The 54,256-nt window shown below is 42.7% G+C and overlaps 1 protein-coding gene across 2 annotated transcripts; it reads right to left on the bottom strand.

Annotated features, from left to right (window-relative positions):
- Positions 1 to 27,811: 27,811 nt before the first annotated feature.
- On the bottom strand, positions 27,812 to 50,713 carry RAP2A (RAP2A, member of RAS oncogene family). 2 transcript variants are annotated; one of them, XM_035115454.2, is made up of 3 exons: positions 50,097 to 50,713; positions 31,410 to 31,689; positions 27,812 to 30,880 (listed from the first exon to the last, which is right to left on the bottom strand). In XM_035115454.2, exons 1-2 carry the CDS (start codon positions 50,408 to 50,410, stop codon positions 31,452 to 31,454), a joined length of 552 nt encoding a protein of 183 aa, XP_034971345.1. In that variant the 5' UTR covers positions 50,411 to 50,713; the 3' UTR covers positions 27,812 to 30,880; positions 31,410 to 31,451. The 2 variants fall into 2 exon arrangements, with proteins under 2 accessions (XP_034971345.1, XP_034971344.1); XM_035115453.2 differs by having other exon boundaries at positions 27,812 to 31,689; positions 50,097 to 50,712.
- Positions 50,714 to 54,256: the final 3,543 nt, after the last annotated feature.

Here is a 54,256-nt window from a genome sequence, read left to right on the forward strand (position 1 = left end):
AGTTAGAGCTGGGTTTCCTATCTGAAATCCTGGAGAAATCAGCCAGTCAGTGCAGATGTTATTGCAAAAACATTCCTTCAGTAGCACCTTAAAGACCAACTAAGTTTTTATTTTGGTATGAGCTTTTGTGTGCATGCACACTTCTTCAGATACACTTGAAACAGAAATGTCAGACCCTTATATATATATATCTTATATATATATATATATACAGAGGGTGGTGGGGGTGGGTGGGAATGGGTGATGGGCTGATGGGAGTGGTAAACCTGTAGATGGCTGTTAACGACTGCTGATGAATGCAATTAGTCCTGGGGGGGAAAAGCAAGGGCTGAGGCGCTAAAGAAAGCTTGATCATGCATAATGAGATAAGAATCCGATGTCTTTATTCATCCCAGGTGGCTCCATGGTTTTAAGCTTGGTAATGAGTTCCAATTCAGCAACTTCTCTTTCCAGTCTGTTCCTGAAATTTCTCTGTAATAAAACAGCTGCTTTGAGATCTTGTATAGAATGTCCTGGGAGATTGAAGTGTTCTCCTACTGGTTTCTCTGTCTTATGGTTCCTGATGTCAGATTTATGTCCATTTATCCTTTGGCGTAGGGTTTGGCCTGTTTGTCCAATATAGAGAGCTGAAGGGCACTATTGGCATTTGATGGCATACACAATGTTAGAAGATGAGCAATTGAATAGTCCTGAGATGGTATGTTGGATGTTGTTGGGGCCAGTAATGATGTTGTCCGGGTGTATGTGGCAGCAAAGTTGGCATCTGGGTTTATTGCAGGCTCTGGTACCAGTGTCCATGTTAAGTCTGGTGGTTGTATTATTGTGGGTGAGGAGTTGTTTAAGATTGGGTGGCTGTCTGTAGGCAATGAAAGGTATTCCTCCCAGAGCTTGAGAAAGGGAGTTGTCATTGTCCAGGAGAGGCTGTAGATCTCTGATGATGCGTTGTACTGTTTTAACTTGGGAGCTGTATGTGATGACTAGTGGTGTTCTGTTATTTTCTTGGACTAGATAAACCAGGGGACTCTCTCAATATAAGGTGCCTTCCTATTGAAGGGAACAGACAGTAGCCTGTTTTTCTGCTTAAATTGGCTTGCGATACAGTGACCTGTGTCACTGGTCGCAGGTGGCGCTGTGGTCTAAACCACTGAGCCTCTTGGGCTTGCTGATCAGAAGGTCAGCAGTTCAAATCCCCGTGATGGGGTGAGCTCATATTGCTCTGTCCCAGCTCCTGCCAACCTAGCAGTTCGAAAGCACACCAGTGCGAGTAGATAAATAGGTACTGCTGTGGCGGGAAGGTAAACGGCGTTTCCATGTGCTCTGGTTTCCATCACAGTGTTCCATTGTGCCAGAAGCTGTTTAGTCATGCTGGCCACATGACCTGGAAAGCTGTCTGTGGACAAACACCAGCTCCCTCAGCCTGAAAGCGAGATGAGTGCTGCAACCCCATAGTTGCCTTTGACTGGACTTAACCGTCCAGGGGTCCTTTACAATTTACCTTTTATAGTGATATATTCTTACTGCTGTTACTATAATTGTGATTATGTTGCTTATATTTGATGTGGTTTAACATTGTTTTAGTTGTTATGAACCTTGATGGGAGAATATTGTGTTTTGAAGAGAAGGGAATAATGTCAACTATAAGAACAAAGTAACAATGGTTTGAATTCATTAAGTCATTTTCATTTGATTCTAGTACTAACAGATTTATCCAACTTGCATGGTAAGTCAGCTAAAATGCTGTGATAACAGGGTGTTCAAATAAACAGAAGGACTATTTACATAAGATTACACTTTGGGCACTAAGCAACACATTTAAATAATTATTGATATTAGATGAGATTGTCACTCGATCTCAGAAAAGCCCAAATTACTGTGTTGTTAAATGCATGAATGAAGAAATTAAATTTTCCATAAGGCGGTGTGTCAGGATGCTACAGCAAATAACAAGATGAATTAATCATTTTTACTTAATAGCTATTTTCTATCATTTAAAAAAGGAAAGATTTGCTATTTTTGCAACAAAAATATGGTTCTTTGGATGTATTGGTTTTTGTAATTTAAAATATAAAGCTGTAAGATCTGCATAATTACCCATTCAACGTGTGCCTTTTAATTCATGCTATTTAGCTGAATAAATTCTTTGCTGAGACCCAGGAGCAATTATGTGAATCAAAAGAACTTTTAAGCTGTGATCCTAAGCATGTCAAGTGGAAGGAAATTTCCCTGAAAACTATTGGAATTATTTCCTCAGACAGTCTCCCTAAGAAACTGATGAAATTGACATACAGAAGGAGATTTATACACCCATACTGGCTACTCTAGGTATAACCTGCCTGTTTGGAGTCTAATGCATGAAGGGGTTAATGCCATAGAGTAAGCTATCCTGCCAGACTTAGCCTATGCCACTTCCTCTCAGCTTGGGAGGAAATAAGTAACCAAGCCTTTCCTCAATTTACATGTGAACTTTGGTGTGTGAGGAGCTTTGAATTGCTCTCTCCCACCTCAATGAGTTCAACTAGCCTCTTTTGCTATATATGTACAAGAACGAAGTCTGAAACTAATGTTTTCCTATACCAAGTTTAGGAACTTTTACAATTTTGCAACCAAGCTATGTTTTAATGCCTGTGCAACTTTTTCTGACTGCTGTATGGAAAGGCACATGACTCTAACCTTCGGAGAGTTTGTAAGTAAACCATTTTATAACTTATCAAGTATGTGGCCTTTTTCTATGCTAAGAAAAGTGGGAAACTTTCGAAAGAGATGTTAAAGTAGGTTACTTTGGAATTCACTGGAATGGGCATATTATAAACGTTTTACAGTTGTTAGGGGAAGCAGGTCTCTTGTTGTGGGGGGAGAACCCCAGTTAGCTATGTATTTTTATGTATTTTTATTGATTTGGGGGGCAGCTGCCCCTCCTTGGCTACGTCCATGTTCATGAGTGGTTCATGAGTGAGAGTGGTGGCTCTACAACCAGGGAACAGGAGGCAAACAATGGAGAAAGATGGGGCCCACCAACCGTTTCGCTGATAGCTCCTCCTTTGGGCTCCATCTATCCAAACCATAAAGGTAGTCATTGCAATTGCACTGACAGAAAAAGCAACAGCATACCAGGCTTTTAAGATGGGGAGGCAATATTTCAGCAACGATATCGTCTGGAGTTTCCGATCACTGAGTCAATGAATGAATGAATGTCAATTTTGGAAAGAGACAGCTTGTGTGGAATCAGCCAGAGATTTTGCTCCTGCTCCCTCTGACCTTGGTGTTCTGTGCAAAAGTGGCCTTTGGGACTGCAAGGCCCTTTCTTGGACTTGGGATCTTAGCAAATGGCCAACCTCACAACTCATCAGAGCCAGTCCTACTATCTAATAAGTAGATGGGGGAAATGGAAAGTGTTTCGGTGGTGCAGTTGCAGACGTATACCCAAGCGCTGTGGGATAGTTTGAAAAGATGTAGAAACTTCAGCTAAGGGAAAAGTTTTCTTTCCCAGTGTAAGTCAGGCCTGGCCTTCACAGCATAAAACTGATTTGCACACATGGTTATTTGTATATATATATAAAATGCATGTGGGATCACGCCAGTTTTTCCAGCCGGCTGTGTGATTTGCCTGCATCTGAGAGCGCTACCAGTCTGTTGCTATTTTGGGGTGGGACTCAATCACATACTGGCAAATTGTGCAATTGAAGGTTTTTTGGGGGGGGGGGGCAAAGCAATTTTCACACTTTATTTGCAAGCATGTCCCCATTCTGAAAAGCATTTTTGTCTGTTGCTTTCAACTAATATATTCGCTTTTATGCAGCTTCCCCTAATAAGATTCCCTATTGTTTGGTTGGAGAACCGCGTTGCGAAATTCAGAGAAGGATGGCTGTGTTTTGGTTCTGGTGCTATTTCAGACAGTGCTGACTGAGTAGTTTGCCTTCCAACGAGAACTGAGTCAAATTCCTCCCTCAACCGTAGTGGCAGAGAGATGTGTAGGGCGAGGATAAAATTATGAAGTATCACAGAAAAATATGAAAATGGGCACAGAAAGAGGAAGGGTTGAGCATATTACACCGATCCAGGTCCAACTGGATCCAACTAACTGGCTACCAATTAGTTTCAGGGCCCAATTCAAAGTGCTGGTTTGGACCTATAAAGCCTTAAACAGCCCAGGACCACAATACAGTACGTCAAGAACCGCCTCTTTCCATATGGACCTACCCGGAACTGAGATCATCTTCTGTGGACCTCCTTCGTGTTCCTCTTCCTCGAGAGGCCCGGAGGGTGGCAACATGAAAAACAGGCCTTTGCAGAAGTGGCTCCCCGTCTGTGGAATGCTCTTTCCAGGGAAGTTCTCCTGGTGCCTTCATTATACACCTTTAGGCGCCAGACAATAACGTTCCTTTTTAACCAGGCCTTTGGTTGATCCGGTTTACATCCTATGCCCTTTTAAAATGTGGTTTGGGGGGGGGGCTATTAGGTTGTTGTTTTTATTTTTATTATGTATTTTGTGGTTTTATATGTTGATTTTATTCTGTGAACTGCCCTGAGATTTCCGGGTATAGGGCAGTATATAAATTCTAATAATAATAATAATAATAATAATAATAATAATAATAATAATAATAATAAGGAATTGAGAATGAGAATGCAAAGAAACTTGTGAGTAGGGGGAAAGGAATGGTTAACTGAGAGGAAGGTGGAGAGAGAGAGAGAGAGAGAGAGAGAGAGAGAGAGAGAGAGAGAGAGAGAGAGAGAGAGAGAAATGAGGCTTGACTGTTACAAACAAACAAAGGTGGCAGATTTTGATTAACACAAACAGATTTTAAGCAAGTTTGAATTTGCTAAAATGATGTTGTGGTGATGTTTTAAACACCCCACCATGGCTGGCCCAATTCCACCACCACATTATTCTCTAGGTACTGCTACTTGCTCATCCAGCCATTTGCATGATAGCTTGCAAGCATTTTGCTGGCTGAACGAAAGCTTGAGCATGACAGAGTCTCTCATAATGGGATTCTATGAGTTGAAGCCAAATGAATCAAATAATAGCTCTTATAAACAGTGTGCGTGTTGGAACTATCGACCCAAACACTTTTGCTCTTTCCCACCCAGAACTAAGTATCACCACGGTTAGAGGCGGAATTCAAAGTCCGTAAGCACACAGATTCACTTCCAGCAAATGAATGTCAGACTTGCTCAGGGTTACGTGATGTTATTGTGAGGAGGTAGGATGAGTGTTGTAGAGTACTTTAGCTAAAATGCTGGAGATATTTGGGCTTCCCACCCACCCTCTTTTCAGCTACTCAGTCAGTAGATGGATATAAAATTTATACTTGAAAAACTCTACCCATTCATTACCGTGGTCTCAATCTCTTTGCAGGCACTTCAGTGGGCGGAAGGGAACCCTATTTGGGATGCAAAGGTAGTAAAAATGTGTATCTCTTGTTTCAGCTTTGCATTTAAGATGACATTTAAACATTCTCTAAGGACTCATCCACCCTTGTCTTATGCCTAGAAATCACAGGTCCGAGCAATTTTCCATTTGCCCCACCATTTTCCCTGGTAAAGCCCTTTTCTAGTTTAGCACAAACATCAATCTGCTGAAAACCCAGTTGCCATTTGCTCCAATTCAGCAGTAAAGATGAGTTTTCCCCGGGGGGGAAGCAGCAGGACAAACGGAAATCCTAAGAGACATCAATGAGTGTTTCCCAACATACTCCTTGAGATACAACATGAACCGGTCTCATTCCATTCAAAATTTAGGTCCCTGGATGAGAGACCACCAGGGAACCATATCTATATTATATGCTGCTGTGGGCTCCAGTGAGGGTACTCAATGATACGGAGTACTGTACTACCACCTCTTGTTATGCTGCCATTGGTAGCCATTCTGTGCTGGTCCTGCAACACCTTTATCAAGACGGGAGTACCAGCACCTAATTTGTTACCCCTCAGGAAAGCACAGGTTACTGCTTTATATTTGTTAGCTGCTTTCCGAGAAGACATTCCCAAAAGGGAAGTATAAATCCTTAAAACAAAAATAATGAAATCGCCAAAAAATAGATGCCACAGCCAGCAGGTTCAGTGGTTCAGCTGCATCAGAGTGCAGAATGAATAAATGCCTTAAGAGCTATTGACACATCATGGTGCTTTTCTTCCAGATATGCCTCCCTGGTTCATAAAGTACTCTCCTTGTTTGTTTGTTTTTAAATGTTCTTTTGACAGGATTGAGCCTTAATGATTTCCTGCCTCCTCACTTACTAATAATGCCATAAAGTTCTATTGATTTTAATATTTCAACTTCCTTTGTTTTATTGAAAGCCACCCGAATGTTCTAGACTGTTCTAGACAAATGAAATAAAAAGCTTTCCTTGTATCATTTCTGAAAGGAGTGCTACCAACACTTACATCTCCTGACGTTTCAGGCAGCATGGAATCCACATTTGGCTTAGTTGGGTGCCAAGAACTTTGCTGCCACTGAACATGCACACGACGTGCTAGACTTAAGCAGATGGCCCTTATTCCTGACATTCTCTAGAGAGAGCTTGATATTAGCAAAGCCTTTCCTCAACAATCCATTGAACGGATGCAGTTTTGAAAGCCAGAAATTTCAGGATCATTCTCCTCAGTCGTTGCTTTGCAAGCCGCTGCCAATGGGCCCCCACGTCTTTTGGCCACCAGTCATTCTAGTAATCTTCTCTCCCCATTCCCTTCCTGACTTAAAACTCTGCGAAGTTTCCTCAGTGCCACTTTTCTGGTTAGCTGCTTGGGAAGGGCCACACTTTAGTGGCAGAGCCGCTGCGTGGCATGTCAGGTTTAATCCCGAGCATCTCCAGGCAGGGCCGGCCCAAGACATTATGGCTCCTGAGATAAACCGCAAAATGGCGCCCTCCTCCACCAGGGAAGAAGGAGTGAGTGAAGATCTACATTGGGAATGGAGGTGGGGACAAAGCACCTTACCCAACAGGTGAAGTGGGAATCGAAGTCCCTCACAGGGTGCGAAGGGAATGAGTGGGTGCAGAGCCTAGAAGACTCCAGAGGACACCCATTTCCTGGGGTGGGAGAAGACCAGCAGCGCCTCCTATTCCCCGAAAGGCCACTGTGGAGGCGATGGAGATGGAAATACAGCCTCTAAGGAGCAGGCTGCGCCTGCAGCTATCACTGCCACTGTATTCTTTGGAGGCTGCCCCTGTGGATCCTGCCGCCTGAGGTGGTTGCCTCACCTTGCCTCATGAGTGGGCCAGCCCTGTTTCCAGGGAGGGCTGGGAAAGACCTTCCTGGGAGGGTCTGAAACCCTGAAGTTGATGTGTAAGCATTATTGAGACTGACTGAATCCTATATTCCTACACTTGGGTCACCAATGAGACCAACAAACTATGCAAGGATATTTGTACTGGAATAACCGGCGAGGGAGCAGGTGTGTTCCTGTCTGTGGCATTTTGCCTTTTGATTTCTATTTTTTTCTTGAAGTACTGTTTGAGTAGGCAGAAAAGGGGAATGGCTGCACTGTTACAGACCTCATTCTTGCAGCAGGAACCAGCTTGCACGGGACTGTACTGTTGCAATGTAAAGCCATTGGCAGCAGGTGGCAGCCACCATATAAGCTAAGTAACCAACCAGATGGTTTTAATTCCCGTTTAGCAAAAGGGTGTGTGTGTTAGCTGACTTAAAAGAAGAGAGAGGTGTGAATTTCTATTTTGGAGAACAAACCGTTTCGCATATAGGTGACCCATACTGCTTTCTTGGGAGGAAACCACAATGATCTCAAGTAGACTTACTTCTATGGACACATACAGTATGGGATCACACTCTTAGGCTATGAATGGCATATAGTGAGGAAGACAGAGTGAAAAGCGTATCTATAAATAGAGTAGCAGACTTTTGACCAGGCAGCTTATGGATAGTAACAATACAACCAGTCACAATCAGTGTTCAAAACTCCCATTGTTTTAGGCACATTTTGTGACAGGGAATTTCATTAGGGCAATCAGTTTCTGAGTTCTGTGCCTTAGTACTGCACCTCTAAGATTTCGCATTAAAACTGCAGAGTGGAAGGAAAGGAGGACCTTTTTCTACCTCCCCATGTCCAGCTACTCTCTGAAGACTGGAGAAGAGACCCTCTTAAGAATATCAGTGAGGTGGGCAAGGGAAGGACTAGACCAGGGGTTGGCAATGTGCAACACCAGCATATTTTAAGCACTATGATGCTACTTTAAACAGTCATGACTTCCCCCAAAGAATTTTGGGATCTGTAGTTTAAGGGTGCTGAGAGTTGCTCAAAAACCATATTTCTCTCCCAGAGCTCTAATTCCCAGAGTTCCCTGTGAAGAAAGATTGTTAAACCACCCTGGGAATCATAGCTCTGGGGGAGGAATAGGGGTCTCTTAAAAGCAACTCTTAGCATGCTTAACAAACTACAGCTCCTAGGATTCTTTCAGAGAAGCCATAAATGTTTAAAGTAGTACATTAGTGCTTGAGATGTATGGTGTGAATGTGGCCTAAGTTTCATGAAAACTCTGATGGGTGGATCTTAGGTTTAAATGCTCTGATTACTCCACAATACAGAGAAATCGGAGAATTGCATAATATTACGGTGAAGAATGTGAATAAGTTCGATTAAAATTGCAGTTCACCAAGATCTGGAGTGCCAAAGGTCCCCCACACCAGCCATATACTAATTTATTTATTTTTACATTAAAAAGAATGACATCTGTATTTTAAAATCATACAGAAATGTCAGCATATGATGCTAACACCTTTATTTTTAGGGTATTTAACTGACCTGGATGGTGCCAAAATATATTTTTATCAGGTCATCTTGTGTTATGTTACTTCCCAAGGCTGGTTGCCATGGAACGACAATGATTTCTCTGAAACAAAAATAAACCTACAGTAACAGTGTATTATTAAGGAGAGAAATACTGTACCACCAGATCAGTCACAGGCACCGCCCTGTTGCATCCTGCTCTGCTGTGCCAAGCATCTTCAGCCTAGTTGCAGTGCCCACATATTGCACTATCTCTTCCGTTTATTTCACAATAGTAGCCCCAGGAATCTCTCATCCGTGAAGCGGTGGTGGTGAACTCTAATCCAGTTGGGAAGGGTTGGTGGGTTTCAGAGGATTGTTGGGGAGAAGGATGGAGCTGTGTAGATTTCCTACAATAAAAGTTGCTGGCACCAATATTCATGGTGTATTTTGTACGTTTGTGTTAGTAAGGAGGTGTTGTTGTTGTTGTTTAGTCGTTTAGTCATGTCCGACTCTTCGTGACCCCATGAGACCATAGCACGCCAGGCACTCCTGTCTTGCACTGCCTCCCGCAGTTTGGTCAAACTCATGTTCGTAGCTTCGAGAACACTGTCCAACCATCTCGTCCTCTGTTGTCCCCTTCTCCTAGTGCCCTCAATCTTTCCCAACATCAGGGTCTTTTCCAAGGATTCTTCTCTTCTCATGAGGTGGCCAAAGTATTAGAGCCTCAGCTTCAGGATCTGTCCTTCCAGTGAGCACTCAGGGCTGATTTCCTTCAGAATGGATAGGTTTGATCTTCTTGCAGTCCATGGGACTCTCAAGAGTCTCCTCCAGCACCATAATTCCATAAGGAGTTATGGAAATCAGCTAATGCAGCAGCAGTGGAACGAATTATGTGCCTTCACACCTATGTTTCAAGAATTAATCATGGATCTGTTTCAAAATCAGCACTTAACAGACATGGGCAAAGGCTGAGTCATATGATCCTTCAATATTCTTCTGGTAAAATATTGTTGTGAAAGCAACACCCATGTGGTAAAGTTGCAAATGCTGTTGTTCTTTTCCAGGATGTGTCTTGCTCAGGGCTTTTTTTCCCCCATGGGGAACTCACAGGCACTCAGTTCCAGCACCTCTCAGGTGGGGCTCCATTGCCATTGTAAGAGAACAAGGGAGGTGTTCATGGTGAGTTCCGGCACCTCTTTTTCTAGAAAAAATAGCACTGCTTATAGGTAAAGTAGGGGTTCTAGTTTATTTATCTAGCTTATTTAATTACTGTGAGCCTAGAACCCGTGGTTGGTAGTTATTCCAGACTCATTATGCAAAATACAACATGATGATGCTTTATGCTATGTGACAACAGTGAGAACAGGGTGGTCTTCTAATCCATTTTCCAATATTTGTCAGGATGAGAGCACAGGCCTCAGATCAGCACTGCTAAGTTCAAGCAGTTTCGTAGGACTTGAATTTAGCTTACACGCAGGCTACTTTTGGCACCTTAATTTCAGGGACGCAGAAAATAGGCTCAAATGTACAACCTGAAAAACCATCTAGGATACTCATTATTTATATTGCATTGCATCAATCTAAATTTCTGCCCCAGCTCCTTCCAGAAAATTTAGCAATTAATAAATAGTTCCTGGTTTACCGCAGGAGCGTCTCGGGTTCAGCTGCTTTTCCAACAGCAACACTCACCTAATTAACTCACACACCCATTTAAAAATGTTGAGAACATCAAAAGCAGTCCTTGTAGACATATTCAGTTGTGTTTGTGCTTTAAAAACAACTTCCTATCTTTGGAGCTTAAATCGGATTGTCAGCAGTGAACATTGTTTATATTCAGCATGTTCCAGACCCTCCAAGTGTTCCTATTTTCCAAAATCAGTGTACCTAAATCAGGGACACCCCCAATTTAGAGAAGCTGTCTCAGTTTCTGATTTGATCCCAGAATGTCCCGCTTTTCCTTAGGATGTCCCTATTTTCATTGGAGAAATGCAGGAGGGTATGGAGTTATCTGATCCCAAGCCGTCTGAAGGCAATCCTGTATAGATAGGGAAGGTTTTTTTTAAAAAAAGTTTCATGTTTTATCATGTTTTTATAAATGTTGGAAGCCACTCAGAGTCGCTGGGGCAACCCAGTAAGATGTGTGGGGTAAAGGTAAAGGGCCCCCTGACCATCAGGTCCAGTCGTGTCCGACTCTGGGGTTGCGGCGCTCATCTCGCTCTATAGGCCGAGGGAGCCGGTGTTTGTCTGCGGACAGCTTCCAGGTCATGTGGCCAGCATGACAAAGCTGCTTCTGGAGAACCAGAGCAGCGCACGGAAACGCTGTTTACCTTCCCGCTGGAGCGGTCCCTAATTATCTACTTGCACTTTGATGTGCTTTCGAACTGCTAGGTGGGCAGGAACTGGGACCGAGCAATGGGAGCTCACCCCATTGCAGGGATTCGAACTGCCGATCTTCTGATCAGCAAGCCCTAGACTCTGTGGTTTAACCCACAGCGCCACCTGGGTCACCATGTGTGGGCTATAAATACTAAAATTTGAGGGGGTGAGAATTAATTACAGTGAGGGGTGTTGAGGCATAATATGATGTACTGTTTTACTGCAGTTTTGTGCAAATCTGCAAACGTTGTATTTCAAGAATTAAAAAATATATATTAAAAGATGCTTGCCACAGAAACAACTCGCAAGCATGCCTATAATGGTACCCACGATTCCTTGCTGAAGTCTGACTCCAAGACCAACACATGTTATTCTTTCAGAGTTGCTGCCCCAAAATGCCAAAAGGCAAGTGCCTTTATATGCACAGTATGTGATTTACATGCCATCCATATCATCTCTATTCAAAATGCTCCTCTGTCTGGATATGTTCTAAATTTTTAATCACAGAATTGTAATGTGTAAGAATATCCACTCAGAGAAATAATACCCATTGATGTACTCTGAGGCAACGTTCAATGGCATGCCACACAATCTAAGTTTTTGTTTGCTTTTATGAACAGAGTTCAGAAATATAATGCCTCCCCCCGTCCCCCTCTGCCCAATTAATCCCATCTTGATGTTACTTGATCTAGTGACATGCCAGTGAATTAATTTATTTGATATTACAAAGTAAATAGGGGAGAAAGCCTAGAGCACCAGGGAGAATAAGTGTCCATGATTTTGTCTTTGTGCAAAATATGCACAGGGAAGAGAAAAATAAAAATACGCAGAGAGATTCCAGATGGCCTGTTTACGGACGTGAGAGGCGGCCGGCGGGTGCTGCTGCTGCTTGTCTCGCTCTCGCTGCTCCTGCTGGCGGCGCCCGGGGCTTTATCGGCGCGAGGCCGCGGGCCGACAAGCAGAACAGCCTCCGGAGGGCAGCCAGCAGCGTCTACGAGGGAGTGAGCGGCCTCTTCGGCGAGGAGCACGTGCTGGCAGAGAAATCAGCAGCTTGTGAAGCCTTATTACAGGAGATTGCAACCAACACAGCAATTGGCAAGTGTTTCTTACAGTCATAATTCACTGAGATTTAGGACTTACCCCACAAACTAAACTGGGCTCTCTCTCTCTCTCTCTCTCTCTCTCTCTCTCTCTCTCTCTCTCTCTCTCTCTCTCTCTCTCTCTCTCTCTCTCTTTCTCTCTATGTATATATATATATAGTCAATATAGGCACAGAGTTAAATTTTTTAACTTTTTTAATGGTGGTGTGCCTCGTGATTTTTTTCATGGAACAAGTGTGCCTTGGCCCAAAAAAGGTTGAGAAACACTGGCCTAGGGATATGCAGGCAGAGCAACAGAGCACACCTCATTCCCCAAATAGAAGCGAACACTGAAGAACTCGGCTCTAGTGGAGAATCCCCCTTGTCCCAAGGAAAGGATTGTAAAGGTTTCAGCACTAATGGTTTCTAGTCCTTAAGAAAATATCGCCATTTTCAGTCTCTTTGTGCTTAATGGGACTTACTCCTATGTAAGTGGGTACAGGATTGCAGCCTTGGCAGTGGAGGGTTCTTCTGCCTTTTAACAGCTGTCTGGCAAGATAAAACTTAACAGGTTAAGCCTTTTTCTAGTATGCAGATACAATTATGGGAAAACTTTTACCTTTTTCACATTCTGTCTGTAAGGTGTTCCACTGATCTATTTTTGGGTCCCCTACACCGCCTGCAATACAGGGCAGAAATCTGCACATGTCACAAACAGATGCAAATCTCTTTCCTCTTTTGTGAGCAGGTTGGAAGTCACAGTGCACTGGGCCCAGAAAGTCCTGTTGGCACCCCTGGGAGCAGCAGACCGTGGGAAAGTTGGCAAGTCTATCTCTTGTACAACCAGTTGAACAAGCTGTGGTGCCCTCAAAGAGAAGGGAAAGGGCCTCGCCTCAAGTTTTATCAATGATCTGCAGGAGTGAAGACAGGGGTTTGGTTTAGGAACATCGTAGAGGTAGCATTTGAGGGCTGTCAGTTTCAAATGCCCTTTCTAGAGCTGGAGTTTTAATTCTGGCAGGCACTATACCAAGTGCAGCCTCAGCCAATAGCTAATGTAATTGCTGTGTATTTAAAGATGCCATTGAATTCACTGTTCTCCAGTACAAACACACTTTGGCTCAGTTCTGTCATCCTCATCAGAACTGTCTGTGTATCACTCAGGCAAGGCAAATACTAATAATAATAACGCTATTTAGAAGCTGGGGGAAAGCAGAGCAGAAACATCTGCCTTGGTTATGAAGAGAGTTGCCAAGCCCATGTATTCAGCTTTTAATAGCTGGGTGTTTCGGGCCCTTGAGAACAATATCAAGTGTATCATTAGAGCTACAAAGGCTGGTTTTGTTATGAGGGCTTCATCTGAGTTGCCTAAACGGTTAATGAAAGAACAAGAAAATTCCACGCACGTTAAGAAATCTTGGCAGATTAGCGGAGAAGGAAACTGGGCCAAAGTAGCTGGCTTGCAGTGGACCCGTAATGCAGAGTTGTATCTAACGTTGTGCTACGTGAACGTTCTGTTAGCACAATTGTTTCTGCTTGCGCATTGAAATGTTCTCCCCCTTGCCTTTCCAGGCACGTCCCCTAAATCTGTGCCAGGGGTTCCCCCAATCCTCTGGTGCAGATTTTTTTGGGGGGAGTGCGGTACACACAGGGAGAAGACGGGGTGAAAGTGCCATTCTGCAAGTAGAAATCCTCATGCGGGTCATAGAGTTGTAGAGTTGGGAGGGACCCGAGGGTCATCTAGTCCAACCTCCTGCACTGCAGGAATCTCTTCGCCCAACGTGGGGCTCGAACCCTTGACCCTAAGATTAAGAGTCTCATGCTCTACTGACTGAACAATCAGTCAAGATGGGGTGTGTATGCTGAACACTGCCCATTTCCATGAATCGTGAGGTTCTAGGTACAGGCAATAGCAGCTGTGTTCATTATATGTTTAAACCATCACAAGGCTCCTTGGAGTCAAAACCCATTTATGGATAAGGTTTGGAGCCCTTGCGGCTGTGTCTAAAACCAGAGGCTCCTTGTACCTCTTTGCTGCATTCTTCTGGGCTGGCTGTTTAACCCCACTTGCACTCAGCATTCATTTCTCCTGGAGCTCAGCACTGGGAGATGCTGACCTTGGAAAGGGGTGATGCTGAGAATGCACTTGGTGTTTGCCGGATACTGATGAGCTGGTATATTTTAAATTGCACAGTCTAACTATTTAAACTGTCACCTCCAGTAGTAAAGAACAGCCGGTCGAGCAGGCAGCAATATTAAGGTACACACATAACACACACACACCTCTGACTGGAACAAGACAGGGACTTGCTTCTTATCACATCAGGACCAATTTTACCCCTTTTCATTCCTTATTCTTTGGCAATGACTTGGACTCTAGCTTTGCAGAAGGGAGTGACTCTCGGGGGCAGAGGGAAGAAACATGGGTTTTGCAGTCTCCTACAGTCTCCTGAGAAATCTCTATGTGGGACAAGAAGCTACAGTTAGAACTGGATATGGAACAACTGATTGGTTCAAAATTGGGAAAGGAGTACGACAAGGTTGTATATTGTCTCCCTGCTTATTTAACTTATATGCAGAATTCATCATGCGAAAGGCTGGACTAGATGAATCCCAAGCCGGAATTAAGATTGCCGGAAGAAATATCAACAACCTCAGATATGCAGATGACACAACCTTGATGGCAGAAAGTGAGGTGGAATTAAAGAACCTTTTAATGAGGGTGAAAGAGGAGAGCGCAAAATATGGTCTGAAGCTCAACATCAAAAAAACCAAGATCATGGCCACTGGTCCCATCACCTCCTGGCAAATAGAAGGGGAAGAAATGGAGGCAGTGAGAGATTTTACTTTCTTGGGCTCCTTGATCACTGCAGATGGTGACAGCAGTCACGAAATTAAAAGACGCCTGCTTCTTGGGAGAAAAGCAATGACAAACCTAGACAGCATCTTAAAAAGCAGAGACATCACCTTGCCGACAAAGGTCCGTATAGTTAAAGCTATGGTTTTCCCAGTAGTGATATATGGAAGTGAGAGCTGGACCATAAAGAAGGCTGATCGCCGAAGAATTGATGCTTTTGAATTATGGTGCTGGAGGAGACTCTTGAGAGTCCCATGGACTGCTAGAAGATCAAACCTCTCCATTCTTAAGGAAATCAGCCCTGAGTGCTCCCTGGAAGGACAGATCGTGAAGCTGAGGCTCCAATACTTTGGCCACCTCATGAGAAGAGAAGAATCCTTGGAAAAGACCTTGATGCTGGGAAAGATGGAGGGCACAAGGAGAAGGGGACGACAGAGGACAAGATGGTTGGACAGTGTTCTCGAAGCTACGAACATGAGTTTGACCAAACTGCGGGAGGCAGTGCAAGACAGGAGTGCCTGGCGTGCTATGGTCCATGGGGTCACGAAGAGTCGGACACGACTAAACGACTAAACAACAACAAACAACAACAATGATATTTTTTTTCAATTGTCATATATATATATTCAATGACATCAGAAAAATTCAGACAAAGTTTCAAGGGTAATTCTTCTGAATGGTGTTTATGGCTGTCGAATGCAATGTTAATAACTGAGCTAATAAAGATTGGTAGCCTCCCTGTGTTGTTACAACTAACCTAATTTTCAGCAATATGTGCGTAGACGTGACATTTGTTCTAAAGGTTCTTTTCTGCAACTTGAGGGGCCTCAGATTGTATTACCCAATAAATTGATTATATATTTGAAATCCTCCATCTTTTATGACCCTCATCCAAATACATTCAATTGCCAATAGCTTTTCCACCTCTCCTTTTCTAACCAAACAAGAAACGTTGGTCCTAGCTGGCAGCTGTGTTTTCTAATGCTGTGCATCTTTTGCCACACACAAAAGCTGATCAACTAATCCTATTGCCTCCCCCCTGTTTTAATTTGACAATCGCAAACATCCTTTGGCAGCTGCCTACTGTTCAGGACAGGCAGGGTGTCTTGTCTTTTCTTACACAGACAGTTTTGACACCACGTTGTGTTTGACAGCGCTAAGTAGATCATCCGTTCGGAAGGTGTTTTGTTTTCTGCTGCCGTCACAGAATCAGAAAAGAAAACAAGACAAGTATCTGATCCAATTTATTGGCTTGTCAGGAAGACCACTGATCTCTCACCCAAAACCTTCAGATGAAATAAAAGGAACCTGACTTGCTTGCATTCATGTCACACCAACATGTTCTACCTAAAATTACTTGTTGGGCAGACTGTGGGGGAAACCACTACAAAAATTTGGCACTGGCTACTGAACAAATAATAATAATAAATCCTGTTTGACCAGACCAAGAACCACCAAACCTGGCATCCTCTTACCAGCAGTGACCCGTAAGATGCCTTTGCAGAGTGAGCATGTGAGAAAGCATGACAGTGGCTGATACAGGCGCCTTCCTCTCACTGATCTGATGTAATAGCTGCCACATCTAAAAGAGCAGAAAAAGAGACAAAACCATATTCTGGCTTTGTCTCTTTCTCTGACATATGTGCCAACTCCAAGGGGCCAAGTTCCCTTTGACCCCCACATAAAATATTTGAGCCCCCCCCCAAGTTGATGAGCATTGCCATTCAACTAGTATGCATGTGCTACATCATGTGCTTGATTATGCGGGGTTGGGGTTTACCGTGTTTCTCATATTATAAGACACGTCTTATATTTATTTTTTCCTCAAAAAAACACACTATGGCTTATTTTCAAGGGATGTCTTATTTTTTTTCTCCTCCTGCCGCGGCCGGCATTGCTGCTGCGCCTATCACTATGTCTTATTTTCGGGGTATGGCTTATATTCCTTGAATGCTTAAAAATCCTGCTATGGCTTATTTTATGGGTATGTCTTAAAATATGAGAAACAGGGTACCTGCCCCCCCCCCAATATTTTATTCAAGTTGGCACCCCTGTTCTCTGATATGGCAGCTGTTGTGCCACACCCCCATAGCTGCCAAGTCTCCCGTATTCCCCGGGAAACCCCCGTTTTTCCAGCTGTTCCCAGCCGAAAAAATGGATTTTTTTGTTTTTCCCCGGTTTATTCTGGCACGGCGGCCATTTTGGAACTGGGCGGAACATGCTCAGAAGTGACTTTTGATGCTGCTTTGCCCAGTTCCAAAATGGCTGCAGTGCGACTTCTGGTGCAGAGGGCAGAGCAGCATCAAATGTAGCTTCTGAGCATGCTCCGCCCAGTTCCAAAATGGCGGCAGCGCTACTTCCGGTCTGCTACTTCCGGTCCAGTCCCTTATTTCTCAGGCCGGAACTTGGCAGCTATGCACACCCCCACTGCAGCCATTTTGTGTTTTGCCATGCCCCATGACTGCCATTTTGTGTTTTGCTGCATCTTCATGGCAGCTCACAGATTGACTACTTGAATTCTTCAGTGGCTCTTGAAAAGGTTTTCTTTGAATGAAATCTGCACCATAGCAGTTGCATTTTTTCCTTCTTCCGCAGGTATGCAATAAGAGCAGCCTTTCCCAGACTGGTACCCTACAGGCATTACTGGACCTCAATTCCAATAAGCCTGAGGGTTTCGGGGGACTTACCCAGTTTCAGTTCAGCCAGCTTCAGCTGAGCCAAGATGGAGGATGGACACTGGCATTACCGTATCTTGAGCTGAGCTGAGATGGTGGACTTTCAGCCAACTGAGACCAAGGTCATCTGGAGATCCACCTATTCCAAAGTCCACTCGTTTCAGGAGATCTTTGTTTTGGATTGCTCACTGTCTCCAGATTCACCACCACCACCAATATGCAGAAGCGCCAACATTTGCCTAATTTCAGTAGCCTAGGTCTGAAGTCTGAGAGTATTGGGCAGCAACTAATAGGAGGCCCAAGCAATCCCCAGCTCAGTTCTCACCTATCTCAGTCCAATTATTTCCCCTGAAGACAGGTATCAGAATGAAATTTGGTGTGTATGTTTGTGGCATTGATTTTCCAGCTGAAATTTGAACACCTGCTCTAGCCCTATTCTGATTTCCAGGAGGATGCAAAATAACTTGCATTGTGGTATCCAGTAGGAGGGATTTCCGCCTCAGTGTGTTACTGTTTATTTATTGCGTTTGAATTTGGCTCTCTGCTCAAGTGTTCAAGGACGCGTCCAAGGAGCTGCTCCTTTTCCGCCCCTCCCTTCCTGGTCCTATCATTAGGCAGAGAGACAGGTGACTACCTCAAGCAGCTGCTTAATTTATTGCTCTGTTTTTTACTGCCAGGGCAGGGAAGGGAGAGGTGTTGGATTTTCTGACCCAGGTGCCAAAATAACTGAGTGCGCCTTGGGTACTACTGCGCACCTTGACTTGCGTAGGTGGAGGACATCATTTGAGGATATCCCTTAGGCAGCAAAAACCTCCAAGTTGGCTCTGCCCCCTCCCCATCTTGCAAGGTTTTAGTGGCCAGGGCTGGGCAATGTCTGATTTTCAACACCATCATATATTGCCAGCTAAACATCACAAAATACTGATATATCACAATGTCTGAAATACGTAAGGATGGAGCAACGTAGAGGCATTGGCTGGCTTCATGGTTTCCCCCACATTGTGATTCTTGCATAGCACACACACATATGCATCATGATTCACAATATATGGCAAGGTCAAAAATTATGAAAATTTTCATGATATGGGCTTAAAACCAGTTTTGGACAATAGATCAGCCAGCCCTACACACATCATGATTTGTGATACATTGCCAGGTCAACAACTATGAAACTGATATGGACTTCAAGCTCATTTTGGACAATATATTGCTATATCACCCAGCCCTATTAGTGACTGATTAAAGGTTCCCCAGCAAGCTTGATGACTGAGTGGGGATGTGAACCTAGGTCCTTCCAGTCCAATTCTTAATACATGAGGAAGCTGATATTGTTGCTGTCATCAGACTGGAGGCAGTGTAATAAGAGTATTCCAATAAAACTGTTAGAGCCAGAAACTGGGATAGGAAAGCTGGAGCTAAATGGTACCTTAAACCATGGTTATGGATGCAACAACAGAATGTCTAGATGCACATTTTTATAACAAGAATATAAAGCTGAAAATGAATGAACTGCAGCTAAAATATTACGTTCATTTTCCACATGGTATGGTCCTTCTCCTGCCCACTCCCCTAATATTCTTAAAAGGGTCTCTTCCCCAGTCTTCAGAGGGTAGCTGGAAGTGGGGAGGCAGAAAAAGGTCCTCCTTTCCTTCCACCCTGTAGTTTTAATCTGAAATCTTAGGCGCAGTACTGAGCTCAGAAACTACTCGGGCTAATGAAATTCTGTCACAAAATGCGCCTGGAACAATGGGAGTTTCGAACGCTGGTTAGAGCAGAAGGTAGGAAGAGCAGCAGAAGGTGGAGCTAGAACCCATGACGGGTAGTGTCTCGCTTCTAATTCTAGTTTTCTCCCCATCCTCCTTCCTGCTGAGTTCTATGGGAGCCATACTGAGACAGGGGATGCTGCTGTTGAAAAGCAGTGCCACCTCCGTTGACAAGTTGTTAAGAGAGTAGCCAGGCAGGTTGGGGGCAGACTTTGTGGTGCAGTGCCCCATTAGTCTCCACTGAGTGCTCCCCATGAATACTGAAACTGGAGCTACTTGGCATAAGCTGGTCTTCACAGACCATAGCCTGAAAAGATAACCACTGCTATTTAATAGTAATAATAGGTTTCAGTGAATGAAACGATTATCAGGGTGTGACTATTGAAAATCATTTCCTCCCTCCGTTGATATATTTATCTTGCTCTGAATGACAAGGCACACAGAATGCGCAATGTAGAAATCCAATTATGATTATCTAACATGATTGCTACGGTTCACACCACAGAGCTGGAAGGGGTACCAGCATCACCGGTGGAAAAGATTTAACTACCTGAGGCTGTAGCCGTGCAATGGCTAACACCTCAAGCTTTGCTCACCCCAGAATGATTTGCAGCGGCTTATGCACGCCATGTAGGTCGATGAAAAGAGGGGCATGCTGTTTCTTTTAGAAAGACCATGTAACTAAATTTTCTATTCCCTTTGTCACCAATTGCCAGAAGATAAGGCAAAAGGCCATGTGAATGCAGACTGAGATGGAGAAAGAAGCATTTCAAGGTTTGAATGAGTTTATGTCTGTATTTCTAGCTATCAGTTGCTTCATAATATAGATTCAATAAGTCATTGTAGTTCAAGGGGACAGTCCAGGCAGGCCAAACCACTCAAGGCAGGAACAAGGGAGGACTTCTACTCCTGGGCTTGAGAGTCTCCATCTCTGCTACACAGATAATCAGCTGGTATGGTATCTCCTGTCATTGGCCCTTTCCAAATTTTTTGGCATCCGTCTATCTCAAGAGACATTGGAGTGCGCCTCCAGGGGTGAAGTCAAACTGCTGAGTTAGCAACACCAAAGTGACCTCTCTGGGATGCAAGCCTAGGCAGTGTGTATGGAGGTCCTGGGCTGCCCCAATGACAAGGCCCCCCTCTCGGCCTCACTGATGTGGTGCAAAGGAAAACAGAGCAATACGTTTGGTACCAGCTTGGCTGCAGGAGTTGCTGGAAGGAGGCATTACAACATGTCATCCAACCATCTTAATTCTAATCATCATCATCTTCATCATCATCACCTTAGGGATTCCACTATGGATTTGTGCAGGGTCTACACCTTAGCCTTTTTGTCTCCCAAAAATATTCTACACGGTATCAGAGGTTTAGGATCAGTTTTCCTTCTCCTAGGTGGGCTACCTTCCCAAGGTTGATGAGCCCCTTCTGCCTTTCACTTCCCGCTACAACATGTGCAGGAAATTGTGCCTTCTTGAACACTGGAACAACTGTTGGTCTCAGCCATTCAATCTGCTGGAGCCTGTCATGCAGAGAAAAAGGACTTCTGGTTTTCTGCAATATTTTCCCAGTCTTCAGAACCAAAGAGATTAATTTGTTTTCCTTCATTTTGGTATGCTTTCTGAGTTGGAAACTGTGTTGCAAAATCTGAACAAGTGTGGAAGACAAATGAAAACTGCATTCCAACGCAGGAACTGCAAATCAGGTTCATTTCACATAAAAAATATTGGACCACCCGAAATCCACAAGCATCCTTCCAAGGTTGTATAGTTTGTTCCAATTACACACTGTGGAGTTTTTTTATTGGGGGTGGGGTGGGGTGGCACTCAGGAGAAGAGTGGTTAACTGGATTATTCATTAACTGATAATTAATGAGAGCTATTAAATATTGGTAAAAATTAGCCATTACTTACTTAATCGTTAGTGAACATGCTCAGAACTCCAGGATCCTAGTAGTTAGCAAAAAGGAAATATTAATTATTCTTAATTATCAGAATTTAGGCAAAGCTGAAGAAACAAAAAAGAAAGTTTGGGGACATTTTTACAAGGGGTACAGTGCCATGTAATTAATTAATCCATCTGAAAACATTCTTGCAATTAGATAATATACAAGACAAAACAAGATGAAGCTCAAAAAGAGGCATCAAATATTACTTCTTCAGGGAAAACAATTTGTCTTTTAGTTGCTTTGAGAGTTAGGTTTTGCAGAAGTGCTCTCATTCAAAGGACTTTCAAGATGTACAAAGAATAGTCTTCAGTCTGTGCATTAATTTTTTTAATGAAAAATGTTGACAACATGCTAATTGACCTCTGTTTGCAAGGTTCTAAAATATTTTTTAAATACCTCCTTTGGGTAGCCTCATCAACACTGTGTGTGTTTTTTTGCAGAAGTTACTAAGCACAGGATCCAAAACGCTCTCCCACCAACTGAGTCGCAGCTTCATAAGAGGACAGAGGGGAGGCCATGAGGTCAGCACAGTGCAAATGTGCTGGTGGAGCCAATCTGGCTTTCCTGCTGACATGTTTGCACTGCACCAACCTTGTGTCCTCTTCACCCTTCTTCCTCTGTCCCAGTGCAGTAGTGGCTTAGCTGGTGGGAAGTTGGGCAAGTGGTTGAGCCCCACGATGTTATCCGCTGTTGGATGGACCGCTTGCTTAAAGGAGATAATAAGAAGTGGATGAGGAACCTGGGCTCTCTAGCTCTTGCTGGACTACAGCCCCTCACCATCTCTGACCATGTGAGCTGGAGTTGATGGGAACTGGGGTTCAACGGCATCTAAAGGACCACATGTTCCCCAGTCATTAATCAGACCAAGAACTGATAGTAGCTGATAAATGAACCAGAGGACCTCAGTTAATCAGTGTTGCTGTAAGGCTCTTTAAGATGAGTTGAAAGAAGAATGTCTGGCTGATTTGCCTGGATTAAAATGAAACTTGTTGTTATAACACACCCTGTTTTGGGTGCAGCTGTTAAAAACTCATCAAGCAATAGGACTGGGTTGTCAAAGAGTTTTCTTTGCCTCTTCATGATTTGTGTATGGTTTGTTATGGTCAATCTGAACAGAGAACGAGTTTTTGTCCCAGGTTACATGCAGTCACGGTATCAGATACTGTATTTAGGAAATCTTAATCATATGAATTGGAATTAATCAGTGGATAAATTTGCATGAAATTAAAAGGCGTATTTTAATTTTTTAAAATGTTTTAAAAACATTAAATGTTTTAATTAAAAAATGTTTTTAGGCAATATTTGTTTCCCAGATCCTGTCTTAGAAGAAGCATCTCTCCTGTGTGAGAGAAGGGGGGGGGACTCTTCTAAATCATGTTGCCTGATTATTTGGGGTCGCAATTTTAATATGCTTTCCATGTGAACAGATGCAAATATGCAAATATGCTTTCCATGTGAACAGATATGCTAGAAATGGACTGTGCTTTGGCTTCGGAACAGAGTTTGCAAGTTAAGACTTTGATTTCCCAACTGACACCTTACAAGTGCTCCAACTTGACAAAACAGGTTTCAGGAACATCATTGCTACACAATGTCTTTCTACTTGCGTAACTGGCTAAACAGCACCAGCATAGGCCTGTGTGCCTGTAAAATAACATTAAATATTACTTTTGAGGACGCCTATGTTAAAGCTTCTACGAACAAATCTAGACTTGTGGCTGCTGGTAGCTTCCACGGTTGACCTCAATAACCAGAAGCGTAAAAATCAAAGCAGAGCCCAACCCAATGCACCTCAATTACATTTCCAAGAGCCTTATTTACTCTTCTCCACCCTCCACTCTCCCCCATCCGATTACTATTGGGCAAGGGGAAAAAGTGGGGATGAATCTGCCATCGCATCCCTGTTGCTGTTGCTTCTGCACCCGCCCCCCCCCCATCTGCTGGGTGCTGAATGCCTGCAGCAGGGAACCTGCTGGAAGCCGGTAGACAGTCTGCACCATTTAGAACCCTGATTTTCCAGAGTTGTAGATCATGCATGGAAAACACATGCAAGGAGCAAAGGCTTCGTGCTGCAGACGTTCAACCGCCAACAGGTGGAAGTCTTACAAAATGGTGGGGGATAAGGGACCAACTCTCCCACTCGACATTTCAGGGACGGGAGAATGAGTTAATAGCACTTAGGTGGTTCCAGGTACAGTACTGTGATCCACAAGGTTGCAGCATGTCAACTAAGTCCTCACCCTCTCTCTGCAGCCTCAGTCATCAAAATGCACAATGTCAAGGGATAACCTTGGCAAGGCCAGCCCTACCATTAGGCAACTGGTTCAGGCAGCTGAGTTTAGTCATCATGAAAGAGCAGCAAAATCATTCAATTGATTATTATTCTTATTTCCAGAAGGGAGGAGTGCTTGAGGGGATTTTCTGGCCCAGGTGCTGAAATAACTTGAGCGTCTTTGGGTACTTGGGTTTAGAAAAGGCTAACTAAAATTATCTACTTGCATAAGAGGTTACTATCCTGTCACTAGCTTCCGTGTGACTTCTATATGCAAAATGGAGAGAGGGTACCATTTTGCCCGTGGGCCAGCCCTATGCTTGAAAGACCAACACAGCTTGGGTCCAATATTTTCTTTTTAGTTGCAATCTAATTATTTACTTTTGTTTTAGGACTACTTAGGTAGATGGCTTAAAAGGAATGGAAAATCTAATAAAAATCCTAGCATAGAAGCAGAATCCTGAACACAATTGTTTGGATCCAAATCAACACATTATTGCTGGGTGACCTCCACAAGGCAGATGATGTAGGCTAGCACAGTATTCAAGGGATCTTGATAGGGATGAAATGCCATACTGAATACACAAACTAAATGTTAAGGATGTTATTGTTGTGAAAGCATCAATGCAAAAAAACCAAACCAACCACCAGCCCCTCCAAGACACATCCTCCCTAAAACGCAGAACTGTCACATCTTATTTTAGTTTACCTTCTCCTAACTGGAAACAGTCGCCACCCAGGGTTTTGCATTTCCATCTCCAAGATAAAGTGCTTCTCTGACAGTCTCAATGGTAATTTACCTTCAGAGTGGGGCTGTCACCCAATTAGAGAGATAATGAATTAGTTGGTCTTGACTTTTAATCGAACAATTTAAATGTGAACACATTTGCATATGACTAAAACAAGACATTGAATTGAAGAAAGCATACCGTATTTTAGAGAACACACATTTGGCATCACGCTTAGAAGAAATATCTACTGGTACTCCTGAGTGCAAGAAGGTAGAAGCACTCAGTGACGACTGTGCCTGACATTTGAAGTTTTTATTAGAACTGCAAAATCATGAGGGGAGGGAAATAAATGTCTTTAAATTTTTCAGGAGTCTCATTGCTTTTTTCACAGGGTCACCATGCCACATTGCAGAATGCCGCTACCAGGTCATTCCACGTTTGGCAGTAGGAAGTGGCATGTGGCTTTGTCCATAGCTTCCTGCTCCCCACACTTCACGGTGACAACCAGCAAGGTGAGTGGCAACACCCTAAAAAATACAGAAATTTATCCTGTTCGCCAAACAGCAGAAACTTGCCTGCTTTCATAGGAGATATTCAACAAGTAGGAAGGGGAGATTTCAACCCAGCCTTCTGTTTCAGGGCCGGCCCTACATATAGGCTGGGTGGCGCAGGGCACCATGGCGCCGGCCTGCCAGGAGGGCGCCGCAAGCTGTGCCCGCCCGCTGGCCAGCTGGTCCGCCGCACAGCTGCGCGCTGCGCCCACCGCGCTGGGGAACGGGGCGGGAGGGCGCCGGAGAGGTCGTGCTGTGCCTGCCCGCCCGCCGCGCAGCACGCTGCGCCCACCCACCATAGCTGCCAAGTTATCCCTTTTTTTAAGGGAAATTCCCTTATGCTGAATAGGCTTCCTCGTGAGAAAAGGGAAAACTTGGCAGCTATGCCGCCCACCGCGCTGGGAAACGGGGCGGGAGGGCGCCGGAGAGATCCGGCGCACCACGGCGCTTAAGACGGCCCTGTTCTGTTTCATAAGCGTTTAGAAGTTTTGATGACCAGCAGAATATGAATTTAGGGGTATCTGTAAACACACCCCAGCCAACTAAATGCATAAGCCATTGTTTAATTTTTATAATTGTAAAGTTTGCAACACTACAAAAACATAATTAGCAAACAGAGCAAAATTTGGTCCTGATAAGAGAAATAGGTTTTCAGTAACAATGATCACTAAGGAATCTTAAAATCATGGAGTTATAAGGGAACTTAGAAGTCATCCAGCCAACTCCCTGCTCAGTGCAGAATGCAACGTAATTATTTGAATAGGACCATTGTGATGCTCCAAAGCAGCACTCCAACAATTACCATGTGAGTATCGTGATGTAAAATAAGGTAAAGGTAAAGGGACCCCTGACCATTAAGGTCCAGTCATGGACGACTCTGGGGTTGCAGTGCTCATCTCGCTTTACTGACCAAGGGAGCCAGCGTACAGCTTCCGGGTCATGTGGCCAGCATGACTAAGCCGCTTCTGGTGAACCAGAGCAGTGCACGGAAACGCTGTTTACCTTCCCACCGGTATTTATCTAATTGCACTTTGACGTACTTTCGAACTGCTAGGTTGGCAGGAGCAGGGACTGAACAACGGGAGCTCACCCCGTTGCGGGGAATCGAACCGCCGACCTTCTGATTGGCAAGCCCTAGGCTCTGTGGTTTAACCCACAGCGCCACCCACGTCCCTTATGATGTAAAATACCAAACCAATAATTCAGCTTAACACATTGCAACTTACTGATTGTAATTGGAACAACTTTATCAGATAAGAAAGGAAGTCCTATAAGCAAGCAATCCTTTGAGTTCTCTGTAGATGCCTGTGTAATATTTACAGGTGCATCAATTAGAAGGTAACAAATAAGTCATTTGTTGGATTGGTTAATGCACTATGAAGCTTGAAGGGGGGGGTTAAAATTATATTTTCTGGAATACATGGGAAAATATTAAAACCAAATGTCAATAATTCCTTGATTTACAAATCAGTAGAAAATCAAAGTTATAGAGATTTGATTTTGACATTTTTCATTGAAGAAAACAGTTTAACAGTAACATATAGTTTCATTATGCATTGATTGTTATTTTTAATTGCTGTAAACTAACATGTACCGTTTTAAAATTTTGTTGAACAAGCATTCTAAAAGACCAACTTTCTTGGAGACTTTATAAAAATGTTAAACCTCATGGGCAGGGGAAGGATGAGAGGAGACAAGAACTTGTAGTCTGCAGGACCCTATATAGTTACTCTCATTTGCAAAACACACACATATATTGCTAAATGGGTGGAATGCTACCAGAGGCCTCCAAAAGGACTTGGGCCAAAACTGCAGTGGAAATGGGCCTATACTGTAGAATGAATGGGCCAGTTATCAGTAGCAAGACCAGCTGACGGCTGTGTACAATTAGCAGCATTTGTCAATCTCCACAGCCCTAGCCACGGAATACATCCTTCTCACAATGTGTGCCAGCCTCTAGTGTTTGGCACCTGAGCGCCCGCATGGCTTCGAAACAAAAACCACCCAATACTCATTGCTATCTTACACAATGAGGTATTTCATCCATACTGGCATGACTACAATGCAACTGCTAATCAATGTCAGTTGGCTGGAACAATCGTGTTAACATTAGCACTACCACTGTTGAAACTGTGCTACGGTACCAGCTCCAAACTAACTGTATCAATGTGCAGTGCAACAGAAGCTCTCCAAAAGGTAACCATCTAGAAATAGTGGATTTGACGTGCATCGTTTCTTTTTAAATCAAGGCTCGGCTGATGTCAGTATGTGGCCTTTGTGCACTGCTGATATTTTACTTCAACCTTTTGTGCTTTTTGGAAATATGATGCCTTACAAAAGCATTAGCAAAATGATCTACTTTGAATTCCACTCACCAAAAATATAGGGCAAATGTGCTCCTTTCTAGGACAGACGAGAGCTAGCTGCATTCTGATCAAGCAGAGTAGAGTAAAGAATGTCACTCTTTGATTTGTATTTATTTATTTTCGCTAGAAGAGAAGAAAGTGAATGGTGCAAAGAACCCCAACAGACGTTTCATTAAATAAATTTATTTGTTAAAATAATTTAACTCCAAATACAACTGCTGAGTTTGCATTGAGTTCTATGTACAATTTGATTTATTTTGAAACATCATGATTTAAACAACTGACACCTTATAAAACTTGCTGCATTTTTTTTCAGTTATCAGTTGTAACAGAGCTCAACAATCAACTGTTAAATATCTTTATTCAACTCTAGGAAATCCCAAATTGTCAATGGTTAAGCCTAGTTTTCAAAAACACACTGCAATCATTTCTGGAAACCTCGATCAAGAACTGACAGAGGAATAATGCACATTAGAATTCCTGCAGCTGCCAAATTTGCTTTGTCATGGAGTTTTGTAATTACAGTCCAGTTCAACTGCACACTGGTGAAAAATCATGCATCCCTCCACCCTAAGATGACAGTAGGCAGCGTGTGTTACATAGAAAAGTAAATACCAGTACATTTTCCCACAGACATTAATGGCAATTTTAGAATTAGGAGTGTAGGTAAAAGGACTATTCTATTGTTGGTCCTATGAGAAGAAAAAGTCCTGAAAAGCTGCTATGAATATTTGCTGGGGGTGGCGGGGGGGGGGGTACCTTACCTAAAGAAACAAACAAACCACAAAACCTTTAGAACTTATGCTGGTTCGATTTACGTTTGCAAAGGGCAAAAGGGGAATTATTTCCCCCTTCTATTTTCAAAAGAAGTTACAACCATTTATGACAATATAAACTTAAAAATGCCAGCTGCAGAAAAATACAAAGCTCTATAAGAAAAGCTAAAGAATAGCAGGTCTTTGGATTAAATTATAATATTTTAAGGCATGTTATACCCCCCAAAAAAGTTACTACCATTGGAATCTGATTAGGATACAAAAATAAGCAGTCATCCTTAACGAGCTACTCCCAATAAGTATAATGGCACTGATGCATGCCAGTGTGCCCCTAGTGCGCATTTATACATGAGGGAATGCCACCACTGCGATATGTTTCAGGAAGTTACAGGGCCTATACTTGGAAGAGTATGACTAACCCAGTGGCATGGGTCTAGGAATGCCAAGTGGTCTGGGTCAGAGGGGGGTGACAATCACCTGACTTAATTCTAAGCACAACTTCAGTGTCAGCCAGCGGGGTGAGGGGTGGGGAATCTTGATGCAACAGAGACATGTCCAGGAGAAGCCCCTCACTGGAATAGGCTAGAAAGAGGAGAGGGGGAAATCAACACAGGAGCAATGGCACCTCTTGAATTGGCACTAGGTAACTGGTGACACAAGACACCCATTTGACCTGTGACTCACTCTGCTGGCCTAAACACATGACATGGGGGGCGAAATCCCATGTCAATGTAAGTAACTGCAGCTCTCCTGCCAATTTAAAATATTTTAGTCAAATCCATCCTTTAATGTCCCACTATGGCAGATTTCCTCAGCATGGTGTCCTCCAGAAGTTTTGAACAACTTCCATTCTCTCTTACCGTTGGTCATACTGGCGGGGAATCATGGGATCTGTACTCCAAAACATCTGGAGGGCACCAGGTTGGGCATTATAACCATGTAAGCAGAACCCAAGCAGCACACAGTATGCCTCTTTAGAATTACACATCACATAAAACTGTTACAATTTGTGGGAATACACAATGCTTTGTCTCTAAAAAACAGCAATAAGCATTATCAAGGAAGTACTTTTCTGTTCAAATCCACCACATTATGCAATGACTTCCACATTAAAAGCATGCCCATTATTATTATTATTTTTACCAAAAATGCTATTTATGTCTTTCAGTCATCTTACTTATGTCACTGTTATGACTGCATAAACTACTTGGCATGCAAGACAGGAACCATGTTTGGAATAAGCAAAAAATGTAATCAATGTTTAGGTTATATCTGTCCATCTCATTTATTTCAATGGTAAAGCTGGTTATTTTCCTAAGAGACAAAGCAATTCCTTCTGAAACCTTTTAGGGACCATGAACTCATGACAGTTCCCCTCCCCGCATGCAAGCTATCAATGTGATACGCTTTAAGTGCCACAACTCCCATAGGCTGTGCAAGCTGCTTGGGAAGGAGCTACATTTTTTGAGTGGGACCTCATGTTTAGCATTACACTCTTTGCGTTCTTGATTTAAAGAAAAAACCATGCAAGGACTAAGGCAATAGTGGCCTATAATCATCCATCATTTTTCTCAAACTGTTAGAAAGTGAACTAAACTAAACGTGTTCCACAGTGTCAGAAATAAAGTGGCCCAGTGTTGCCAATATTTCTTTTTAAAAAAATGCTTCTCAATTCAGTTTCTTTAGACACACTTTAGATTGCAGGTTGTTTTTCTGCTGATGGAGGCAAACATCTCAGAACTCAAGTTCATTACAGCATTTGTAAAAAGTCACACACTCACCCACCGACACGCACACAAGACACATACAGGCCTCTCCACTCGTCTACACAAGAAACTACACAGCTACTCCACAAGACTGCAAAACCAAACTGTGGGGTGGTATTTGGACCACAGGCTCAGTGATATTGCATTTTAAAGGCCAAAATCATCCGTAAAGGTCCAGCTCAACATGATCACTCCAGCATTTCAAACTTAGACATTCTGATTGGAAACTTCCTTGATTGTAAAACATCAGAATAGATATAACTGGTGCTGTTAAGTCATGCAAATTATAAGTATTCCACTGCTATGAAAATTAAGACCAGAGGCTGAGCACCATTTCAAAACAATGTTTCACTCACTATTTGTCACGGCAATAACCAGGGCAACAGGATCACTGTATGGCAGCACCTGACTAGCATGTTAGGCAACTGAAGACAAGAACCTTTTCCTTGCTCATCTATGGAATTACAACATTGTGTATTCAACTTCTGAGTCTAAGTAACTTGCACAGTTAATTCAATTAACCAGTTGCCAATATTAAAGCTATAAAATAGCAAATTTGAATTCCATAGGTATCACATCAAAGACATAGCCCTTAAAGGCAAGAAATAAACTGGTATCCTTAAACTTAAAAATGCAGGATGCTCAGACAGTCCCCCATGAGGTTTCTGCAAAAGGAACATCTGGATACAACATGGCTTCATTTTCCTTACAAGGTGGTACTTGTTAATGTGCTAAAATTTCCTTGTTAGTAAGGCTAAGCAAATTTTTACCCCCATCACAGTTGCTTCTTTCTGTTTCAGTAAAGAGATGAACACATTTCCCGCTTTGTAAACAGAGGGCTGTTTGGTTTCTTGACTGAACAGCATCCGAAGCAATCCACCATTTCTGAACACCAATGCAGAATATTTAACACATTCCAATGTCCCACTATTCTCTTCACAAGCCGTTGATTTTTCAGAGCTCCTCTCTTCACTTTCAAGTACAGGTGGAGTATTTTCCTTTTCGCATGATGGGATAATAGAAAAGAATCAAATTTAAAGGGGGTGGGGTGGGGGGACCAACTACATCAACTTGCCAATAATCCTACTAACGCTTGTGTCAAGGATGACATTAGCATATTTGACTGAGTAAACTTGGCCACAAGTGACAAGTCCTGATATTCAATATGCAGACACATATACTTTGTTAACCTGTATTCATCAGTGGAGAATATGTAGAGTGCAAAGTGTCTTTGCTGGTGCTCTCCTATTCACCATCAACAACAACTTAAAGCAGCAGCTGTTGTCTGACAAAGCCAACATACACTGTTTGTGCTCACCCTGTAAATCTGTTGGCTGTGTCACAGATCTGCAGGTGCAGGAGATGTGCTGCAGGCAAGTGAACTGAAGAAGCTTATCCCAAATTCTTTCACTAAACTGATCAACTTCAGTGTTCCGCTTGCAGTTAATGCTGCTACTCCACTTTGGATTTATCCCCAGAGACCCAATTTTAAACCACGAAGCGAAGTAGTCAGTTGTATCATCTTACCAAAAATACAGCAAATCAGGTCCAATTCCATCATTTGGAATGCTATTGTATATTACATGCAGAACAGCATGGATCATCTTTATCTGGCTGAGAGGCATAGTTCATCTGTCTGACAATCTCTGCAAAGAGTTCATCCACCATTGTTTTACTTTTGGCAGAAGTCTCCATAAAAGGACAGCCCCATTCTTCAGCCAAGGCTCTGCCTTCATTTGACGAAACTTCCCTCTCACTCTCCAGGTCCACTTTATTTCCAACCAGGATTACAGGCACCTTCTCATACCTGCAATTAGATACAAAAACAAGATTAAAGCCCTTTGCAATCTTAAGGAAAACAATGATGCCTAATATACTAATGCAGAATCTTGGATTTGAAAAATGGTACAATGAAGATTTGGCAATGTGACTCGTTTTGGGGATCTTTAGCCCAGTTTTCTAGCATCTTTCAACGTTGCTTCACATGATGTTTCAAAATGAAGAACAGAATGTTCATCAGTATACAACCATCTACTGAAATCTTAGTACTTTCCCACAACATGTTTGTCTCTAAAAAGCTTCGATAAGGCCGGGGGGGGGGGGAGAGAGAGAGAGAGAGAGAGAGAGAGAGAGAGAGAGAGAATAGCTTGGTTCACATGAGGAAAGTGGTTTTGCCATTAATGCCCACACTTTTCTCAATTCCTCCTTGCACCTACTCTCTTGCCTGTTTTCACACATTAATAAGATAAGATAAGATATCTTTATTGTCATTGTCCCCTTGCGGGAACAACGAAATTACTCGGTTGCTACATCCACTCAGATAAAGCATTCCGCATAATCCAAAATTACAAAAGCTAATTAAAAACAGTAAATATACTACAAAATAACAAGTAAAATAAGATGACTTCAAAGTCCAGGCTTTCCATTTAAGGCCAAAATTGCTCTAGAGAAGAAACTGTTCCTGAGACGGCTCGTTCTTGCCTGCATTGTTCTATATCTCCGTCCCGATGGCAGGAGCTGAAAGAAATGGTGACCAGGGTGCGTTGGATCTCTTGATATATCTAGTGCTTTTCTATGGCACCTGGTGGTGTAAATTTGTTCTAAGGTGGTGAGTGAGCAGCCAATAATGCTCTCTGCTGTTTTAATAATTCTACACAGCCCTGCTCTGTCCTGGGAAGTACAGCTTCCGTACCACACACATAAACCGTACGTGAGCATGCTCTGTATGGCACAGTGATAGAAGGCAAGCAGCAGCTTTTGTGGAAGATGGTTTTTCCTTAAAATTCTCAAAAAATACAGTCTCTGCTGCGCATTCTTCACAAGCCCCCTTGTATTAACACTCCAGGACAGATCCTCCTGTAACTCAATGCCTAGAAATCTAAACGTTGTTACCCTCTCCACACAAATTCCGTCAATCAAGAGTGGCTGGACCTCGTTCTTCTGTCTCCTAAAGTCCACCACTAGCAACACATCCTGTGGAATTCTATCTGTTATATTTTAGCTGCCCAATCAGAATTGCAGTAATTTCAGGAACCCCAAAGTTGTATTGAAAAAATGTGACTTTCAAGCCATCTGGCCTCCAAATGGCAACAAATCACCTGTCAGAAATCAGTGAGATCCAGGGTTGGTTCCCACCCCCAATATGTGCACATATTATTTTAAACTGGAAATCTTTGAAGTGAGTAGAGAAAAGAGGCCATTCATGTGTCTTCCAGAATAAAGATACAGTGTGCTGAAATGTACCAAAGTGCATGGTGTTCTTGCAGCATTTCAGAAAGCAGAAGTGTTGGGAGACATTTTACGTCTGTAGTCATCTATGATTCATGCTTCACTAAATATCCTTATTTTAATGTAATGCTGCAATGCAGAAATCAATAGAGCCATGACAAAAGAAGCTGTAACATGAACTTCCTTCTAGCAATACAGTTTTATACAAAGGTTACATGTGTCCACCACAAATGTTGGCATTTTTTTTCTTAATGCACACAAAACAAATGCAATTTGGGGAAATAATAAAACCAGACTTGTTTATGCTCACACTTGTTTGGGATTTGCAGATGTTCAACATGCAGTGGCAAGTGAGTTGCTCATGGAGGGGAGAGGTTTTGTTGTATTTTTAAGAAAGGCTGGTTAACCTCGAAGTACAACCACTTACGGTAAGTGGAACAATGGGTCAGTGTGTCTTGCTGTTAACGAGAAGGTTGGTGGTTCAAGCCCACCCAGGGACAGTTGCAGGTGGGATTCCTGCATTGCAGGGGGTTGGACTAGATAACCCCAGGGGTCCTTTTTGTGCAGATTGTGCAGATAAAATATTACAGATAGAATTCCAAAGGAAGTGTTGTTAGTGCGTGAAAACAGGCAAGATCCAAGGATTCCCAGGCATGCACCTCCAGATGGTGGAGACATTGTCCTGACACCTGGCAATCTTCACTTGGTTGCAAGTGGCCAATATCCAGTTACAAAAAGGCAAATTTTGAACACTGGTTTGTAACATCACCTAAAAACCATCATCTACTGCAATGTGCATAAGGAGGAACAAGCTGCCCTGAACCTTGAGCTTGAGTGCTTCCCACGCAGTCAAATCCAGAAGCTTCCACTTCTTAATTGCAACTTGCTGTGTCATCTAGACTCAGAAATGCAATTCACATTAACAATGGTTACTTTAAATAAGCCCGTTTCAGTAACCATGGTTTAAAAGTTGGCTTGTTCAGACTAATCATAATTAACATTAACCACAATGGCTTGGCCTGCACACAACACTAAACCATGATGTGTTAAACTATGGCTTACTAAACTACGGTTTAGTGTTATGTGTGAACCCAGCACATCAGTTTAATGATAGTTTATCTATGGTTGAAGGTTGCTCATTAATCAAAGTTTATAGTTGGTATATATCTTAGTTAACATTAACCATAGCTTAAGAATTATGGGTGAATCCGGGCCGCCTTCTTAACTATGGTTAAAGAGCAGTCACTGCCCAAAAGCAACAGAGCCACGAGTGAAGAGCATCAAGAATGTCAAGCAGCTCTCAAAGTTTGGCTGCTCCCACTAGTGCTTTTTAACATTTTTTTAATGCAATAAACCAAGGTTTAAGTGATAACTTGCCAGACACCTCAGTGTTAAGCATTATTTGCTACTAAATCTGGTTTAGCACTGTGTGAACCAAGCCCATGCCACTCTGGATGTTAAGATATAAAATATGTTTGACTGTACACTACACAACTCTTTTTTAGAACATCCCCCAAATACGAAGCATTTCTTTCGTGTCACCAGCTTTCTTTGAATCTCTATGTTACATTGGATAGTCACAATATAGTGAATTTCCCATGAATATCTGAGCTTCAATAATCCACTATAAAATCCCTTGATGTGTGTACATGGAGGGTGGGACTACTGGATATTCAACTTCCCTCTTGAATATCTGATCTTAAATCATCTTTGAAGTTCTGGAGTGGGACACCTGCCAGAACTCTTAAGGCAGCTTGAGGATGTTCCTAAATGAGGCTCTGTGCGTGTATATGACCCATGTGTTTGACTGCACAGGTACCAAGAAGAAGAAGCACATTTCCCAAGATGTTTTCGGAGGGGTTTGAAGGCCTGGAGAAGTAATGGAGGTCCTCAGCAATTGTAGACCATGTGCAGGATTTCACATGCAGCACTCTGGATTCTACCCTATAGTGGGGACTCAATAAAGAGTCTGGCACTCCAACTCCAGAAGTGTGAGAAGCACGGAGCTAGAACCTAAACATCCAGAGCAATGGTTCTTTCTAGAAAAGACATTATTTTGCAAAAGAATTACATCATCCTCTGAAAAAAACATCACATACAAAACACCAGCAAACTATCACAAATCAACTGAACAGTGGCTCAAAATGCACTAACATCCGCCTGTGAAAATGTCTCTTATAGAAGATAGGCAGAGGGTTCATTTGATAAAAATCAAATGGCTGAAGGAGAAAAAACAATTCTGAATTGATGCAAGTTTGTTTTTTTATTTTTAAATTTCTATTATAGCAAGACCTCAGTACAAACACCACTGCTGCTGTCTTAAATATTTCTTGGGGAAACAACATCAAGGGGAAGGAAATCCTTTGGATTCCATCCACAGAATACCATAGCCCACAAGGTACATGGGCTGCAATAACAGAAACTCTGGGTCACCCTCCTAGGCGACATAAAAGCTCTGTTCAGTTGTAGGTCAGCTTGCTGTGATGATGCCAATTAGTGTGCACTTTGTTTACAAAATATCCTGAATACATATGGGAAATGTGGTTTAAATTTACCCCCTTCAGGCCTCTGCACACACCCATTCATAGAACAAACCATTTCCCCACCTTTGATCAGGCCGAACAATTTACTCCTTTTCATAATCCTCCTTATCCTTCTCTGATGTATCTCACATCTTAGGCTATGGAACAGGAATGTTTTTCTAGTGTACATCACACATCTTTCTCAATAAATGCCTTGGTTCCCTGAGCAGTTTCTGATATATCAATGACAGAGAGGCCACAAGTGGAAAATATTGCTTGGGCATAATAAAGTTTATAGAGTCTTCTCTACAATCAGCACATGGAAGTCTACTTTTGAACAAACACTGAGATTTCCCAAATAAACACATATTTTATTTCACCTAAGGAAGCCAAGAGGCCCAAAATTTGTATGGCACATACGGTAAATACACGTGTCAGAAGTAAAAAAGCAAAATAGACAGGTAATATTGTTATCCAGAGATGACAAGCATTTTTACAGATTTAATGTCAGGATAATGTATTATGGTGAATTACTTTTTTCAGACTTTAACCAACTGGTGGCATATTATCCCCATTAAATAAGGATGCAGAAATTTAGAATTACAATGTTTTAACGTAACTGGAGCAGAGCTTCTTGGCTGCCAAAGCAAATTTGGCTACCAGACATGTAATTTGTAGATATTCATTGGTTAAGAGTTCAACTATCACTTCCTGGAGGGATTGGCCTTAGAGTGAACTTTTATTTAAAATATAACACTGCCAGGAAAACATTTCAAATTCCTAGGAACTAGAAGCCAATATTTAGGAATCAAGGATTTCCCCATATATCAGGCAGCCATATTATCTGCTCTCCTTCCTCCCTCACCATGCAATTACTGGAAGTGGAATGATCTAGTACATCAACTTGCCCAACTCAAGTTATTTGGTACCTAAAATTCAAGGCTACCAACTATTTTGATTGTGTGTACAATGTACATTATCCACATAGCACCTATGCATACCAAATGAAAGTGTATTTCCATTGGGATGAACTGGAACTAAGTTACATTTCAGATATAATTAAAAGTCTACTGCAGAAATCATTTCGCCCTAAAACCAATGCCTGGATTTCTACTGCAGTAATTATTTTTTCCAGAAGTGCAGCTGTGTTTGGGTTCCATTAATATAGAAAGAAAATTCCAGTTTTAAATGTTCCTATTTGCAATTATTGTACTAATTCTGACTGTGAATAAAATCCATTGATTCACTCCCTGTTCAAACTCTAGAGATGGAGATTTCAGAGTGTGTAGAAGCAAAAACATGGCAGTTGTTGCCCCATAAGTTTCATTTCCAAGAAAACAAAAAACAACCTTTCAAAATCTACATTTTAACTACAATGATTTATGTGTATCAGTTAATGCTCCCAACCCTAACTTTTGCAAGGTGCATGGCTGCCACTTCCGTACGAACAACTTTTAAAGTGATCTTGGGGATGGATACAAGCAGAAGAGTCAGCTGGCTTATCTAGGTATACAAATCTTTTCCAAGGCTAAAACAACAGGTAGGATTCAATGGAAACCTAGGATGCTCTACAACAGGCAAAGCAAACTCGGCCCTCCAGATGTTTTGAGACTGCAATTCCCATCATCCCTGACAACTGGTACTGTTAGCTAGGGATGGTGGGAGCTGTAGCCCCAAAACATCTGGAGGCCAAGTTTTCCCCATGCCTGCTCTATAACCACCATATTATGTGATTAAGCAATGCCACTGCAACCTTCTAATGCAGTAGTTCCTACTGTGGACGCGCTGTTTTTCAAAGCCTTTGAAAATTTTGATATCTCTACCATAGAGATATGGTTTTGGTTATGTGAATGGTGCCACAGACCCTCTAGGAACCATTGTTCTATTACATAAGCTAGCCTTCCCAAACTTGCCTCTATCTAGAATAGATACTTTGGAACGTTCCAGCCCACATAGCACTAAATCAGGCATAAGGAAAGCTGTCATTTACAGTAATACCTCCACGAACGTCCGCCTTGTCTAGCGTCCATTCCGAACGTCTGCGGCAAACCCGGAAGTACCGGGATGGGTTACTTCCAGGTTTGCCACTCGCGCATGCGCAGAAGTGCAAACCGCTCCGTGCACATGCACAGACGCGGCACTTTGTCCTGCGTCCTTTTCGGCTAGCGGCCAAGGCTCCAGAACGGATCCCGGTCACAAAACATGGTACGACTATAGTTGCAACTTCTTACTATAGGTATATATAATTATTCCTGATGTGGAGAAAGTGATTAGAGAGAGATGCTTTTCTACCTCTCAGAAATACTGGAACCTTGGTTTCTCCAACGAATACGAATGGTGGGAAATTCAGGACAGGCAAAAAAGGTGCTAGTTCACACAACACATAATTAAAATTTAAGAAGTCATTGCCAAATTATGGGGTGGTGTCCATCAACTCAGATATCTCTAAAACAGAATTAGGCAGCCCTGTTCAGGGAAGTTTTTTAAAAATAGTTGGATGTTTTATTGTTCTTTTATTTTATTGTTCTTTTATTGTTGGGAGCAGCCCAGTGTGGCTGGGACAACACAAATGGACAGCACATAAATAATAAAATCGTGGTTGTACTATTACTATTATTATTACTGCTATGGTACCTCCAAGACCAGAAGCAGCAGGCTCTAAACAGCATGCCCATGGAACAACTGCAGGAGCAACTTATTGCCCTCATATTATATTTGTGGACTTCCTAGCGATATTTGACTGATCCTTGTGAGAAATGTTAGGTCCTGGGTCTGATCCAGAATACATATAATTACACTGTAGGAGGTCCCCTTTGCCCCACCCTACCCCACATATAAAATGGAATTACAGAGCGCCTGAGAATTCTGATGACGTCTCTGGAACTACAACAATGTATTTACTTATTCCCTAGAAAAATATTTTAGGATATAATGTTTATTTTAGGATATAATGTTTTCCCATACTCAGTCTTTCCCAAACACCTCTCAACGAACCACAAAAATCTTTTCTGGGAAAGTGCAAGCCCGATAACTGTACAAACATTTTAAAACCTAGTTTCACTGCAAATGCTGTTCTAGCATGCAAGTGATGTGTCAAACTCTACCTAGTAATTATAAATGATATCTACCGTATATTCCAGCGTATAAGACGACTGGGCGTATAAGACAACCAACTTTTCCAATTAAAATATAGAGTTTGGGATATACTTGCCGTATAAGAAATACGACCTGGCTTATAAGATGACCCCCAACTTTTGAGAAGATTTTCCTGGGTTAAAAAGTAGTCTTATACGCAGGAATATACAGCTCCCTCTCCTACAAAACATTTCTTAATCTGTGCTTCTGTAAGCAAACTACTTTTAACTTTTGAAAGCTTACAGTGGTATATCCTTTTTAGCCCTTGTTGAAGTAGCCACCTGCTGTTTTATTTTGTTTTTTTAACCCCACAATTTAGAAAGGCTTAACAGTTGAGTCAGGTTCTCTAAAGGTAGAATTATTTAGAAACCTCTCCTCTTAATCTCCTTATGTGCAAGAACTGGCAAAAAACTGTTGACTCATATTTTCATTATGAATTCCATTTATTTCTCAAGACCGTTTCTTGTTGAATGATTGTGTAAAAGTGTCATTATTGTTTCACTGTACCTTTAAGAGTCAGGAAAGATTTAATGACTGGGGCTCTGCAGCTGTGGAGCAGCTCTACAGGTGTTGCTGTGAAGCTGATGATGCAGGGTATATCAGGGGTGTTGTGTGTTGCCTCTGTGCTGGGCGTTTTCCCAGTGTGCTCTTGGTGGGTGGTTTGGTTGTGTGGGTATTTTGTGTAAGCCTAATTTAATTTAATTTTTTGTAATTTTTCCTTTCTCCATTAAACCAAGCATTTGTTTAAGCCTTGGTCTCTAGGTGTAAGTTTCTCAACCAGTTTCTGCTGATTTTGCTTTTAACCCCAACATCTTGGTTATGGGCCCAGTGGTTGAGCGTGGAACTGCACATGTTAGTTTTTGGAGAAAGGTTTAGAAAGGTTTTTTCCTTCTTTTCTGCTGCAACGGTTTTGTGGGCTGGTGGTTGAAAAGTTCCAGCATGGCAGACCGTGTTGCTGAGGCTGAGAAGGCTTTAACATTCCCGCAACTAACGGCCGAGAACTACAGTCTATGGTCCTTTCGCATGGAAGCACTTCTAACTTCCCGTGATGTGTGGAAGTACGTGACCGAGGACCCTCCTGCTCCTGTGACCGATGCCTGGTCGAAAGGTGATGCTAAAGCAAGGGCATTAATTAACTTGTCTGTTAGTGATCAGCAAGTTGTGTATATAAGAAATAAGAAGACTGCCAAAGAAATGTGGGACAGTCTTGCGGCAGTGCACGTTAGAAAGGAGTCAGCGTCTGCCATAGCTAGCCAGATATCTGCTGTACCTCCAGCACAATTAACTGTGGAAGGGGTAACAGCAAGATTGATGGGCGAGCTGGACAGAAGGGAGGCTTGTGGGATTAGCACTCCTATTTCTAAAAATAATGAGGAACGCCGTATGCAAGTCTGTGGTGATTCATCTGCTTTCAAAACTTCCAAGCATTGCTGGTTTTGTAAAAAGCAGGGGCACCTTGCGAGGGACTGCAGATTTAAAAAGCAAAATGCTTCAGGGTCCGTTCCAGTTCGTAAATCACAGACAGCAACCCAGCAGTCGGCAGCACATCGTAAAGATGGACGTGAGCCGCGAGCATTCCATGTTCGTGAATTAGGTCGTAAAGTAATTAAAGATGACACGTGGAAATCGTTTGTAGTAGATTCCGGGGCGTCAATTCATCTTTGTAACGACCGAAGTCTGTTTATTTCTTTCGAAGAGGAAATTGGCACCATTCATCTGGCCAACTCCGACGTTCTACAGTCGCTTGGCAGAGGTACTGTGAAACTTGACTCCTTGAACATCACAATAGCAAATTGCACTTACTGCCCATCAGTGGACAATTTATTATCAGTAAGTTGCTTTGCACGCCAAGGAGTAACTGTGTGCTTCACAAAATCACTATGTGAGTTCTACAAAGGGGGAAAGCGTGTATTGTATGCCAGAGAGTCTGAAGGTTTATATAGACTATATTTTAAAAAGCATTCACAGCCACCTGTGAACTGTAGAGTAACCCAGCCAAGTCAGGGGCTGAGAAATGTAAAGCCTCACTCCGGATGTATTCATGAGGTGCATAGACTTTTGGGACATTTAAATTTCACAGATGTGATAAAGACAAAGAAGATTGTTGATGGACTAAACTTAAAGCCATGTAAATACTATATGCAATGTGCATCTTGTTGTAAGAATAAGATAAAAGTTGCAAGAAAGGGTAAATGCTCAGGCAGGAAAGTAACAGAGCCATTTGAACGTGTGCATTGTGATTTAGTAGGGCCACTCCCTCCTTCTTTAGGAAATTCAAAATATTGGCTTACTCTTATTGATCAGTACAGCAGATATTGTTTTGTTTACACCATTGCTGAAAAGTCACAAGCACTTGAGAAGTACAAGATTTTTTGCAACTGGGTAAAAACCCACTTTAACAAACCTATAAAGCATTTGTTTTCTGACAGGGGGGGAGAATTTGTTTCTGAGGAATTTTCACATTTCCTGGAAGCGCAGGGGACTGTTCACGAGTTGTCCTGCCCTAGAAGTCCTTGGCAGAATGGGATTGTAGAAGTAGTGCAACGTGATTTGCAGGCAGGTGTTAAAACTTACTTGCATGATGCTAATTTGGGGAAAGAATATTGGGCGGAATCTCTTCATGCCTATCTTTTTGTTAAAAACAGATCCTATCATTCTAGTTTAAATGTTACACCCTATGAAATGTTGTTTAAAAAACGCCCTAATTTAAAATACCTGCGAATTTGGGGTTCAGACGTTATTATTCACTACCCTGCTAGACACAAGTTGGATGAGCGTAGTGTTCAAGGAAAGTTTATGGGCTACCAGCAGGGGGCGTACAGAGTTTATGTACCAGCAACTGGCAAATTTCATATTACCAGAAGCATGATTGAAACTGTAAATTGGAATAGAGTTGCTATTTTTCAAGATAGTGCTGGTTTAGATAATGCTGATGAGGAGGAAGTAGAAGTAGAAGAGGAAGAAGCTGGAGCAGGGGATACTAGTGAATTTGAAGACGAAAAGCCTGTTGTGTCTGGTGATTTGTTTGAAAATTTAAAGACACAGACACCTAAAGAAAGGTTAAGTTCTTCTGAGTTTTCTGAGAGTAAGAAAAGCCCACAAGAGTCTCAACAGTCTGATGATAGCAATTTACAGTCTGAAGCTAGAAGTCCAAATAGTTCTACTGATTCTGAAGGGCCTAGCTCTTCTTCAGGACTAAGACGTTCAGACAGAAAGAGACAGGAACCAAGACGGTTTTCAAAAGAGCAGTTATACACTGTGTATGCCAATAAAGTAGTTTTTGAGCCAAAATGCTACAATGATGTTCAAAAATTACCTTTGCATGAAGCTGTAAATTGGTACAAAGCTATGGATGCTGAAATAGCTTCTTTAAAAGAGCATAACACTTGGTCTCTTGTACCACAAACCCCAGACATGAGAGTTATTGATTCAAAATGGGTTTATAAAGTGAAAATGAATGATAAAAACGAAGTTGTAAGGTACAAGGCTAGGTTAGTAGCCAGAGGTTTCCAGCAAATCCCAGGTGAAGACTATGATTTGTGTTACTCACCGAGCGTAAAATATGAATCTGTTAAGCTTTTGTTAAAAGATGCATCCCAGCGTGGACATTCTGTCTATCATGTAGATATAAAAACTGCCTATTTGTTTGCAGATTTAGAAGAACAAATTTTTATGCGTGTCCCTGATGGCGTAATCGCCACTAAAGGAGTAGTGTGCAAACTAAATAAATCTCTTTATGGTTTGCATCAGAGTGGTAAAAACTGGCATCAGACTTTAGTGAAGGAATTGCTGAATTTTGGCTTTACACAAGGCAAGGCAGATAACTGTGTATTTACAAAAGAAAATGGAAATTCTGTGACCAAATTATGTGTGTTTGTAGATGATATATTAATTTCTACAAAAACTAAACATGAATATACACAGATAGTGTCACTGTTACAAGAAAAATTTGATGTGGTAGAATTAGGCAAAGCTAAAAACTATATATCCATGCAAATTGAAGAAGCCAAAAATGGTTCTTATCTGATTCATCAAAATGCAAAAATAGATGATCTTGTTGAAATGTTATGTTTAAAGAATGCAAATGGGAAAGAAACGCCTATGGTATGTGGTTTCACTTTTACAGATGGCAATAACACGTTCTCTGACAAAACTTTGTATCGCTCTGCCATAGGCAAGCTCAATTTTATTCAAAGAGTTTCAAGGCCAGATGTAACTTATGCTTTTCATTTTCTGGCAAAATTTGTAGAAAAACCCACTACCCAATGCTTCAAAGCTCTTAAGAGAGTGGTGATGTACCTCAAACACACAAAACGTTACAGATTGGAATTTACACCATCTATTGACAAAGGTTTTGAAATATATTGTGATGCATCTCATGCTGTAGAGCAAAATAATTACAAAGGTACATCTGGTATGGTTTATTTTTATAATGGGTGTCCTTTTGAATGGAAAGCACAGAATCAAACGATTAATTGTCTTTCTTCAACTGAAAGTGAGTTATATGCCTGTACTCAGGCCATCCGTGATATAGAGTGGTATTTACAAATATTTGAAGACTTAAAGATGCCAGTATCACTCCCAGTAAAAGTTTATCTCGATTCCCAGAGTGGACTTGCTATCCTGTGCTCAGAAACCAACACACAGCGCACTAGAGTGTTGAGATTACGTTTACAATTTGTAAAGAATTTGATTTCTGACAAAACAATTGTTTTTGAATATGTCCCCGGTGACAGACAAGTTGCAGACATCTTTACTAAAGCACTTCCAAAAGTTGCGCATGAAAGACATGTACAAAGTTTGTCTCTGTTTCACAATAATGAACTGCAGGGGATATGTTGAATGATTGTGTAAAAGTGTCATTATTGTTTCACTGTACCTTTAAGAGTCAGGAAAGATTTAATGACTGGGGCTCTGCAGCTGTGGAGCAGCTCTACAGGTGTTGCTGTGAAGCTGATGATGCAGGGTATATCAGGGGTGTTGTGTGTTGCCTCTGTGCTGGGCGTTTTCCCAGTGTGCTCTTGGTGGGTGGTTTGGTTGTGTGGGTATTTTGTGTAAGCCTAATTTAATTTAATTTTTTGTAATTTTTCCTTTCTCCATTAAACCAAGCATTTGTTTAAGCCTTGGTCTCTATGTGTAAGTTTCTCAACCAGTTTCTGCTGATTTTGCTTTTAACCCCAACATTTCTATGGCTTGAACCTGTTAGAATCAACAATATCCCTATTGTTATAACTGAGAAATATTATTTTTGTAAATACAGACATTGAAAATGATTTGAAAATAAAAAAATAGAATTTTGAGGCACTTAGAATGTACATTTCTTTTTAAAATCTGTAGATGGGGAAGAAGAAATTATCCATAATGAGAAAATATTTTGCAAAGAATTCAAGGAAATTTTTAATTAACCAAAATTTGGTTAAAGTTACTAATGACTTAGGACTAAATCAAAGTCTAAGAGTGCACAATAGGACTGACAGAATCTGCTTTCTGTGTCCCTCTCCTTCCCACAGCAGTTGACCCTGCAAAATGCTCTCCTGAAGATGAGGGAACATGCCAAATAGGGTAATCTGTTGTGCAGGAGACAGACAGGTTCCCTGAAAACTGGATGGCTACTGTAGGGAGGAGGGGACAAGAAGTCAGTTTCAAAAAGCTCCTGGATGCACTTTGGATCCAGCCTGGTGTTCCTAGTGAAACCCATCAGAACCAAGTTCAACTTAGTCTGGTCCCAACCCAATATCATTATCTCCAACTTCTGAACCTTTCGGCATTTAAAATAAAGATATGATAGAGGTTTCAGACAATCACTGGGTCAAACATAGGCTGAACATTGAATGTATTCTGAAAGCTACTAGGGCTCTTTCTTTAAAAAAAAATTGTTGAAATGACAGTAGGACCACAAATGAATTAGCACCAGCAAGTCTCCAGCTGCAGGGGGGAAATGAATAGTGAAATCTTCAAAACATCACAATTAGCAGCACTTTCTCCATTCTGTAGAAGGGGAGTACATTAGGTTCCTAAACACTTACTCGATCATGCTGCAACATGAAAATACATCACATGAATATTCTAATATCACTAATTCATAGAACTGTAGAGCTGGAAGGGACTACAAGGGTCATCTAGTGAAATTCCAAGCATTGCAGGAATCTTTTTGCCCAACACGGGGCTCAAATACACAACCCTGAGATTAAGAGTCTCATACTCTGAGCTATCCCTAGTCAGCTCAAAAATAATCTTAAAAATGCCTGCAACCTTGGCATTCTTATGATCTGAGTTATCCAGGCTAAATTTTCTGCCCAAAATTATTTGTTGTGCTTTTTCCTTTAAAAGATTCCAACCCGTGTTACTGTGGCTTGCTATCTTCGGCTTCAGAACTAAGCATGCTCAATTATAGACTACAGGGGTGGATATCTTTCCAAGAAAGGTGGAGGTACAACAATACTACATCTGCAGTTTTAGCAGGACAAGATACAGGTTCAGCAGATGTCTACTTTTTACAACAATTGGTATAGAAGGTGATATTTCAAAGACTGACAATCTTTTTGCAAGTTTCGTGAAAGACAAGGCACAAAGTTATGGAGATTTAGTTGCACAAGAACCAACATTTATGGCTCTTTTCAGGCTGCAGCATGTGGACTGAGTGTACATAACTTGAACTTTCTCCTCTAGGTATACAGTTACGTAATTTTTCACGGTGTGAAAATTACGCAGTGTTTCCAAAACACTAATATCATGGTCACTGGGATGGAAACACATGGTAAAATAGCCTCATGGTCATTTCATAACATGCCTGGAAACAAAAAAGCCAAACACTTCTCAGTCCACATCTTAACATAGAATAATGATTACTTGAATTAGCCTGAAATCAGCACTGAGATTTACAGTAAGGTCTATTCTGTGGTTCATTCTATTATAGTAGTTTGAGCATGATTACTGCTAAAAGATGTGTAGACTGACATGGATGCTGCAGAAGACATTCCACATACGATCTCTGATTCTGCCAAATTGCCAAGTCAGCAAGAGGAACACTTCCCCCAAGGAAGCATGCAAACTGGCAGATCCAGATAGGAACCCCATTATTCTTGTTATGACATCTGTGAGGAAGTAATGGAGGGCAGCTAGAGTTGGTGGCAAACAAAGCACCGTGTAACTAGTAGAACTCACTTTATTGACACACATTATTCTGATGCAACCTGTGTTTCAAAATTTCAAGTAGGGTAACCCCCCCAAAAGCAAGTTCTATACACTTTTCCAAGGACCTGTTTGTAATTGCCTTGCCTAGTGCACGGGCAGAGGGCTTTTTCAGTTATACTAACAAAACCTTTGACTAGTCTCACTGGAGTTCTTAAGTTGATATTGCTTGAAAATGTCCACCCTATTTGGGGAGTGGGGCATATGAGCATACATAGGAGCTGCAATAGCAATCAGTCATCTGGATTCTGACACTGTTCATATACAGTGGTACCTCGGGTTACAGACACTTCAGGTTACAGACTCCACTAACCCAGAAATAGTACCTCAGATTAAGAACTTTGCTTCAGGATGAGAACAGAAATCGCGCAGCGGCGGCAGGCCCCATTAGCTAAAGTGGTACCTCAGGTTAAGAACAGTTTCAGGTTAAGAACGGACCTCCGGAACGAATTAAGTTCTTATCCTGAGGTACCACTGTACAATGATTGGTTAGTTTTAAGGATGATAGATCCTATCAAGTTTTGAGACTTTGTGCTAATTTATATTTTAAAAATAGCATATAATCTAAGTTAAAAAGTAGCCACAGAATTTCCTCAAAAGATTTCAGACAAATTCCACAGATTGATGGCTTTGTGTTCTCTACTGGAACTGTGGAAATGTCAAAAGAAACACAGATCATGTATCTTTAGAACGTTTATCAGATATACGTGGACAAAAATACAGAATGAAAAGGAACCAGGGATCACACACGCAGGAGAGCATAGCATTTTAACCAGAAGCATAGATGGCTTAAGCTTCCTTAGTCTGAAACCACTGTTCATCCCAAGGTCAGTAGCATATTGTAGAAAACAGAAGAAAACACACACAGAAAAATCAGTAACTATATTGGTATTTCACATGTAAATACAGAAAGCCTATGATTAAATTTATTTGTAAGAACAGTGGTACAGATTAGCTCTGTAATTCCCAGGTGGTGGGCCCATTAGTAGACCACACACAGTTTGGGGGGGGGATCCTGGTGCCCAGGAAAATGATGGTGGTGCTTATTCCAGCAGAACCAGGAAGTGAGTTCAGAAGATGGCAAAAGATGTTCTGCATGGTGCACAACCTGGTAAAGTACAGGCTACATTGGTAGGTATTTGGTCATCATTTCTCTGCACACTTCCCTAACAACAGAGGGATAGAGGGATTGTCTTTCCCCCACCATGAACTGCTTGTTCTTCCTTGATACTTGTTTTTATCTGGGTATAAAAAATACGTTTCTAACCATGGGAAAAACAACAACAACAACTAACCCAGTTGTATGTCTTCTACTAGTGAATGTTGAAGACAAAGCTTTAAGGAAAGATATACAGTATTCCATTTCTGGATCTGGGACAGGGGACAGAAGAGTCATTAATAAAATGTCACCAATTGGTCACATTAACAACATAATGCAATAGCATCTTAATAAATTAAGAGAGGCCATCTATTTTGATTGGAACAGTTTGGCGGTTTGAAAAAAACTATGTCCATTGGTACTGCCACCAATGGAATTTCAATAGTAGTAGAAAAATCACAGTAACAACCATTGCTTACAATTCTATTTCCCTCAAGGAATAGATTCCACAACATATCCTGGGAGAGATTAATGAATTCCAGAGATAGCATCACTAGCAGAGTCATAGGACCAAAAAAACACAATTACGTAAAAATAAAATAAATACATTTACAGATGTGGCTTAATAATGGTGTGTTAAGATTAGGAAGGAATTTTATACTGTGATATTTGTGTTTTCCTCTTATGCTGGGCATGTCAATCATATGGTTAAAGGCTATGGGTTAAAGTAGATTAGATGTTGTGCCTAAAACTACTGTTGTTAATATAATAAATGCTATTATTTCTAGGGGAAAGGACCATGCTTTCCCAGTCCCCTGTACTTGTCTGTTCCTGCCACTTTCAAATTATGTAAACAACACTCTTTCTTGTGAGGAGGCTTGGATGGCAGGAAAACTCTTAGGGTTTTGGGGAAATGCTCCTTTAAACTAGATGCAATTCTTTACATGGGGCAGAGAATACAGGTGCCACTGCCTCCCCACTGTATGGCGCACTCTTAACTTCAACAAGACAAGCTATTTCATTCAGTTTCTTTCTTGCCCCAGAGGCATTTTGTCTGCTCAATTGTAACTAGGATCTACTGAGTATGTGGATCATCTGCCTCCCCACTGTGCTCTTCTCCAGAGTTCAGAGTCTATGTGAAATCAGTATTGAGGATGCCCAAAGCAAGACCTTCTCTACAGTTGCACTACAGAATTTGCTCCCCAAGGAGGCCCACCAGGTGCAACTCTTATATACATTCATAAACTTGTCAACATCATTTTTAACGGCTGGGCTTTTGGTAAACTGCAAGGCCTGTTGCCAAGGTATGGTTTGCATTTGGTTACTAAATTTCAAACTTTGCAGTTATTGCAGTATTTTATTGCTTTTTAACAGTTATCTTTCTTGTTCATTTTGAACTGCACTGGGCATAGTACTGTGAAATAGCAGTAGAGAGGCTTAAGAGGGTAATCTTTCAGTATTTAGATATGAGCAGATTCTATCATAATGCAAGAGGTTGGACCTTCAAAACCTTTTCAGCACTTAACGTTTTAGGGCTGATTTTAAAGCAGATTAAGGCATTCATCTAGACGTGTGGACAATGAAATAAGCTGATGCTGACAGGCACATCAATTATGATTTAAAAATTCTGCAGTCTTAACACTAATAATTATCAGGGTTTTTTGAAGAGATGCAGCTTCTGGAAATATATTTTTCATGCTGATTAGGATGTCAAAGATCTTGCCTGAATCACTTCAGTATGAAGAGTCAAAGAGTAAAGCTTTTCTCTAATGCCATCTTATTAAACCTTGCAAGAAAAGTAAATTAACAACCAGAGAATCAAGGAAACACCCCAATTTGACCCAGCCGGATGGAAGACCCCATCAGGACATTGGCTCCAATATTACAAGGAAAGGTAAGTGTTTACTATGGGTAAAATTATTTTGAGTGCTTTTAGGCAGTGTTAAGTTGCTTTCAGAAGTAGAAAGTAAGAAATCCCAAACCACTTGTCTGATGTATAGTTGAAGGGGTGGGCATCTGTTATGCACATAATGTGAATAGGCAACAATACAGGCAGAGAGAATGCTTCTATAAAGTAGAAATCTAGGCAACAAGAACACGTTATGTGAGATGTACTTTATATTCAAGTTGTAGACACATGTACAAAAACATAGGAAAGAGGAAGGTGTATTAAGGAACATGCAAGATAACCAGCATGGTTTATGAATGCTGAAAGCCTAAAGAAAGCTGGAGGTGAATATGCCAATGTTGCGGTCAGGACCTGGAGAAGTTCTGCAGGCTGTTGGGAGATGCAACACAGAGCTCCAGAAGTGGGTGGAATGAAGAACTGAAAGCTCTGTGCATGGGAACAGAATTAAATATAGGCAAGGCAAGGGCACCGAGGACAGATAGATCTGGAAGCAAGACACCATGTGGAGATACATATATATATAGTGGGTGAACAGGAATGACAAGATTTCTCACCAGATTCCCAAGGAAGTATGCAGTGTAGGATACTAACTGGGCATGTAATTACATTCTGGCAGCACACAAAGGGCAGGAAATTGGTTGACATACTGAGCAGGGGATGGAGGTTTGGGTGTTAAGAGGTAGGCAAGTCTCCCTGCAGTTCGGTAGAGAGCGCTACCTGCAGGCAGGGAGGGGGTGAAGCTGAACCAGTCAGGATGTGTGGGATTGGTCTGAGGGATGGTAGGTTTTTTTTGCCAGGGCAGGTAGGTTTTGACACCTTAAGCTAGGGCAGAAGGGCCCATCTGGAGGAATAAGGCACAAGGAAACGGTGCTGGATGAGGGTCCCCGGTCCTGGAAGGCGATCCTCAAGGAGGGTAGAGAGCTCCCTGCAGAGCAGTCAAGAGGAGGAGGGGGAGAACTGCTGGGCAACAGGCAAAGAGGCTAGGTGGGAGCAACGCAGAGGAAACAGGGAAACACAGAGGAGGCAGGAAAACGGGGATTTGGGTGAGGTTTGGGGGGGGGGGAGAGAGAGAGAAGCGAGGGGTCTCTCCTAGCCAAGGCGGAGGCTCCCACCACCGCCCCCATCCTCACCTCTTGACGCGGATGATCTGATCTCGCATGGGGCGGATGTCCTGGAAGCTCTGCTGGTTGACGAGGCTGTAGACCAGGATGAATCCCTGCCCGTTCTTGATGTACAGGTCCCGCATGGAGGCGAACTGCTCGGTGCCGGCCGTGTCCAGGATCTCCAGCACGGACGGCGAGGCGTCCACCTCGATCTCCTTACGGTAGAAGTCCTCGATGGTGGGGTCGTACTTCTCGATGAAGGTGCCGGTGACGAACTGCACGGTGAGCGCCGACTTCCCCACCCCGCCCGAGCCCAGAACCACCACCTTGTACTCGCGCATCCTCTTCCCGGGCCAGGCTCTCGCCGAATCGCCTCGCCCACCGGCCGCCTCAGACACCGCCGCCGCCTCTTCCTCGGGCGCTCACCCGCCTGCGGCCGCCACCGCCGCCGCGACCTCCGGCGCCGCCATGGCTATGAGGGAGGGCGAAGGGAGGAGGCGCGTGGGCCGCTCCCGCAGCCGTGGCTGCCCCTGGGCGGCGCTACCGGTCGCCGCGGCCGCCGCCTTCACGGGCCGCTGCTAATGCGGCGGCGGCGCTCCCGTTGCTGCTGTCGGCTGCCAGCCGCGGCGGACGCCCCGCCCCCTCATTCCTCGTAACCAGGGGAACCACCAACCGGGCAGCGCCGGGGCGCCGCGTCACGTGCACGGCAGCCGCCCGTCTCCGCCAATCGCCGCTTTCAGGGGAAGTTGAATGACACACGGAGAGAGAGAGAGACACAGACACTCTCTCACACACCCTCCTTTCTTTTTCCTCCCCACCTCGTCCTCCGCCCTCTCCCCACGTGACGAGCTGTCTTCGCCTTCCCTCTGTAGCCTAGGAAACAGGAGGCCCGCCTTGCCCTCGTCGGATTTGGGAGGACACGTGGCTCCGGACCAACCAGAACGCCCCCCAAGTCCCGCGCGCGCCGCGGCGGCGGCCCAATCGGTGGCCGGGGTTCTGTCGCGGCTGGGAGACGCGGTGGGAAAGACGACTCTGACTGGCTGGCGCGCGGGCTCCTTCCCCTCCCCCGCCCAACGGTCACTTTTCCCTTAGGCGGCCTCTGGGCCTGGCGGGATATCGTCGGCCGGCGGAAGGAGAGGGGTTTTCCCTCACGGGGGCTCTCAACCCTTCCCAGCGGTGCTGTTTTCAAAAGTCCAGTCCTCTGTGCTGCGCCGACAAAAAAAGAGAGGGTTTTTTTGTTCGTTTATTTCTTACAAAGTTCCTTATAACTTTAGTTGGTTAGACCTGGTAACAACGAGGTTCAGTCCCTGTGCGTACTCCTGCTTTCACGGGGTTAGGCTGGATGACCCCTGGGGATCCCTTCATACATTATGATTCTGTACCAACTTATTTTAGCATAGGTCTCCAGGAAGGCAGCTCACGATATGAGAATAATAAAGCGCAGTGAGGTAAAACAAATCAGAATTAGCGAAGATGGTAGTTGTCCCTTCAGCTGCGCCCTTACCTGGACAGGGATAACCCAGCTACTGTCTGCTCTGGTCACCTCAAGGTTAGATTACTGCACATAGTGCTGCCTCTGAAGACAGTTCAGAATTCAGCAGCCGGGTTGCTCACCGGAGCAGGACAGTTTGAACATACTGTATTACACTGATCCTGGTCTGACTGCACTGGCTGCAAATTGCCAGACCCAATTCAGAGTGCTGATTTTGACCTATAAAGCCTTGAATGGCACAGGACCGCAATACCTCAAGGACTGCCACTTTCCATATGAACGTACAGACCCTGATATCATCTGAGGCCCTTATTTGTGTTCCTCCCTGAGAGGTCTGGAGGGTGGCAACACAAGAAGAGGCCTCTGCAGTGGCTCCCCATCTGTGGAATGCTCTCCCCAGGGAAGTTGACCTGGCACCTTCATTGATTGACACCCAATGGCCTTTTAAAATGTATTGCGGGGGGGGGGTTAATTGGTTATTTTATTTTTATTGTGTATTTTGTGTTATTTTGGTTTAACTTGGAACTGCCCTGAGACCTGCGAGTATAGGGCAGTATACAAATTTAATAAATAGTAATTAGTATTATACAGGGTGATATACAGACTGACACGTATGTATGTTCGTATGCAACCGGCTAAGCAACCTGTTTTACTATTGGAGCTAGAATATTATAGCACAGGCACATCCAACAGGTAGATCGTGATCTACCGGTAGATCACTGGATGCCTGCGGTATATCACTGGCAGATCACTGGCTCCCCCCATAGAAGCTCAACAACTTTGTCTCCCCCCCCCAAAAAAGCTCAACAACATCACCCTGCACCCCTAAAAACAGGGCTTTCCTTCTCCGGAGTTGGCCGCCCCGTTATAGCACATAAGAACAGCAGTGTTTGCTGCATTATTTTTTTCCTTTTCTGCAGGTTTGGTACCTGCTAGAAGACTGAGAATGGAGCACAGAGACAGGATCTAGAGATATCTCCAAGTTTTGGAATTGACCTCTGTTCAACTCCTGCTTAAGCACTGACATAATACAGTATTGCTCTCATTATTGAGAACCATTTCAGGCTGGCTTCAGGCCTGGTTTGGGCAGTGAAATGACACCCTGAATGATGTCTTTTATTGGGAAAGGGACAGTGGAAGTGTGACCTTGTTAATTTTCTTTGGATCTCTCTGCAACATTTGATACAATTGACCATGGTATCCTCCTGAATTGGCTCTGTGGTGTGGGAGCCAAAGGCACAGTGTTTAGGTGGTTCTGGTTCTGCTTAGAGGACTAGTTTCAGAGAGTTGTAGTGGAGGACTTCCTGGCCTCATGGTAAGTATGCTGTGGAGGCCCTCAGGGTTTATTCTGTCCCTATACCCTTTATCATGCATATGAAGCTGTTGGAAGCAGTTTGCAGAGAGTTTAGAAGAGTGAGGTGCCATCAGTACCTTGATGATATTCAGCTGCATTTCTCCATATACTGTAATTAGAGTCAGGTGAAGCTGCAGGTTCTTGGTCAGTTCCTGGGGGTGATACTGGTAGGATGAAAGCCAAAAAGCTGATAGGAATATGGCCTTTTCTGGAGATACTCCCCCTGAAGGTTAAGGTATGTAGTCTGGGAATACTTTTCAATTCCACTTTGTTGCTGGAGGCCCAAGGGACCTTGGCACGCAGTGCCCATTTCTAATTATGGTTATCTTGCCAGTTCCGGCTTTCTTGCAGGAGGACAGCCTGGCCAATGTGAGCCAGTAACCTAGTAACCTTCCATTTAAGCTATTGTAATGAATTCTATGTGGGGCTGCCCTTGAAAATAGTTCATAGATTGCAGCTAGTGTGAATGCAGCTACTACAGAGTCCTGATGGTTCTGATGTATTTGAAAGAACCATGTGGTATACTTGTAAGTTCTGTAGTGACTACTTGTTTTTTTTCTGCTGGGCCCAATTCAAGACAATAGTTTTGACATATACAGTAAAGCCTTGATCAATTTAGGACTCAGTTACCTGAAGGAGTTCCTCTTCCTATTCTCTCCTGCCCATTCTTTGAGATTGCCTGGATAGTCCCTCTTAGTAATACTATCAGGTGTGGAGGTCTATGGGTCAGGGACCCAATGGAGAGTTTTCTCAGCAGTAGCACCCCAGTTATGAATCCCCCCCAAGCTTTGGCTGGCTAGCTACCCTATCTGTGTTTCAGTACCAGATAAAAATATTCCTTTTCAGAACAGTACTGTAGAAGTGGCATACGTAGTGCAGCTTTTCCTGAAGTGGATTCTGTTTTATCTTTGATTGCTTTGTGTTTTGTATGTATTATAGTGTTGTAACCTGCTCTGGACTCTTTGATGAAATGTGATATTATTTATTATAAGTTTGTTTATTTATATAATTATTATACTTGTTGTGACCGACTCAAATCATAGGGCACCTTTAAAACTAATTTATCGTGGTATGAGCTTTTAAGTTAGGGACTGGCAGGGTTCCAAAGAGTGTGTGGTGGAGGCAAGGGACCAGAGGTTTATGGGGTGTGATGCCACCCACAAGGCAGGAGCCAGGGGAGGAAGGGAAGTCAGGGTAGTCTGAGGCAGAGGAAAGTACAAAGGAGGGGCGGTTCAGGCGAGGGACCCCACCTTCCACTGCCCTACTGTCTTATAGAACCAGGAATGGCTTGAAAAGGGAAGCCCAGTGAAGTCTCAGGTTGAAGGCACGCAAACCTTCAGA

The sequence above is a fragment of the Zootoca vivipara genome, chromosome 4, assembly GCF_963506605.1.
Source record: "Zootoca vivipara chromosome 4, rZooViv1.1, whole genome shotgun sequence".
In the NCBI taxonomy this organism is placed as follows: domain Eukaryota; kingdom Metazoa; phylum Chordata; class Lepidosauria; order Squamata; family Lacertidae; genus Zootoca; species Zootoca vivipara.

Bases quoted from the DNA above. Each gene is read 5' to 3' on its own strand.
- RAP2A (XM_035115454.2), bottom strand. From the start codon at position 50,410: ATGCGCGAGTACAAGGTGGTGGTTCTGGGCTCGGGCGGGGTGGGGAAG. The intron at 31,690-50,096 runs GTGAGGATGGGG...ATCTAATTGCAG, and splicing joins CAGATCATCCGCGTCAAGAG to GTATGAGAAGGTGCCTGTAA.